The sequence below is a fragment of the Haliotis rubra genome, unplaced genomic scaffold (genome assembly GCF_003918875.1).
Source record: "Haliotis rubra isolate DU_JTF1 unplaced genomic scaffold, ASM391887v1 Scf42, whole genome shotgun sequence".
Lineage (NCBI taxonomy): Eukaryota > Metazoa > Mollusca > Gastropoda > Lepetellida > Haliotidae > Haliotis > Haliotis rubra.
The window spans coordinates 12,034-72,981 of NW_025767102.1; the positions used below are offsets into that span (position 1 = coordinate 12,034).

A 60,948-nucleotide genomic window follows, 5' to 3' on the forward strand; every position below is an offset into this window, starting at 1 on the left:
CGTCGTTGCCGTCCAGTCAGAAATCATCGCCGACGTCAACCGTTCTCAATAAACAGCCATTTGATCACGGATCTTCCCGTTCACTTCGAGTACTAAACAAGCACGAGAAAGAGGAACATTACCGCGTCGAAGGTTGGTCGTCACTACTTCTGTGTAATAATCAAACAGTCTGGCATACCGAATAGCCGACAACGATAAACCAGACGAAATGTCAAGCCGCTAAACAATTCATGAAAATTCGATTGTTTTAGTCATGAAGAATATCACGAATATTTGAGCGAGAAGTGAGCTATGACCACGTCACGCTCGCTCTTTCATCCTTTAACTTTCAGCCTGCCATTCACCACTTCACTTCGAACACGAAAACTGCCGAGTCGCGTAAAGATGAATGAATAAAAGCGGGCGCAGCTTCGTTCAACACAATAAGTCTTCTTCACTAAATTTCAAAGGAACATCCAAATGTCGTTACCTTCGACGTATTTCGTAAGTTAAAGGTGCTGTAATATCATGTTTGTTTCATACAGCCTTTCTACAGTTCATCGAATGGAATGAAAACAGCCAATGCCCAATAGCATGCCATAATCATGCCGGCATAATTAATATAAGAACACCTTTCAAAACGCACGGGCAAGCTCGCACTAACAACGCAACACAAGAAAACATTGAATTACGTGACAATAATACTGGCCACTGGTTACCAATACCAATAATAATGACCATGACCAGCCATCATCACGAAATGAGCATCATCACTTTGTTGCACCGCATTAAAACCCTTTCGGTCGAATTTTCATCTGCTTATTTCACGTTTCAGCGACAGTTTCGAATTATGATTATAGAAATCGTTAATACCCGTTATCGCCGATAGCCGAACAAGTCGCAGTTTGAAACCACCGACAGCATAACATTTGCGAATAGTTTCAAAGTGAGCAAAAACAAATTACATTTTCTATCAGTACAATTAACATACCATAGCGACGCAAACTTTGAAATACTAATGATCAGCAATCATCACCAAAATGGAAGGATGAAATGCGTTCTGTCTGATGCCAGCAGCCGAGCGTCAGTTACCGTAGTCGAGCGCCCGCTTGAAATAAGTCAACATCTGACGAAAAGCCAGTATAAAGCCGAGCTAACAAAGTTGCGCACAAAGTTAATGATATCGAGCTAACACGTTGCATAGTGCCGAGCTAACACGCATGCCGAGCGTCAACTCAGCATTCCGGAGATACACCTGTAGCGGAATACGTCAGTTCACAAAACAAACATAGCAATACGTAATACCTGCCGTCGTTCCGGCGACGTCACTGGTAGCTCGAGGTATGTTCTTTCAAGACATTGAGCGTTCGTTAAAGAGTGAGCGCTACGCCAGCAATATTCAGCGTAGACAGGACTTCAATATCAAAATTACGTAGAATGGAACCAGAACGAACGACGTTTTAACATTTTAGTAAGCTGCTCAGCGTATTCGCCGCTGCGACTTTTGGTGATTTCCATTCAACAAAGACAGCAATGTTGACGCATGAAAACGGTTCAACGTTTGGTCAGAAACAGATAGTACGTTCGCGTTAACAGTGTTGGCTTTTCCGTTCACGACCGGAAGTCACCTTCGCAAGCTACAAAACGATACAATAAACTGCCAACACACGACACCTTATAACAAGGATTGAAACGGAGAAGTAAAATGAACATGGTATTAGTACCGGTGTTATACGCGACACGAAGGCGGATTTTATATGATATCGTATTGATTAACAACAAGCTCATACCGCGACGATCAATCGCCATATTACGGTCATGTAATACCATAATATAATGCCGCAGTTAATGCGCCCGAGGTGAACCAGCGCTTCATGCCAGCGTTCATATCGGCCGAGTACCAATATTGAAGTCACTAACTCCGACTTTATCGCTCTGAAATCTTCCATTTTAAACATCAGTCAAACAAACGTTCCATAACGCCGTTAACACGAAGCCGAGCGTCATTGAACTTCGCGCGTCAAGACACACCAGCAGCACACACAACTTCGTGCGTCACCAGTGTCAACACAACTTCGCGCTCAACAGCGTTATCAGGCTCTTCATGCCTGCAAAATGACCATATAATATTTCAAAATCATATGCATCATTGTGATAGTACCTTATTTCACAAGTTTAAGGCGATATAGTCACTAAATTTACACGAGATTTTAAGATGTAATTACGCATCAATAATAAAAGTTAAAAACCGCAATAATTGTCAACAAAAGCGTTTCAATGAATAATACACCAGCAGCACAATATAGCGAGATGCTCTTCCGCCCAAACGTTGGGCGGGTAAGAACGTTCGTGTACCGTCATGTACCCAACCATTCAAAGCGGTTATCGGTCGTACAAAAGCAGACCTTATACGACGTTCATCGTTCCAGCGGACGACACCAGGCACTACTGGCACGATGCATCTGATCATTTCAGTTCAGCGGCGATTGAAATGCGATCTATCGTCCAAAGCGATACTTTCAGCTCATCAATAATGACTGTTTCTCCAGATCATCAGCTAAGCAGTTCGATGGACTAAAGCCGATTATTTCACTTTCGCCATCTTAAAGCCGATATCTCACCATCATACTTCGAATCGTTCGTACTTTCACCCACGACGAAACGTTCGGTCGCAATCGTATCACAAGAGAATAAGCCGTGGCCTAAGTCAGTTTCGTTGTTTATCCAATATTGAAGGGCGAGACAAAATTAAGAAAGGGCCTTCGACGATCAATTTACGCAAATTGTCATTCTCAAACATGATTGGTCATCTTTACTGACATCTCGATCATTGAATTTGGTGAACACAAATGATGTTCTGGCCCAATACACCACGACAGAACAACCAGCTGACAGGTTGTCGCCAGGCGTCACCACAGCCCCAGACTATCGCTCGTTCCCCGATTCCAATCAATCGGTCGATTTTCAGCAAATTTATAAAGCCGCAGAACGTATTATTTAAAACATAATACCTGCGAAATTCCGTTTCGTTTCACCATGCAGCATAGGCGGGCGTATTCGCAGAACATTTTGTATAGTTCAACTTCAGGGTAGGGAAGACAGCAGGTCTTTCCTTCCGGAATTGGTGTTTTTAATCAATGGCATGTGCTCATGTTATTATCGTCGGGGTCCGAAATAGGGTGTGTTATCAAGTCGAAACACCGTACATTTGTTCTTCGGGTAGAGTCGCCCAGGCAAAGTTTAGTAAAGCCGAACATAACAGCATGCCGTGCGAACATAAACATAATGGACATTTTCTTTCGTGGAACCATGAACCAACATCCATCTGGTTACCGTATTAGTCGGAAATGAGCATACACCGACAGCCGTTTCCGATACAATGTCAAAGACATATGTTTTAAAGGTAGCTATCGACAATATAGAGTAAAGAAAACGTCCGCCGGGCACAAGAACGCCATGTTAAATATTATATTGAAGTCATTAAGTTGTTCATAATATCGAAGACCATGTTCGTTGAAAAGAATTTACAAACAATTTACGCCATCACCAACATTAAATGTGGCGTATACAGGAACGTTACGTATGACACTGAAAGCGCTGTTCACAGCACTCGTCGTAAGTAATGTTTCAGTAAACATCAGCTATTTCGAAAATACTGCTAAACAGAAGTTCTCACACCAGCCTTACTAAACATACATGGTAACCACAACAGCCACAATCGCCAGCAACCAACACAAGTCTAAGCATAATATAAACAGCATTACCACAACGCCTGAATGCTGACATAGTTAATCAACATTGGCGTACTGGCACGACATGAAGACAGGAAGGTATCATATGTTTATAATAATACTTAAACATGTTTCTTTACAGCCAGCATGAACAGTTTATCATCACCTTTTACCGACGGACCGTACCAGAAGAAGAAAGAAGAATGCCATTCAGCGCAATTTTCTTTGAATCTGTTCAGACATTTACCAAAATAACGTGCAATAGTTTATTAATTCTTTTGTGCGCCGGGGAACAAGAAACAACACGTCATCTGTTTACAATACTTTCATAAATGGTTATGCACTTTACATTTTCAATAAAAATGTTCCAGAAACAAAATATGAAAGGCCTGAGAAATCTTAACCGACAGCGCCGATTATTTTCAAGATGTGGTACTTTTTTCGTTATTACGCCAGTCATTAATGAGCGAGCGACATCGCTTTTGCTAATAAGCTTAAACATCACGTCAATATTAAAATTACGTTGTTCGCACGATCGTTACCCTCTTCATCGCCCTCTTGAATATTAAGACAGTCAGACGATACTTCACCATAGTGAATATTGATGAGCAATCCTTTTTGTTCTGGTAAAGGCACATTACGGTGATATGATTGTTTATTTATGCAGTTCTTATCATTAAAGAGTTGAGTCATGGCATATTCAAAGTTTTTACATTACATAATAGTTATCAAATTTATTCAAATCATAATTAGAACATGTGCCAGCATGCGAGGTGAATACCACGACTGTATGTAATAGTGATCAATTCGAATGATAGCGTATCAGCCTTAGTAAAGATTAGCATGTCATACTAATTGTGCTCATTGGTCAACAACAGTAAGTTTTTGTGGAACGCCTGTTCCTGTTGGCACAAATAACCTTGCTGAGAATATCCAACACCTCCGTGGGTGCAGACAATTGGAAGGAACTTCTATTTTTGAAGGGTAGTAAGATATTCTCAGCAAGGTGGTTTTATTAATAACAGCAGAACAGACGTTTCCAAGTTATTTTCCCACAAAAACATTTTCAGCTTTCTTTACCCATTTGTGTTTATTGTACAGCTGAACAATTGGAAATTTTACATGGCGTATGGGTCTCCTACTAAAAGATATGATTTGATGCATATCGATCGAATTGATCATTTACTATTTTGCCACAATTCAGTGACATTGTTTATACTCTGCATGGCAACGTGATTTTATAATTATGATTTGAGAGATGGTTTGATGGCTTGTTATAGCAGTATGTTGCATGTAGAAAACTTTGGAATAATAAAGTTATGCCATGTTTCCTGTACTTTATGAACTGTAATGTACTGTTAAGTAAAACTGACTTTTGTGATAGGGTTGCACATATAAATGCAGCCAAGTCTCTGCATATCTGCCATGGAAAGCATGTGCAATTGTTGCCCTTTACCAGAACTAAAAAAGTTATACATGTGTAATTCATGATATGAGAACAGAATGTCTGACATGTAATGCTACATCTTAATATTAAGGGGCGGTGGGGGGAGCCTAGTGGTGGGGTAGCCTAGTGGTTAAAGCGTTCGGTCGTCACGCCGAAGACCCAGGTTCGATTTCCAACATGGGTACAATGTGTAGAAGCCCATTTCTGGTGTCCCCTGACGTGATATTGCTGTAATATTGCTAAAAGCGGATTGTAAAACTCACCTCATTCACTCTTAATATTTAATGTGTATGCTTAGAAAAGAATTACCACATCTTGAAATAATCAACTTTGTCAGTTTAAGTTTCTCCAGATTTTTTTCCATATTTTTGTTTCTGTAGGTCATTTTGTGGGAAATGTAAAAGTGCATATTTTAAAATACCAAACCATTTTATGAAGGAAATGATTTGTAAACAAGATGTGAAACAGTGTTGTTTCTCTTATGACTACAACACAAAAATTAATGAGCTTATTTTTAATTAGTATTGGGGAATTGTTTTGGTAAAATGTCACAAGACAACACAGGTTCAAAGAAGGAAATCACACTTGCATAATTAAACGTGGCATGTGTCTTCTTCTTTCCAATGGGTACCCTGTTCTGTGAAGATTTTGGTCAAGATCATTAAAGTTGATGTCAGTGTTCATGTAGCTGTAAAACGTGTTTAAATTATTATTACTCGTATATGATGCAAGATGTTCCCTGTCTTCATGTCTCGTTATAATTACTACCATGTTTAATGTTAGTGCTATGTCAACATTCAAGGTGACATTTGTGGTAATTGTGAAACGTGACTGTAGTACTTGTATTTATATTATACTTAGACTTGCTTATTGTTGGATTTTAAGCAGTTGTATTGTTGTAAATTTACCATGTAATATTTGCAAATAGGAATGGGGTGTAGGGGGTGCTTCTGTTTATGAAAGTATTTTCAAATAGCTACCTTGGGGTGGTGTGTGTGTGTTTACTTGAAACATTACTACGACGGGTGCTGTGGGTATAATGCTCAATGTCATATACATGTAACCACCACATACTTACACATTTAATGTTGGTGAGGCAGTGGCATTACTTAAATTGTTTGTAAGATTCTTTTCAACAGACATAAAGATATGTATGAACCAACTTAATGACTTCAATACTACATATTATAATATTTAACATAGCATTCTTGCAGCCTTGTACTGGACGACAAGCTGCTCTGTATTTTGATGATAAAACACCTTTAAGAAAACATATATCTTTTTGACATTGTATGGGGAAATGTAACAATGGTCAGCTATGCTGATGCTATACGACATTTCTTAATACACAGTAACTAACACCAAGATTTGATGGATGTTGGTTCATGAACTACACAGAAAATGTCCATTGTGACATGTTCACTTTTGACATGCTTGTCTATGTTCAGCTACTTAAACTTTATGTGATGCCACAGATGTTGGTTTGACTCCCTACCCCAGTGCAAATGTGTACAGTTGATGACCTTGATTGATAGCACACCTATATTTCAAGTTTATTGATAAATAACATGACACATGACCCAACCATTGATTAAAAAAACACCAGATTCAGTTCGAACAGGGAAGACCTGCAGACAACCCTCTACCCTGCTACAAGAGTTGAATTCAAACTCTCTAAAATGTTCTACAGATACACACCCACCCTGTCTGCATAGTGGAAACAAAACAGGTTCTTGTCATGACGGAGAGGTATTATGTTTTATGTATTCTACAGCTTTATAAATTTACTGAAATCATTGATTGATTAAAGTCAAGTGTAATTATTACTTGTCATCTGGAATGTAGGTGACACCTGACATTTCTTTCCCCTGTCAAACAGTTTGATACAATGTCATGAGTCATTGTATTGTTAGAACATCATTTATTGTTCACAAAATTCAAATTATTAAATGTCAGATGTCAATTAGAAAACAAAGATGACCAATCATGTTTGGGTAAACTAATTTGCATAAATTGATCATCAAAGTGTTACTGTAAATATATTTCATAAAAGTTTTATCTGTATAATAGTGTGATAAACAACAAAACTTGGCCATTACACAACTTGAATACAAATCTTGTAATCTACATTACGATAACATTGTTTCTTCGTTTCATTCATCATTTAAAGTACAGACAGTTCAGAAGTATAGTGAAAAATCATCCAAGCTGTTGACACGTCACCTGTTTAGTTTGAGGTAGAATATCAACAAAGATAAGCCAATTAAAAGTAAATAATCAATAATGTGTAGAAGAGTTCATGCAATAGCTTTAGATCCATCAAACTGCCTTAGCTGAGTAGTCCTGATAGTGTGTGGTGAACTGTAAAGTGTCACTGGACAATCGTCCACATTTCAATCACGCCACTGAACAAAATGTCCGTCATGCATTTGCGTTTGGTGCTTGGGTGACTGCGGCAATATTACTTCTGGAACCAGTGGACGGTCAGTGCCAAAGATACATAACTTTTGTGTGCATACCGCGAAAGAGATGATGCTCCTTTGGAAATGAGGTTACGTAGATTACATAACGTAGAGTACACAGACGTTCTTTAGTACCCACCAAACGTTTAAGGTGTAAGGAAGAGCATCTCCTTCACTTAGTTATTACTACTGAATATGTCTATTCATTTAAAAACCCTTTGGTGACACTGGTGGTACAGTTTTATTTTATTGTGGTCACGTAGATTACATCCTTAAAAATCTCGACAACTTTAATCCTGTGAAGCATCATGGTGAGAATTCGGCTGAAATTTAGTGGCTATAAGATTAATATTGTATTGTCCCGCTATAAAACTGTAAATAAGGCATACTATCTAATGAATACATATATAATTTTAAAAATAATTATATGGTCATTTTACGGAAGCGCTGAAGGGACCTGATGAAATATAATTTATATTGAGCGCAGAAGTTAGTATGTTGAGCGCAACAAGTTAACATCTTTGAGCGCACAAGTTAGTATCTTGTGCGCACAAGTTAATATCTTGAGCGCACAAGTTAGTATCTTGAGCGCTCAACTTCGTGTGTAGCATTTAATGGCATTTATGGAACGCACGTTTGTTTGACTGATGGCTAAAATGTACAAACTTATACCATATTGGGAAGATTTCAAACGATGCAAAGTCGGAGTTAACTATAGGTGTTTAAGGTGACTTCTAATATTGGTACAGCGTATTATGAACACTAGCATAAAGCTTGGATACCTTGTTTTGTGCTACGGCTTTATTATGAATATATAGTATTACATGACCATGAAAAATGTAAACGTTGAGTGTTATACTTAATTATGAAACTGATGTCTGATGTATTGAGTTTAATTCTGTACAATATCATATAAAATCCGCCTTATTTATTTGATCCATTAGTATGTGCACGTATAGCACATGTACTGACTTTATTTCTTACTAAAATACCATGTTCCCCGTTTTACTTCCTCCGTTTCAATCCCTTATTTATAGGTATGTGTGTTGTAGTTTATTTAACATGTTTTAACAACACAGGAAGTTGAAGAATAAACACGTCGATGAAGACGGTGCCTTGAGCGAAATTCAACGCCATCCCGGTCCAACACTATTAGCAACGAACGTACACTATCCTGTTTCACGATTAAACCGCATTGGATACATTTTTTATGCATCCAACGATAACCATGTCTTTGTCCAGATCGTGGAAGTTGTCCGCAAAAAAGTCTGTAAGATCAGCGGGCCGCTGGGGTAGCCTCGTGGTTAAAACGTCCGTTCGCCACGCCGAGACCTGGGTTCCATTCCCCACATGGGTACAATGTGAAGTCCATTTCTGGTGTCCCCGCTGTGATATTGCTTGAATATTGCTGAAAGCGGCGTAAACCGTACTCACTCACCACTGTGACAGCAGCAAATCTAGTATCTTGTGCGAAAGAGGAACATACACCTCAGAATACGCTTCAAGTGGCGTACTATACTATGCCATGATTTTTGACAACAAGATGTATTACATGTATATGTTTGTTTTGGAACCAAAGACTGAAATAAACATGAATTAGCTCGCGTTTCCGCTCCCCCGTTGCTTCGACATGAACTGCTTATGGAGTAGTGTATCTCAAGATACTAAGTTGAGCGCTCAACATACTAACGTGTGCGCTCAACATACTAACGTGTGCGCTCAATATATTAACTTGTGCACACAAGATAACTAACTTGTGCGCTCAACATACTAACTTGTTCGCTCAAGATGTTAACTTGTGCGCTCAAGATACTAACTTGGGCGCTCAATACATTAACTTGTGCACTCAACATACTAACTCGTGCGCTCAAGATAAATTTTATTTCATCAGGTCCCTTCAGCGCTTCCGTACATTTTCATGAGGTAACGTGGATTACACTTTTATGGAGACATCATATTAAACATATATTCTAAAAAATTTAAATCATATGAAGATATGTTCTGGGTATGAACGAAAGGGACAATACCTTTTGTCGAAAATGTAATTTGTTTTGCTCACACTGGATGAATTTACTTTGAAATATTCACACAAAATGTTATACTATCAGTGGAGACAAACGTTTTGGTGATTTCGGCTTTGTCTTTGTACCCTGAGTCACACACATGAATAACAGATTATTAACAATTTCTATATCCCGTAAACCTACCAAGCCTGTCGCTTAATATAAACATGAAATAAACAGGTAAATTCAGTAAAAAGGGGGTTTTTTAATGCGGAGACACGTAAAATTACAAATGGTGCACATTTCGTGTGAGTAGTAGTAGTCGTAGTCGTAGTCGTAGTCGTAGTAGTAGTAGTAGTAGTAGTAGTAGTAGTAGTAGTAGTAGTAGTAGTAGTAGTAGTAGTAGTAGTCACATGAATGTGTAATGTTTTCTTATGTTTCCAAATGATACGTTTGTTAAGATGCGAGCCTTACGTGCGTTTTGAAAAGGTGTTTCTTTATATTAATTATACCAGCTGCTGCACTGGAGTTATGACATACTGGTAACAAAAAGGAGCATTAACTGTTTTAATGCACCATTCCCATTATTCATTTTCCAAGACAGAACAGCTATGGTAAACATGATGAAAATAAAGTTCCCTGAAATGCCACCTTTGCTTACAAAAATTACGATCGAAATTTTAACAAACATTTGGATATTGATTTTTCCCTCACTTTTAAATTTAAGTAAAGAAGGAAAGGCTGTTTTTGGTATGTTGTAGGGCAAAAAAATGCACCCTTATTCCACGTTATTCATCTTTACACGACTCAGCGGACGTAGATGCACTTTCGTGTTCAAGGAAAGTAGTGTGTAAGGATGATAAAAGAGCCAAACTGAAAAGTTAAAAGGATCAAAGAAAAGTCAAAAGAGCGAAACACGTGTGACGTGGTCACATAAGCTCCGCCCACTCATAAATATTCATGACTATTCTTCACATATTTCACATCATCGAATTTTCATAATTGTTTGTAACTCTTGACGACTCGTCTGAACATCATTGTCAGGCTATTCCGAGCAGCCATGTCGGGCTATGCCGGACAAACGATGTGCCACACACAAATTGTTGTGACTGAAGAGTCTTTGCTTCGACGTAGTATCGTTTCCTCTTTCCTCATTGCTGTTTTGCAAATTATGAAAAATTAAGGAACAGGAACGAGGAAGAGGAAATAGTCCCGTGATCAATAGTATTTGTAAAGAACGGATTGACGTCAATACAGTGAATTTCTAACAAGGACGTAACTGACACAAAGTACCTGCCCAAATCCAAACAAGAAAAGCCTTATTAAAAAGGCAACGTTGGAGGCACCTGAGTAAATTATAAAAATTAGTGAGAAGGACTTGAAATGATTTGGGGGGTGAAGCTGATTTCAAGAGCATCACAATGACCATACATCCGTCTATTACAGACTTGCTTCTATTAGAGATCAGTACTCGCATCTCCAGTATATGACATTTCATATTACAGGTCTTTGTCATGTCTAACCATGTCTGGAAATAAAGTACTAGTACTACCATTGAAATTACATGAAATAAATTCTTCTAAAATGGCTTATGCATTTCTTTGTTTCAAGAGTGCACTTGATCGATCTCATAACTGATTTGTATGTATGTTCTTTATTAGGGTTGAACTTACTTATTTTAACATGGACGGTAGTAATAATAACCGAACCGTTGTTTTTTAAAAATATCATATTCACGGTCTTATAGGACCAAGCAAACACGATTATTCAAGACTAACAAACATTTGGCCTTTTGTGGCACGTTTAGTATCGGATAACATAGAGTGCAATCGTTGATTCGCAGAACTGCTTTCCATGCCCCTACTGAGACTACATTGACGGAAATTATTCTACTTCAAATCATTTCAGGAGGAAGACTGCCACCCAAATCTGAATAAAAAATACTTAATGAATTGTTCTGTGTGTTTTTTTAACAGACTGTAACTAATTCCTCTACTGCTTGTTGGCAATGGTTGACTGCACTAGTAACCTAAACAAAGGCAGCAGGCACAGTGAGGTGTCCCTCTAACATAAACTTCCGTAACTGAAATTTGAGTAATTGATTTAAAAAAAATCTTCTCTTTTCTTCTTGTTTTGATTTATATTTTGTATGTTAAACGACACTTTTGCTGGAAGGTTCCCTGAAAGCTCTGAAGCTACACGCTCACAAAACCCTGTCACGATCAGCAAGTTGAGAAAATATACGAAAATGGAAATTAATTCGATAATAGCCTCTCGTTCGGTAATACGCAAAACGCCTTGAATGGTGATTTAGTAATATGTCAAAACTGGCGAGATTTATAATGCATGTAATTTTTAGTAAATTTGCCCTCCCTACAATGTGCGGATGATTTCATAGAAAAGCGAATTTCAAACAGAATTCAAAACTGCAAAGTGCATTTATCTTCGTGATGTACTTGGATATGGTTTCGATATCAAAGTGAGGGTTGTTGAGAAGGGAGTAGCTAACTTAGATTGTTGGCACATTCTCTAGCTAGATGTGATGCATATATGTACGTTTCACAGTCATTCCCAACGAAACTGAACAATTCAAATTGGAAAGTGATAAAATTGAATCACGACATTCCATGAAAGAAGTCTATTTTCCCAAACTACAACATGTGAACGAACATTTTATACTTTTTCAGCACTCAGTGAACAGTATTAAACATGCAGCACTGGTTTGAAGTTAGGTACCCATAAACACCCAAGTTATTTACGTTCATGGATGACTAGTAGTATCAACATAAACCGTGAGGAAATGAACTCTTTTGTTCTTGATTCAAATATCAAATAAGGAAACAATTAATTCATCTGAAAAACAAAAAGAAAGTGTACTCAGTAAAGCATATTTCACACTGTTGACGCCACATGGTACCTGTTCAAAATCCAGAATAGACGGAACCACGCATACCACATTTACATTGTATCACAGATTAAAATCAGAAACTTGAAAATAAAACGTTCCCTGACACGAAAACGCCATGGAATCACACAAAATGGGAATGAATATATTTTGGCTTTAACTGTTAAACACCTTTACCATCTTATAGTTCTACAGCTTGAGGTATATTACGTTGTTACATACGTTCTTGTTAAATCCAAAGACTGATTTTTTATTAAACGCCAAAGATGACAAAAACAGTAAAAATCTAGAAGTGAAACGTATTCTGGAAACTTGGCCTAGACAGTCATGCAACATTGAGATATCTACAAGCAGCAATCACACAATGAGACATTGGGATAAAACATTTGTTTACTTTTGGATTCATACTTATTTAGAGTAATTTAAAGCAAAATCTGTAAAGTATGACAAAACGTACACTTCAATTTTATCAACATATTAAATCGTTTTATCATCTTAATTATTGATTCCGTTAGAAATATTCTTATGAAGTTTACGTAACACCTTTAGTCATTTACGTTAGGGTGAAAAAGAGGCATGATCGACAATTGAATCCATACAATGAACATTGCTCTGCCCGCATGCAGGCATTCAAACGGATACTAACACGTGATTTTTTGGTGTCTTTGGGGTTTCCCATGTAACGCCATAGACCATTCTAACTGCCAATTAACGTAAAATACAAAACGTAAATTACATTTTGTTTGTCTGAAGTGATCTTCTGGGTTCTACGGTTGTGTTTCTGCGTTGATGCTGTATTAAACTATAGAACGAAATGTTGTTTCAAAGAAACCAATGGTCTCATAAGGCTTTGCAGCAACGTTACAATATCATCACCTTCACGTATGATTACGTCATTAAAAAATCGGTCTTTAAAAACGAACATTACTGGTCTGTGTTCAACTAACCTGTATCTTTCGTAGACATAATATGCTTGCTATCTAAACTATATCATTTCATCCACTAAATAACACATTTTTTTATATTGTAATAGTTTCTAGTTGTTAGTTTAGCAATTGATTACATTGCAATTGTGTATGTTTTCACATGCGTATTTGATGGGGGTTTTCATAAACAGTTCCTGATTGCTTTCAAAACTTATGTACATTTGACTCGTGGTAGCGGTGGCCATCTTAAAGAGGCAGCTTCTATTGACCGGTCCTTCACTAAACGACACCAGAAAAACCGTACCCCCTCCCCATGTATGTCAATCCATGCTAAGCATTTGTTTAATAACTGGTTAGCTTTCTTGCTTTTCCTATACTTTCCTTATTATTATTACTGTATTTAAAGTTTAAAAGGTCTTTTTGATTTCACAAATCGCATCCTGCATACTCGCCGACTGCAGTTGTGCAGTTTCGCTGTAGAATGACTGTTCAGTTTTGCTGAAAGTAGATACTGTTGGAAGGCGACTCAGGTTCAGTGTTATACAGTTTAGTTACGTGGTAACACTTTTCGTACAATGTATACTATTTTTTTGAGTGAGTGAGTTTGGTTATTATTCCAGCAATATCAGCAGGGGACGAGCCATTACAGTGTAGAACCGACCGATACACAAAGCCAGCTGACGGCCAGGCAACAAGACGGTTAAAACGGTAGCCTGGGAAACGAGACACAAGAACCACACCTGCACCACGTGAAATGGTATCTTCCCATAAGACAGACCTCCCAAAAGACAGACCGCTTAAAACAACACATGTTATGGTTGGTTGCATAAGGCTTAATTAAGCTGTACCCTTGATAATAATGGTATGTGACAAGGTAAAAAAGACAACATTAGTGTTGTCACAAGCCCTAGTGTACAGTACATATCCCTGTGCACTTAAAAGAACCCACGAATAAGCTGGTATATGACCAGATGGTGGCCACACGAATACGTGCAAAATATAGTTTAATGTCGTCATTCGTTTATAAGTTGGGTACCAATTGACGTTATTTGCAAGGCACATAAGCTATGGTGTTTTTATTGTGGTCATAGAACTCTCGTTAAATGTGCAAAATATGAATCGATATAATGCAAAAAGTAATTAGTTTCTAATGATAGCTGTACTGTTTTAACTATGAGAATGTGAAGCCCATTTCTGGTGTCCCCCGCCGTAATATTGCTAGAATAATGCTAAAAGCGTCCTAAAGCTAAGTCAATCAATCAATCGATCAATCAATCAAATTGGCTATGAGGCTGCTTGACAAACACTTTTAATGCTGAAAAAGTGCAAGACAAAAAGGTTAATTATCGTGTAAAGTTGCCCTTTAAGGCCATTGTAGGTTTAAGGGCACAACATGCGTGTGTGCAATATTCTTCCATTCGACCAACTTCTATCAATGAATTATCTGTCTCCGCAGCCTAAAGGCAAACAGGTCACTTACCGATGTTTTCTCTTCTGCGTCTATCTCTTCCATAGAATCAGTTTTAGGAATTATTTCATCTTCACCCGACTGGCCAGACGTGGCAGCATAGACTTCATTTACAGAATAATGAGTTGAGGTAGCAGAATGCTGTCCATCAGATTTAACAATTGGGTTGGTTTCTTCATCGGATGTACGATGACTTGGATCAGGGATGTAGCCATGCTTGGGTTCACGGTGGTTAGAACCAGTGATGAAGCCTTCCTTGAATTTATCACGTCTAGTACCAGGGCTTTTTACAGAATCGAGACTCAAGAGCTCAACACCAGACTCAACATGTGAAGATTGTAGGTTGATATCCACTGACATGTCAAATTTCAAAATGTGTCGAAAACACAGAAGGTATGACCACACGGTATTGCCTGAAACACTAAATGACGCGAGCGGTGTATAAACCTAAACGATTTTGTCCCCCCCCAAAAAAAAATAATTCCGTATGAAAAGGAAGTATTGTTATTTTGTGAATTGCATATGAGAGCAATGCCGGTTTCATAATATTAAATGTCGGACTTTGAGAAGTATTACTCATGAAAATTTTCACATCTCCGACGTTGTGACTGGGCTGACTGGGACATACTCTACTGCTGACATGCAGCTGTCATAAGCCAGGCATACCTTTGGTGGCTAGGTGCTTTCGTGACTCATTTTCGGTGATGCATTCAAAACCCATTGGCCATTTGTCACACTGTCGCCATGTCACATTGTAGCGCTTTGAATAATATTTTCTTACTCAATCAAAGGGCTACAGAGCGACAGAGGATTGAATGGCTCACCGAAAACGAGTGACTCGAAAGCACCAACAGTATGTCTAGCATATAACAGCTGTATGTCAAGGGCAAAATGTATCGCCCCATTTAAGATGTGTAATATACGCGACAATGCGACATAATGAATATGTCGCATTGTCGCGTTGTCGCCCTTTTTGATTAATGATACGCTTTTGTAGTAAGTGATTAGTCTAATCATGTGTAGAAATAGATATGCCTTTTTCAGACTCCAGTGGTCTGTTGTCATCTCCATGATAATAAAAACGAAGTTGTAATGACAATGTGGGTTGCTTTTATTTAACTTGCTACTTTATACAAATCTTTCATCGTTATTGGGAAATCATTTTATAGTATGTTAATGTCGGTGTCGTATTTAGCCAGCCAAACGTGTTTTTGCAGAAAGACAAATTCTTTGCGTTTCTATTCAGGGTATTGTATGTGCGTCGGTGCGAGACGGACTGAACTCTCTCAGAGGCCAAAACTGTCGAGCATGGTCAACCATCCAAGGTTTGGTTTCTTGTTTTACGGTGCACTCAGCAATACTCCAGCTATATGGCGGCAGTCTGTAAATAATCGAGACTGGACCAGACAATCCAGTGATCAACAGCATCAGCATCGATCTATTCAGGATGATCGTTGTCTTTGAAATGCAGTGTAGTCATATTGTTTTCTTAAGATCACGTGGATCAAGTGAAAACGTGAGGAAATTTTAAACTGAAAAACCTTTATATCCCAATAATTCCCACGAAAAACATATATTTCTTCTTGCAAGTACATGACTGTGTACCAGTGTATAGCAAATATGTAAGCTCCAAATACACTACCATTCATAATCAGAGCCGTAATCATCAACACCATCATCATACCATCAGCATCACTATCATTATCATAGATTTATCATCATTATCACCATAGCCGTTATCATCACCACCATCACAGCCGTAATCATCATCATCATCATACCACCCGCATCACTATCATCATCAACATCATCATCATATCCGTTATCAACACTATCATCAGAGCTGTAAAGATCAATATCATCATACCTTTAGCATCACTATCATGATTTATCACCATCATCATCATAGCCGTTCATCACCATCATCATAACTGTAATCGTCATACCTTTAGCAGTGTATGAAATAAGGCCCGCCCCACCGCCCGAGACGGGCTAGATTTGTCTAATTTTATAGCTAGCCAGCCCGATGGACAGGTGAAAAAAAATATTCAGATAGAGTGTCCACTCACACTGTCTATTTAGTATTTAAGAAGGACTGGTTGAATCTCTCCTGGGCTGGAAGTTACTAGCCCAAATGTCTGGCTGGGTTTTTGGCTTATATCATACACTGCCTTTAGCATGACTATAATCTTCATAGATTTATCATCAACATCATCATACCTTATCATAGCAGTTATCCAATAGTAACTTCTCTTGTAACTGGGTACAATGTGTGAAGCCCATTTCTGGTGTCCCCCGCCGTGATATTGCTGGAATATTGCTAAAAGCGGCGTAAAACCACACTCACTCACTCAATCTCTTGTAACTGTCTTCATTAAGCATTCAGCAATTTATCCTAGGTGTCCGACATAGACATTCAAGCAGGCTATTATTTACTCTTAAAAAGTAGGGGATAGAAAGTAGCGTTAACAAACTTTCCAAAGACAGACATCTTATGAACGCACCACCATTTCGCTTTATCACCCCACTAAACACAACTCTTGTGGTGCACGTGAACAACGCAGTAGCCTCATACACGTACATGGGATGTCATTTTTTATTTTGACGGTTTTCAAGATGGTCGATAAATGACTGTACACCATTATGTTTTACAACCATCTTGCATCACACAGTTGTTAGTGTTTGTTTCTAGCCGGGTTGGTTTTTTTGAAAATAAAAAAAGTGCACATGCAAATTTCACGTCATACACCAATCATCTTTCAAAAGCGATTACTGTACAAACAACTACAACTATGGCTATAAGGAAGTGCAAGTGGTGATGCACTCTCGCAACATTCATTACTATCATATAAGACCGCCTCCGTGGTGTAGTAGTTAAAGCGTCCGCCCGGATTGCGGAAGGTCGCGGGTTAGATCCCCGACCGCGTCATACTAAAAGACGTTAAAATATGGTACTTGTTGGTCCCTGCCTGGCGCTCGAAATTAATGGGGACTGGTCGGCTCGGAGTCAGTATAATGTGTCTGAGTGGGGTATTCATGCTCCACTTCACTCAGTGGGCTAGCACTATAAAACCAGCTTCAGTCTGGTCTAGTACAAGCAGATGCACATACACATACACACGCATGCACGTCGTCATATGAGCGAAATATTCTCAAGCACGACGTTAAACCCAATTCCAGCACCACCACTATCATATCAACATTGATTGACTCCGATATATCTCCCATTTTGTTCAATCTTAAATCCCCTACTTTTTTTAAAGTGTATATCTAAATCGACGCATGCAACAGTCGATTATTGGGCCCCAGTAGTGTCTCCATTGCCAAGTTCGTCGCCTGTTTCGTCGGCGATGTCCTCCCCGCCTCTCACAAAAGCCTGGGCCACAGGTTCATCACTGAGAGGTGGCCAGCGTTTTATCAACACCCACGCAATGATGGCTCCAACTCCAGCAAAAATCAGAGACACGCCAGCAAAATACAAGGCTCCACTTACTGACGACGTTTCTTGTAAGATTTTAGCTAAAATGGCAAGAACAAACAATGCATGATGGACATGACAGTGATCTGAAATTATACGGTATTACCTCTTTAAAAGCCTGTACGATCATGAGTAATTCAAAATCAATATGTGTGCGTTTACTGTTTAACGCGGTATTATTACAGAATATATACTCTGAGTAGGGGAACCTGAACTTTCAATTTGGATAGGAAGTATAAGCGTTAACAAACCTTTCAAAGACAGACATCTTATGAACGCACAACCATATCTCTTTGCCACCACCTCTAAACACAATGCATGTGATGCACGTGCACAACGCAGTAGCCCCATACACGTGCATCGGGTGTCATTCTTGATTTTGACGGTAGACCATTAATTTTGGCAATCAGCTTGCATCACATAGTTCTGTTGTTAGTGTTTGTTTCTAGTCATTTTTTTTGTGTTTTTGTTGTTTTTTTGGGAGGGGTGGGGGTGGGAGGTTAAATGAAAATCATACACATGCAACATTGATTTGCATCGATATATATCCCAATTTTTTCAATCGTAAATCAAAAATGAAGTTCCCCTACTTTTTTGAAAAGTATATATGACCGGTTGTACATAATAGTCTGGAGCTGACACAGCAGTGATTGAAGTGAGGCGCAAACTACAGAGTTAAACACTTTGTTAGATAATAGCCCGTTACTACACGTATATGTTGTCGGGAGGCTAATTCTAACCCGGATCACCCTGGGGCCTGAACACGCATCACAGAATGAATTCAAAAGTCGGTTTTCAGTTGGTCATAATATTTTGTCACCAGAACGAAATATACTCATGCCAATAATGGTTGTGGTCCCCCTACCCACACATAGGGACACACACGTTGTCACACCAACACCCCTCATCCGCTCGTGGGGAATTTAAAAATTTGAAGGGGATGACAACCATTATTGGCATGAGTAATACCTTACAGTTTGTTTGTGTGTTTGTTGTTTAACTCCACACTCAGCAAATAATCGATTCTGGACCAGACAATCCCGTGATCAACAGCACGAGCATCGATCTACGCAATTACGATACGATGACATGTCTCAACCAAGTCAGCAAGCATGACCACCCGAACCAGTTAGTTGCCTCTTACGACAAGCATGGGTTGCTGAAGACCAATTCTTACCCGGATATTCACGGGTAAAATACCTTACAACACCAATACCTGTACTCCATTTCCTTTACAAAGGCATAACGTTATCGAACATCAGATCCAGCAGTACAACATACCCATGCTAGAACCGCCTACAAGTCCTCCCACCTCTTCAAAGCAGCCCAGTATTGGTAAGGAAAGCTTCAAATTGCTTCTTCCCGTGGTGTGGACTAATGCTAAAGGCATCATTACTTGAGCGAACGCTGTAATTTCAATACAAATCATAAGTCTGTAAGGTGCCACCATCCCAGCGATTGCATTCCGACAACATGCATGACTACATAACATGTATATATATATCACTCAAAGTTTACAAAAGAACGACTTTTAATATTGTCTATATGGCATCCAACCGAAAAGGATTGAAATAACAAGTACACATTGATCAAATGACCAAACTCCTTTAGGACCACAATTTCATGATTATTGGGTTGATTTGTTGGTTTGTTGTTTAATGCCGCACTCAGCAATATTTCAGCTATACGAAGGCGGTCTGTATTAATCGAGGCTGGACCAAACAATCCAATGATTGACACAATCGGCATCGATCAACGCAACTTAGTCCTAGGCCAAATGCTGGAAAAATGCCTTCATTTTAGAATCTCTCAGCAGCTGTTATACAGCAATTAGTATGATACCCCCACCCTCCAAGAAGTCATGTTGATGTGGAACTAGCCACAGGGGCCCGTGCATCGTTAAAGCGTTCGCTCGTCACGCTGAAGACCCGGGTTCGATTCCCACATGGGTACAATGTCTGAAGCCCATTTCTGGTTTCCGGTGGAGGTATTGCTAGAATATTGCTAAACGCGGGGTAAAACTAAACTCACTCACACTCACAAGTATACAGCAACAGACCTTCCACCCCATAAAGTGGAGAACAGGCTGTGAGTAGAATATGAGGCTTCTCAAACTAGGACTATAGTGTGAGTGAGGGTTTAGGTCTCTTTCACTATATGTATTACAGTGTACTGTTATCCCAACCCGCCGTGATGTTGCTGGAATATTGCTAAACGCGGCGTAAAACCACACTCACTCATTCTTATCCCGGCGTTTCAGGTTGATGTGTGAAGAGTGTGGTGTATATGTCTAACGTCCATCATTTTGATGAAACACTTGAACAAAGATATGGTGCGGAGAAACGTATACTCGGTGCCACTTCCAAGATTATTTCAGTCATTGCCTGGAGAGAGTATGGTTTTACGCCGCTTTTAGCAATGTTCCAGCAATATCACGGCGGGGACACCAGAAATAGGCTTCACACATTGTATCCATGTGGGGAATCGAACCGGGTCTTTGGCGTGACGAGCGGAAGCTTTAACCATTAGGTTACCCCACCGTCCTACATTGTATATGATGTACAACGAGATAATACATACCGATGACGGCACCCAGTACCAAGGTAAAAACTCCTACAACCCAAACGTTAACAAACGCCACCTGGTGGACCATGGTACCAAGGCCGATAACCAGCACCAGGATTCCCATCGTTAAGAGAGCTGTCTTTTTAAGGTTTTCCCTCTGGAACTTTCGAATGATCAGCAGAACGATCAGCACAATCAGCTGAGTGCCAAACAGGACGAAGTACAAAATTGTACTCGCCAAGTTTGTGCTGAAACCTCTCTCAGAAGGAATGGTTTGGGCCGACGGTATGAGAATTGACAATCCTGTATTAATGAAAAGAAACCAATCAGTGATGTTTTCATTGGTTATGGAACACCTGTGTTATACATATTACACATGTAATACCTGCTTCATATGATAAATATAAAATATGTTATATTTGGGATTATACTTTTTCAGTAAAGTAAACGTTCTAGTACTTTTGTGGTCGAGTCAATCCGGAAGTCGCACCGAACCTTGTTTCCAGCTTACAAAGCCGAGGCTACCAGTTGTCAAAACTCCATTTTCTCGATGGCTGAGTGGGTTAGATCGCTGACTTTGCCCCGGGGCGATCAGGTGTCTGGCTCTGAGAGTTTGGGTTCAAACCACGGATGGAACACAATATTGTTCCAAGTTATGTTCTAGACATGTGATAACCTTTTCACAAAGAATTGTAAAAAACAGATTGATACCCTCAACATAATCGAGAGGGAAATTCTTTTGAAATGCATTGTTCTTTAAAACTTACCTACAGACGCGGCAACTCTAATCCATATGAGGAAATAGAACGGCGGGTGTTTGAAAACCTTTGGCACATTCTGTTGGGTCTGTGAGTTCTTCTGCAGGAAGCTTCCGGCAAGAAGTCCTATAACAGCCGTTATCTCGAATACTCTCATGACGTTAGACCAGCTCCGTCTACTGCCCAGATATTGAATCAAGTCGAAGATGATGACAATGATGCCGATGATGTTCCCAATAATGAAGCTGATGTAGCTGATGAAGAGAGCGAGAGCTGGGCGTGTGTTGAGGTAGTCGATGGTAGCCACGACCCCAGTGGTCCGAAGAAGACCCAAAGCAATACCTTGCAAATATCTCGTATGAAACGTAGTGAATATAATTATTCAAAGGCACTACAGAAAGCTATGTTTACAACGAACACGTTTATAACGAACTGACGGATATATCGAACTGGGTTTTTTTATATTTTGCCCATGCCACTTGCTGTAAATTTATTAAAAATTCGTATGATGAACAACCTTGTTACGAACTAAAATTAGATCTCCCTTTGAGTTCGTTACAACCATAGTTTATTGTATATTAGTGTGAGTGAGTGAGTTTAGTTTTATGCCGCACTCAGCAATATTCCAGCAATATGGCGGCAGTCTGTAAATAATCGAGTCTGGACCAGCATGAGCATCGATCTACGCAACTGGGATACGATGACATGTGTCAACCAAGTCAGCATGCCTGACCACCCGGTTGTCTCACAGTCCCTGAACCACATTATTTTCCTTACTACCTAGGCGTCTCTGCAATGCTAAAGCCCTAAATGAAGCAAGTCTAGATTTCCCCAGGCTCTCACAACTCACTGGGGCTCCTGGTTTATTTGTTAATATCAATATTGACCCGTGAAGATCCGGGTTAAAAATGATCTCCAGTAACCCATGCTTGTAAGAGGCGACTAACGGGATTGGGTGGTCAGGCTCGCTGACTTAGTTGACACATGTCATCGTATCCCAGTTGCGTGGATCGATGCTTATATATATTCAGGGACTAAGCGTTAGCGTAACTGAACATCAATAACATCTGTTTTTCCTGTTACATGTTTGTGTGTAAGGTTCGAGCTTTACACATCTCTGAAAGTCCATGCAATATACATATGTAACTGTTGTACTGCCCACAACGATTTATCGGGAACATGTGTTGCCACCACAGAATATTTTTTCCCGTTGTTAAGCGCTTTATTATTAAACAATACAGCAAACTACTGACTTGTTGTCATGATCAATAATAATACGTACCTCCCATAAACCCGTACGGTATAGCCAGAATATCAGCAGTGGTTGTCAAAGACGACGAGATACAGGAAAAGATGAGTAGAACACTTCCGCCGAGAGCGACCTTCCGGAAGCCGTATCTGATCATAAGTGGCGCACAGGCGGCAGCTGAAATACATCCCTGATGTGTGATATCTACCAAAGACTGGTTAAAGTAAAACTACTATTCATTACAATAGAAGCGACAAAACCCTTTCCACATCCATAAGAAATCTCTGCTAAAAGCAGAGTCGATTGTACAATTGTGGCTATATCATGAGTATATATTTGTTTTAACAGTATTAAAGCATGAAATTCTGGAATGATCTAGAACTCTGGATTAATAACTATTACCACGAAAAATAAACATCACAAAATATTTGATTTGGTTTGGTACATTGCATAATGATGTATTACTAAATCAAATCATTATCTCTGCCAAAAAAACATATCAATTTATGTCCTATAAAAAAATCAATTCCAAAATACAGTAATTATAAAAAGGTATTAAAAGAGATATTTTCTGTAGAAAAATGTATTTCAAAGAGAAACAATGAAATCGAAAAATTCAATCTTCAATCAAATATTCAGCAAAATTATTATTACATCTCTACAGCAATGTATCTTCACCTTTTCTGTCTTGTTCTACCATATCCCTGTTATTGACTTTGTAACCATGGGAACAAATAAAAACAACAACAAACAAACAGTATTACAGCTGCACGATGTTGTTTGTTTGTTGATGTCAACAATGGAACAACTTGACAACAACTTTTGTGTATGACGGATGTAAAACGGTTTTTTTGTGGCTATTTGGACTAAGGATGTAGTTCCAAACTAGTTAAAACACATTGACCCTCAGTTTAGAACCACACAGAAGCTTATGAAACTTTATGTACATATGAATTTACGGATATAAATGACGTATCACCGTGTAATAGTTAAAACACATTGGTTTAGAACCACACAGAAGCTTATGAAACTTTATGTACGTATGAATTTACGGATATAAATGACGTATCACCGTGTAATGTTATTGGTTTCTGTCAAGCTCCACTAGAAGACCAGTGAAGATCAGGGTTAGAATTGATCTTCAGTAACCCATGCTTGTCGTAAGAGGCGACTAACGAGATCTGGTGGTCAGGCTCGCTGACTTGGTTGAGACGTCATCGTATCCCAGTTGCGTGGATCGATGCTCATGATGTTGATCACTGGATTGTCTGGTCCAAACTCGATTATTTACTGACCGCCATCATATTGCTGGAATATTGCTGGGTGCGGCGTAAAACTAAACTCACTCACTCAATAGACTAGGAACGAAAAATATCTATATTTTGACGGAATAGATATAGTTATCGCAATATACCCGCCAGCGCTGAAAACACCCTGAATGTGTTTTGTACTTTAGCGACCATATCTCCATCTTCATCGAAGGCGCTGCTTACGACGATCTGGACCACGAGCAGGAAGGACATGTAGAAGAACCCTGCTATGATGTTCACTGTGACACTGGCAAATATGGGAACAAGAAACACAATGATCTTCTTGCCCCTGTCCACTGCTCTACTCCTCAATGTAAGCTGAAAAAGAAGAATAGTGCTATATGCATATATGACGTCATGCATACGACGACTAAAAGGAGGATCGGTTGGTCAAGATGTGTCCATATGTCGTCATGCATATGTGAAAGTGTTCGGATCGGATGGTCAGGATTGGATGTTGGATTGTTGTGTACAGGCCGCGATCAGATATCATGCAGGTGCATTGGGTGCAGAGTCATAACCAAACACTTACGTTTTTTATGCAACTTCTGTGATCCCGATAGGGCAGAATTTTCATTTTTTGTGTTTCTCATCGCCCGCCCAAACCCCCAATCCCCATCCCACACCCCACACCCCAATAAAAGAGTTTTTATTTTCATTCCAACACCGCCAACTCGAACCTAAAAGAATTATAACGCCCCGTCATATAAAGATTATATCTTTTTAATCCCCGACGCGGTCACAATTTGTCCACAGAAACGCATAAAACGAGGAATCGCAATAAACATTGCTTATTACAAAGGTTGAGAATCAAGAACATTATTCATATGCCTTTTAAAAATTTGTTCCCCGACCGACCGACTCGTGTTCTGAATTTGGTGGCTACGTGAAACTATATAAGGGGAGTGGTCACTCCTCGAAAAGCCCCTTAGCGTATGCCTCGGCTCGTCACGTGACCAGTGTAGCCAATATGGCGGCAGCGTAGTTTTAAGATTGAGCCCGGTTTATTTTCAACAGCTGATTACATACGCTGAGTGTTGTGACAACTGAAAACCTACATGTAGAAGATAAGTTACCTATTCTGTCACTTCATTTTAAGTCAAATAATTGTTATTAGTGTCAGTATTAGTACAGTAGATTTGTAGTAAAGTTTCAAGTCGGCATGTTGTAGCTCACTGGCTTCAATTCTCAGTACACAGCGAAGAAAGACTAAATTCTATCGCTAAAAACTTCTTTCACATATTCGTTTAATTTTTAGAAGGGAAATATACCTTTAGTTGAAAGGTGTTTGCAAGTAATAGTGATAGTTTTATAACTAAAAAAAAATTTGTTAGGGTGTATTTGAGGTGTGTGAAAAATATGACATATCGCCGATCTGCCATTGAAATACTACAGGGCGTTGTTTGAGTGTTTCTAGTTATTGTTCTAAAACATCTTTCACATACACCTTTAATTTTTATGAGGGGAATATACCATCAGGTGAAAGGTGTTTGCAAGTAATAGTGATAGTTTTATAATTTAAAAAATTTGTTAGGGTGTATTTGAGGTGTGTGAAAAATATGACATATCGCCGATCTGCCATTGAAATACTACAGGGCGTTGTTTGAGTGTTTCTAGTTATTGTTCTAAAACATCTTTCACATACACCTTTAATTTTTATGAGGGGAATATACCATCAGGTGAAAGGTGTTTGCAAGTAATAGTGATAGTTTTATAATTTTAAAAAAATTGTTAGGGTGTATTTGAGGTGTGTGAAAAATATGACATATCGCCGATCTGTTCTGATACGCCATTGATGCTTGTGATGCTTGAGTGTTATAGTTCTAAAACTTCTTTCTTTCTTGTTGATCTTAGTATTTGACAAAACTGGAAAGGTGTTTACAACGCTTTGTGATAGTTCTAAACTTTCTGTTTTTGAGGGGTCTGTGACAGTGTCAGTTAACATTCTGTCAATGCCCATGCCATTCCACACATGCAATAAGATATCTGAATTAGTTACTAATGTAAAAAATGTCTCAAAGTAGATTTTTTAAAAAAAAGGACAGCTGATGTTAACACATGTGTTCTACCGATAGTTTTGCGTTCTTTAACATGTTTGGGGAGGGATGGCCGTGGTGTATCATTTATTCTTTCATTCATTCACATATGTATTTCTTTCTTTTGTTCTTTTTCTTTATTTCTTTCATTCATTCACATATAATTCTTGCTCTTAATTCATTTCATTCATTCATTCATTCATTGTAAAATTCCGACTGATACAATACACTGGCTGAAGTACTGTTAAACGCAGCCGAAGTTGCGCTGGGAACGAACCAAGTCACTGTGTGCGTTGGAGCATGACGAGGCACACGTTAATTAGTACAAATGGTAAAGAAAGCAAGCGAGTGACCTATCCCTGTTGTAGAGTATCCCTGGAGAATTGCCAAAGACGGCGTTAAACTAAACTCAGTCAGCCACTGATAGTTATAAACAAGGACTGACTGACTGAGTTTGGTTTTACGCCGCTTTTAGCAATATTCCAGCAACATCACGGCGAGGGACACCAGATATGGGCTTCACACATTGTACCCATGTGGGGATTCGAACCCGGGTCTTCGGCGTGACGAGCGAACGCTTTAACCACTTGGCTACCCCACCGCCCCTATAAACAAGGATATGTGTGCACAGTACATGTGGGTAGACTTAATCCGACCCTGTGGGTAAACCGTTCGCTACCTCATCCCACCAATACACATTAACAAACGCCACGCTGCCATATCCACAAGCAGAAAGTGCAACTGTTCTTTTCATATTATGCACGTCATTGTATCCAAACTGCGATCGACGTTCACGATGCCAATCACTGGACTGTCAGGTCAGATGATTTACAGGCCGGCTCCATGTAACTTAGACCACAACATAATAATTGTTTCTTGTATTTGTCTTTTGTTTGTAACGCTACGCTTCATTCATTGTGAGAAAGTGAGTGAGTGAGTGAGTGAGTTTAGTTTTACGCCGCTCTTAGCAATATTCCAGCAATATCACGGCGGGGGAGCACCAGAAATTGGCTTCACACATTGTACCCATGTGGGGAATCGACCCCGGGTCTTCAGCGTGACGAGCGAACGCTTTAACCACAAGCTATAGGCTACCTCACCGCCCCCTCGTTCTGAGAGAGAGAGAGAGAGAGAGAGAGAGAGAGAGAGAGAGAGAGAGAGAGAGAGAGAGAGAGAGAGAGAGAGAGAGAGAGAGAGAGAGAGAGAGAGAGAGAGAGAGAGAGAGAGAGACTGAATGTGTCTAAATTGATGTATTTATATCCTGATTAGGATTATCATTTGCAATGTTATATAGAGCTGCTTTGTGAATGATGAAACTGGAGAACTATGCATGGTGCCAAACAAATTTCCCTTGGGATAATGAAGAAACTATCTTATCTTATCTTCTCTGCAGACTGAGAGCATCAGAGAACATCACGCAGAGAACATCACAGGTTTGGAGCAAGTTTATTCTTATATCTGAATGTGTACTACCTAAAAATACCCAAGCAACATATGTTTTAATATCGAATAATTAGTTCGATGTTATATGCCCACGTGGATCAGTTGTTAAAGATATTATATATTTCATATACATTGTAACATGTGCAAGCTTCAATGACTCCATGAGCCTGTAACATCGACCCTTGTTCCATTACGTTGAGTCCACTGTTCGTGTGTTCATTCATCCATCTGTTCATCTTTTTTACCTATTTACATATTGGATTTTGTGTCTCAATATTAATCATATTAAGAATAATGAGTTCTTGTTAATATTTACATTTAGTATTTCTGATTCAATAAAAAAGTAATAGTTCTCCATTTACGAGCAATATATCTAGTTATATTTATTGAGTCTGTTTATTAAACTTTGAGTGAAACGATATTTTAAGATAACTACGAATATATATCTGAATGATCAATATTAATTTGCACAAGCTGTTGCAATACCATTTGTATTTAACCCTTGCAATCATATTTCATTGCAGTGTTCGTGTTTTACATATTCACGGTCTCTTTGCTACGAGATTGCGGACTCGCTCGCAGTATTGTCAGTGGCCATACGGTGTTGAAAGTTTGCAAGAACAGGGTTTGCTGCAAAAGAAGAATCATGAGCGCGACATCAGCAAATAAATATGATTTCTTCGCACAAACGGCAGTGCCGGAAAGGTTCAGTGAAAAATATGAGCAGATCAGGGAATTTGTATCAAAACACAATGCGATCGGAAACAGAGTGGTCCTTGTATCAGTGAGTATCTATCCAATGTTAGTCACGTCCGTATTTGAAAGCAGTAGATCATACGGATTTTGATTGAAGTATCGTAATGTCTATGAATAATGTTCGAAGCTGTTGGATAAATATCGTTTTAAAGACAGGCTTACTTTACACGTTCTGTTTACAGTCACCTATTTAAGCAGAAAATATATCTAACCGTGAATGAACTTTGGATTTGCTCTATAATCTAAAGGGGCATAAATCTGATCTGATTTTGGTGGTATATTCATTGAAGCATTCGTAAAATCACGTTTCCTAAAACTCCTGAAAATTACACTTTTTCCATATATTTATTATGGTGGTCAATGTACATTGTTTCTCATCAACCTTTCTTTCATATTCATTTTACCTTAAACTATACAAATGGGACAGCACATAAAAGATGCAAGTTCCAAATTTTAAGCCCACATTTTTCAAGGACTGTATCATTGTTTTAAAAATATACAAATAGAATAGACTGGTTCCACAGGAGTAAACATACATTGAATACCCAAAGGAAACTATCAAAACTCAATGTGAATAAACACATGTGAATAAATATTCAGTGACTTAAACAATAACATGGCTTGCATCCTGCAATTTTTGTATAAGCCTTTAACCTGGAAGGTATACATAACAAGAGCTGACTTAATGTTGCTGAGAGATGGCATACTCACTCACTCACTCAAACACCCACCCACCCACTCACTCACTCACTCACTCACTCTTCCAAATGACTCGCCCACCATCTTGTTGAATTCATCCCTTGTTCATTTATCCAGTCAGGAGGAACCACAGTACCCCTGGAGAGCAGAACAGTGCGCTTCATCGACAACTTCAGTATCGGCACCCGGGGCTCCGCATCAGCAGAATATCCTTTGCCACTCAGTGTTGGACATTAGGGGGGTCATTGTTGACCCAGACAGGATAGGGGTCTGGGTGTGGATGTACGCCTTGGCACTTTGTAAATGTCTTGTAATATAATTTTACGTTTAATATTAGAGTTACAAGAACATTTGACTTTTGTGGTTAATTTTCACCATGGTGACAAGCTATTTGAACAGCTCAGTAAACAAAAAATATTTCAATAAATTGTGAGAAGATTCATGTACCCACCTCTGTCACTGTAACATGTTTGTTGCTTAGCGTCACACTCAGCAATTTTGAAGTTTTATGGCGGGAACTGTAAATATCATGCCTGGAGCAGATGAGGGGCGGTGGGGTAGCTCAGTGGTTAAAGCGTTGGCTCATCACGCTGAAGACCCGGGTTCGATTCCCCACATGGGTACAATGTGTGAAGCCCATGTCTGGTGTCCCCCGCCGTGATATTGCTGGAATATTGCTAAAGGCGGCGTAAAACTAAACTCACTCACTCATTCACTGGAGCAGATGATCCATCAACATCATGAGCAGCCAATTGGGATTCAATGCTAAGTGTAAGCAAAGTCAGCGAGCCTGACCACCCAATCCCGTTTGTCACCTCTTATGTAAAATGAATCTGCTGAATTTATTTACATGACAGTATGAAATGTAAACCTATATTATGGCAGCAGGTGTTTTGGCGCAGACAGGTTGTGTGAGTTTCCTTGACCTTGTGCCAGATATTTCCTGCAGCATGGGTACGCAGTTATATTTTTGTATCGACTGAGGTCCCTGGAGCCATACTCTCGCCATCTTCAACGCCGCCTGATGGACATGTTGGAGGTCAAAGGAGATTCAGTAACTGGTACTCTCACTTCCATTCAGATCTAACCATTATCCGAAGAAGAGGTTCCCAGATCCACACCTGTAAACTGAGAGACACATAAATCAGTGGCGGATCCAGAGGGGCTTCAGGGGGTTCCAGAACCCCCACCCCACCCCACCCCCATCCTTGAAAATGACTAAAGACTACATTGAAGTTAATGTCTTGCAATGGCCGAGCCAAGGTGGGGTTCAGAGGGTTCCAACCCACTCCCACCCCACCCACCCCCACCCCTCCTTTGAACATTTCTGGATCCGCCTATGTAAATTGGGATATGGGGGTTAAATGGTTGAACTGTGAGCGTAGGGTTGGGGTTAGGTATAGGGCTGTTTGTTTGTTGTTAAACGCCGCAAGCAGCAATGTTCCAGGTATAGGTGGCAGTCTGTAAAAGTTTTCTAAGCATTTGTGATACGATGACATGTGTCAGTGAGCCCGACCATCCAATCCCGTTAGTCACCTCTTACAACAAGCATGGTTGCTGAAGATCAATTCTAACCCAGATCTTCATGGGTACCCACGCCTGTAATGTGAGAGACACATAAAAGGGGATTGTAGGATTAAATGGTTGAACTGCGAGTGTAGGGTGGGGTGGATATAGTCCTACTTTGTACAGTATTTCAGTCTCTGGGGGACTTATGGGTTATGATAGTATCACTGTCATGTATGATGGTCGTAAGGGGTGACGAAATGGATTGGAAGGTTACTTGTCTTGCATGTCTCTCTACCTGTGAGGATCACTGCATATAATATCAGTCATTGGATTGTCTGGTCCAAAAACTGAAGTCTGGATCAGACAAACAAGTTGATACTTGAGTGAGCCCCAATTCATTCAGTTGTTGTCGTTGCAAGATCAAGTCATATCAAAGTCCTACTCTTAACAAACTTTTAGCCTCTCTCTGCTATTCTGCCAATTTGGACCAAGGCATGTATGCGTAAGACATACATAATTGGGCAACATGAGACATCAGACATACCTGTAATATAATTAGGTGTTAGGTAAGATAAACAATATAGTATTGCCTATATTTTGCATATATTAATTTCAAAACTAATTTTGATAATTTTGCTTTGAGTGAGTTAAAAACGAAAGTCACATCTTCACACTTCACCTTGTTCAATTCCCCACATAGTAACAATGTGTGAAGACTGTTTCTGGCATAAAAACAAACTCACTAACTCAGGATTAACAATTCATGACCAACAATTCATGACCATAATGAGATATGTTGTCCCTGACATTGCCAGTGAAGCGTGATCACACATCATCGCTCAAGTCAATCCTACAAGAGTACGAGGACGTGAAGGCGAAGGACCTGTTGCTGAGCATCGACTTCACGTCCCTGGCTGAGTATCTGCACCTCCTCCGAGCCTCGGCACAGATCCTCAACTCCATCCACAACAAGGCCCTGCTCTACCTTGCTGCAGCTGTGTCCGACTTCTACATCCCCAAACACGAAATGGTACAGAACTTCGACATTACATCTCAACTTGATCCGATCTTTTCAAAATTACTTTCTTCCAAAATGGGACTTCTACATACTCAAACATGAAATGATACAGAGTTCTTTGACATTGTATCTTACTAAAAACCCATTTTTCGAAATTATTCTTTCCAAAATGGATATAATTACCTAGTTCTGTGACGATATATCGTAGTATCAATAGCTGTCATACTTTATCTGACGATAAATATATTGGTACTATTTTTTGTATTGTGATACGTATCGTTGGCCTAAAAATTATTAATTTTCACTAGAAATTGATGGTTATGTAAAAATGTACACTGTAACTTGCTATCAAAATATACTTTTTTACAGAAAATAACTAACGATGGTATTGTTCCAAGATATCAGGGGCGGTGGAGTAGCCTAGTGGTTAAAGCGTTGTCTCGTCACGCCGAATACCCGGGTTCGATTCCCCACATGGGCACAATGTGTTAAGCCCATTTCTGGTGTCCCCCGCACGTGATATTGCTGGAATATTGCTAAAAGCGGCGTAAAACTAAACTCAGTCAGTCAGTCCAAGATATCATGATACATATCGTATCATGAATGTTCTGTATCGTCACACCTCTAGAATTACAGTTATGTTTCACTTTATGCCCGAGGACAAGATACAGGATCACAGTGATCCACAATCAACAAAATTGTCTTCTTTGAGTGGCATTTTTGGAGTTGGAGAGTCAGATAAGGACAAACTTTATGGATGAACAACTGCTTTATTCAGGTGATGTGATGTTTCGATACAGATTCTTGCATCGTTGTCAAGCAGGTACCGCATCACCTGAATAAAGAAGTTGTTCATCCATAAAGTTTGTCCTTAACAGAATTGTCATTGTAAACCTGTTCTATACATCTTCCCTTTCCTATATGTTGAATATGTTGTGGGGTGGTGGGGTGGTGGGGTAGCCCAGTGGTTAAAGCTTTTGCTCATCACGCCAAGGACCTGGGTTTGATTCCCCACATGAGTACAATGTGTGAAGCCCATTTCTGGTATCCCCACCATGATATTGCTGGAATATTGCTAAAAGCGACATAAAAACCAACACATGCATGCATGCATGCATGCACGCTCGCACAAATTTGTTGTGACTGGATTTGACTAGATGATGGGAACAGGTGCTATATATATTTATTATGAATATTTATTACACACTAACACAAATCCATATTGTCTATTTTCTTTATGTATCCTTAGTGGCTGTGTGTGAAATAGCCACTGGCCCGCTAGCCCGTGGCTTGTAAAAATCCTGTCGGGCCAGTAAATCTCCAGTCACTGGCCCACTTGGCTGACATTATCTTTTTCTGTACTTTACTAAGAAAGTAATCCCAAATATACTAAGCAGCAAAAGAAAAGTCAGTTTGGAATTTTCCTTCACAGAAACGGATAACTGTAAACTCATTTCATGTTTTGATCGTATATTTTTGGCAACATCTCCAACTTTACCTGAGCAAAGACATTCTTTCCCAAACTCAGAATTGAACCGGGGGAATTGTCTAAAAAATGCAACCTGATCTCGGAGATGCTACAGTGTTCTCCATGTTTTTCATGCAACTCATGCTGCACGTGTTGTTCACAAGGACCAGACCTATAAAATGCACCCCCAAACCTGGTTGAAACATTCACATTACAACGTCAGCAGGATTCCGCGACTCACAACAGCTCAGATCAACCAGGCGCTAGGAAGACTTGAAGCTGGCCACACTGCACAAGCCATTGCCAGTCACTTCCAGGTCAACGTTCGGACCATCTACAGGCTGCAGCATTGTTTCCGGGCCACCAACACCACAAATGATCGCCCCGTACTGGCAGACCATAGGTGACCACAAGACGACAAGACTCCCGTGTTGTGCGACAGCGTGTACAGAATCCCTTCATGCAGGCAGACCAATCAGTACATCAGTACTGATTCAGTACGCCGACGTCTTAACAGCGGGAACCTCCATTGCCGTAGACCTTACCGTGGACCTATCCTCAGCCCTCGTCATCAGCATGAACGTCCACAGTTTGCCCTACAACACCAAAACTGGCAATACAGGCATTGGAGAACTGTTCTGTTCACAACACTTGTGGCCAGCGTTACTCAGACCAATGTGTTATGGAAAGAGACTCATAGGGAGGTGCAAGCATCATGGTATGAGGGTCCAAATATGCCTGAACCAGACACCACGTCATACCACATTTCGCACGTCACCTGAACAACATTTTCCAGCATGATAACACCCGAGCCCATACTGCCAGAGCTACACGGGACTTCCTACAGCAGAACGGTGTCAACATAATGCAGTGGCCAGCCCTTAGTCCTGATTTAAACCCAATTGAACGTCTTTGGGATGAAATTCAGAGGAGACTGAATAATGTCGTACCAAGGCCGAACACAGCCGATTTATTGCGCAAGGCCTTGATCAGAGTATGGTTCCAGGTGCCAATAGCCTTCATCAATCGATTGGTGCACTCCATGCATAGATGCTGCTCTCGTGGTGGTCACACTAGATACTGAAGTCAAGGGTCTGAATGGGCTGCAAATGTTAAAGTAAAGTCTTGAAATTGTGCTGAGTTATTCATTGATGTGTCAATATATTGTACACAAAAAATGTTTTTGATCCGCTTATTATGTCCATTTCTGTAATGATTTGATTACAGCGCCTATCTAATTTTGAATTTGTACTGACGTTTTTTTTGCTGCTGAGTATATAACATACTCTACATTTGACCACTTTCTAAATGGCATTGTGTATTCATAGCATTTTGTAAATTAAAATACAGAATAATCACCTCCTATTTGAAGAGAGAGATTTTTACATTTTCAGCCTGAACATAAGATCCAGTCGTCCACTGACAAACCGCTGCAACTCTCACTACAGCTTGTCCCCAAGATGTTGAAACCTCTCGTCCATGAGTGGGCACCAAACGCCTTTGTTGTATCTTTCAAGGTACGAAAGATCTACTATATGGTCACTAAATTCATTCCAGAGCAAGAAATGGCCTCTACCTGTTTAGGGCTTTGTCTTGATAGTGTTGAAAATATTTATGGCAAATGTTGATGTGGTGCATTGTGTTAGATAATAACTTTCAGAAATGTTAGTATTTGTCATCTCCATTGAAACAATTGGTATATGTTGGAAAATGTATCTAAAATATAGACCATATTTCTTGATGTAAGTTTACATTATACTCCCAATATATGTATGCTACTTTTCAGCTTGAAACAGACAGAAAACTCCTGATTAAAAAGGCACTCTCAGCTTTGGAGAAATACCAGCATCAGGTAAGTGATTAACTTGAATATCCCACTGACACAGTCCAGGTATAGTATGACCAGAAATTATTGAGAATTTTAGAAATATGTTTAATTGGATTTCTAGTATAAACAACCTTGACCAGCTATCAAGTGCTTGGTTTCATTCAAGAGAGACAACTCTGTTAATCCTTTTTCATTAGTTTGTGAAAAGTTATCCCCCTTTGTTTACTTTGCTAGCAGACAACATTTTCAGTGATCCTCAGTATGGATGATTTAGAGAAAAGGTAGTTGATTTTAGAGTATTATAACAAGGACATCAGATCAGCTAAAGTGATTTCAAGTAGAACAGGCATACCTTTGTCCACTGTTTATTGTGTTTTGAAAAATATTGCAAATGGATATGGCATTGAGCACCAGGGAGGCGCAGGTAGGCCCAGAAAATTGACTGTCGGTGACAGGAGGCAGCTTGGTATTGTTGTTTCTAAAAACAAACGAAGGAGTGTAGAAAACTTAAGGCTGGATATGATTGATAGAGGAACTGTGGCCGTCTGTAAGGAGACAATTAGACCTGAGCTGCATGCAATGGGTTGGCAGAAAAGTCGAGGAATTCCATCACCGATCATGAAACCTGAATAAAAGGAGCAAAGGTTGAACTGCTGCTTACAGCATAGAAATTTTATCTGGGACAATGTGATTTTCTCAGATGAAAGTTCTGTGTAGCTGTTTCCTAATACACTGAAATTCTGAACCAAACAAACTGAAAACCCTTTGTATCAGCGCCCAAAGTACAGTCCAAAATTTAACGTGTGGGGTGGCATATCTGTGTTAGGGGCAACGCCCCTCTGTGTATTTGAAGGGAATATGAACAGTGAGCGGTACACAGATATTCTTGAGGGAAATTTACTTCCATCTGCTCACGTGTTCTATGGAAACTTTTTGATTTTCCAGCAGGACAACGACCCAAAACAAAGTTCAACTCACTCACTCAGTCTAGTAGTTGTTGTCCTTCAGTAAGAACCCCCAGATGAATTCTAGACCAATCTGTAAATAATCTTTTAAAGTGTCCCTACTTTGTCCAAAACTTTTAAGGCAGCTGCAAAGCTTTTCTGGCACAAAACAGTAGCAAAGAAGAGGTATATAATTGCTCAGTAATTATTATTGTGTGTGAGTGAGTGAGTTTAGTTTGATGCTGCACTCAGCAATATTCCAGCCATATGGCGGTGGTCTGTAAATAATCGAGTCTGGACCAGACAATCCAGTGATCAACAGCAATGCAGTGATCTGCGGAATTGGGAACCGATGGCATGTGTCCACCATGTCAGCGAGCCTGACCACCTGATCCTGTTAGTCTAATTATTATTATAATTACAATTATCACTTATTCATGACATATTATATACATTGCTGATTATGAAAAAATATATAAACAAAATTATAAGCGTAGAATCGCAAATCAAAAGTGCAATATCTTGTACTTGGGTTTACTTCCCAAGAAACGAAGCAGCCGGGATACCAAACCCAGTCAGAGCGGGTGGGTGTGCACTCAAGTGTAAAGGCTGGTTCATTTGCAGATGCCCTCACGGCTCATTGTGTGTGTATGTTGGGTTTTGTAAATACATGCTCATTTTTTGTGTATAACATTTTGCAATCAACAGACATCATAACATGTCATGTGAACAAGTATCCCACCTGCCTGTCTGTTTAACTACATAATGTGACAGAGACTGTACTCGCATTGATTTATGGTGTATAGCCTGATAGGTGTTAAGTTCAAATTGCATGTGGTCAGTGATCGAAGTTGTGTATTGAATATTGTCATTAGCAGGCAGGCAGGCAGACACATAGGTGTCAATAAAACAGACATTGAGTTTTGTCTGTGACAACGACATATCTATATCACAGTTAGAAATTCTGTCAACACTAAATAATGACATTGCTTTTAAGTATCGAACTGAGAAAGTGACTCGGTAAGAAGAACGTGTGGTGAAATAGACCAATGAAATTGTATAAACAGTTAAATCGGTAATCTACTGTCATAACATATAAAAAGCTCGCGCCTGTGAAATATCAACAAAAACATTATAAAAATAGCTCACACCAAAGCCTTCACCGAGAATTCACTGGACAACCCGCTTCCAAGCTGCACGAACCTATTTCTCTGCGCATGTGCTGAGCGCAGCCCAGTCCAGCTGTTGAAACCACTTTTTTCCCCAAGCTCTGGGGGAAAATTAGTGAATCGTTTGAACTCCGATTTGCGCTGGGTTTTTCATCGCGTTATTTTTCAACATTATAAGTTGAAATTGCATTTTTGATGATTTGTTTCGGTAAGTCCATACCGAAAGGTATCAGAATCTGCAAAGTTGTGTTTTACGTCGCATGTGACCTTTAAGTAAGATGTACCAGATCACAATATGAATAATGGAATTACATTTTCAGGTTGTGATAGCAAACCTTCTTGACACACGGAAGTATGAAGTTGTTCTTGTTACCAAGGAAACAGAAAAGCCAATCTTACTTTCCAAAGAAGATTCTGACAAGGGACTGGAGATCGAGGAAGAAATTGTGAAGCAACTAATTGCTCGACATAAACATTTTATTGAAAGCTGATGAAATGTGATAATTTTAAAGATGAACACGGTGAAGGGAGCACATGACCGATAGCTAGCTTATCTTGAGACTTTTTCATGGTAGTATACTCAGGATTATACCCAGCCAGAGCTCCAGATTCAGAACCATGTGTACAGTGGAAAGGCTGGAGCATCCTCATTCACAGATGCATCAATTATTGACCAATCAGCACTCCACACTTGGTAGCTGACCACTACTCTTGGTGGATTAGAAGACATGTTATGAATAGATTCTTATGTCAAGTCAGCTTAGTATCTGCATAGTAATTCCTGGTTGACCAGTTTTGGTTTTCCTTGATCCCAGGAACTTTCAATGTGTCTTAAGGATGCTTGCCTGTCTGTACTCGAATATTCCACTTTTTTCTAGAATAGATATTTACGAAATCTTTATAATCTGTTTGCATGACTGGTAAAAGCAGAGGGGTTAAAACATATAGGGAAATCAGTCACGTCACCCCTTTGCTAATCTCTCCTTAAAATCAGATCTTAGTTATTCCTCTGATAAACAATGATTACCCATTTCATGTAATGTTGCATGATATTTAGCGATCTTTGACTGACCAATATGATCACTAATAAGATGTCAGCAGATGCAAGCAGATTTCACCTGCTTTGGGTGAGACTTTCTGTCTAGTCACTTCTATCCATGACAAGGCTTGGAAGAAGGTCGACTGAACAAAGAACATTCTGACATGTCTAATAGTGGGCTTAGGCTCAATGTTTGCTCTTAACCCTGAAAATCGGCAGGCTGTAAGGACGCAAAACCATAAAAAGTTGTGGGTCCTGATCAGAATGTGTAGGCCCTATATTTTAATATAGATATAATACGCTTAGTTATTGGGGATGAAAAAGCTGTCGGCCATAAGGACCTGCAGAAAACAAAAGCTGTGGGTGCGAGTGGTTTTCAGTCGGCTTCGGGCCTAAGGACCAATGTTAATGTCAAACACTGTATGGCAGTACTTTTTCAGTCGGCTTCGGGCCTAAGGACCAATGTTAATGTCAAACACTGTATGGCAGTACTTCTGTTGTTTAAACCATTATATTGAGAAATACATGAGGATTTTCAGGGATTCATCCTTACAGACCACCTTACAGCCTTGACATTGTGATGCTACACATTCACATTCATGAACAAATTAAGCAATATGTTGTGAAGAAATGAGAATTCGTTCACTTGTTGATACACATGAATGTATGCCCCGAGTTTTCAAGATTTCATCTTTTAGTCTGACTTTCTGATTTGAGTATTTCATTGACCATAGATTGAAATAGATGGTTGTTGGAAATGTTGAGAGTTGTTACAAGCTGTAGACTGTCAATATTACCTTTTCCAGCATACTATGTATTAGTTGTAAGATGGCAAGAGCTGGCTGAAAATCATAAATTTTGCAGAAAGATTTATCTTCCCAACCAACAAATACAATAGTCTCTCTTGAATTCTTCACTCCCTGGCACTCAAGTCTATCACTGTGATAACCACACTTAAACGTAGGGTACATATGTATTATTCTCAACGTGTATGGCATTTTGTTCAAATGCAAGGCTTTTCAAGAGGGAGGTGTCATTGATTTTGTACATGAGATGCAGGGGGTCACTTACTGTGTACATAATTAATTTTTTTTATGGGGGCATGGAATTCACATTGCACATGCTTCTCTAAAAAATTATCATCACCCCTAGCTATACATTTATAGTGATTTATTTGTGTTTGTTGTTTAACGCCGCACTCAGCAATACTCCAGCTAAATTGCGGAGTTCTGTAAATAATCTTGTCTGGACCAGACAATCCAATGTATCAACCAAGTCAGCAAGCCTGTCCACCCAATCCTGTTAGTCACCTCTTACGACAAGCATGTGTTGCTGAAGACCAATTCTAACCCGGATCTTCAGGGTCACTATAAAAAATATATAGTGAATACCAGTTGCCGATGGTTTGTCATATGCATTCCTTCCATTCTGCACATCTTTGTGAACATGGCTGTTCATGTTTAACATATTTATTTTGGTCATATTTCAGTGGTAGATATGGATCTTGCTAACATATATTTTATGTAATCAACAGAAATTCATTTCTGTTAAACAGTTTGTGATCAATAAATTCAATGACATTGTGGATTGGATGTATATTTACTTGGTGATGTAATGACCGTGTTTTGTTGAACACATGGAACATTATTTGTACCATTCTGAAAGGAAAGATGAAAGTGATGCAGGTCTTAGATGTTCAGTGAAACTTTAAACAATGGGTATGGTGCAATCTGGGGTTCATTAACAGGGTGATGTAATGGATAAAACACGACTCCGAGGTCTTGGTCGGGATTGTAAAACCTGAGAGCAGCAGGGACGGAGCTTGCAAAACCGAGGGCGAACTTCGTCCCTGCTGCTCTCAGGTTTTACAATCCCGACCAAGACCTCGGAGTCGTGTTTTATCCGACTTATGAACTGTCATGAATTTCAACGTGCTGCCCGCAGTACCCGTCTTGTTAGGAACACATGGTTCATACTGACAAACAATCTCTTTCTCCACAGCGATCCTTCTTAGCCTAGTGGATAAAACCGCCAAGCTAAGAGCGAAGGGTTGCGGGTTTGAAACCAGTTATTGCCACTATTTAATGGAAGTTTTCAATAATGAGATATTTTACGATAAGTCATAGCAAAACAAAGTTGTTTCAATCATAAATAATGGTCATTTCAAAACCTGATATCAGGTTAAATAATGACTATTTCAAAACCTAGGTTATGAAATGGTCAAAATTTAACCTGATATGAGGTTTCGAAACGTGTACTTCAAAACCTGTGTTTATAAATGATCGGTGCAAAGTCTCGGCAGAGGTCTATTCGATTGTGGAAGGAACTTACTTTACTGCAGAGAAAATCGGAGATAGGTTTATAATCTTGGATTCGAAACCACAATCAATTTGCTGGCACAAAGGGATGCAACTCTGAGTAACACATTGCAGCATCTTTGACAACCGGAATATTTCTGCCTCGTACTTGGACATAACACATGGGAATGGTAATCCCTGTAAACCAATATTTCAACTGAATTTAACCTAACTTCACACACAATATTTTGTATTTTCACCATGTTAATACTTGTTGGACCTTTGAGTAGTACAGTATGGAGCCACAACAGAGATAACCCTTTCCCATTGTGTTTTTGATCATAAAGATGAGGCTTCTGATGAAACGGGGCGGTGGGGTAGTCTAGTGGTTAAAGCGTTGGCTCGTCACGCCGAAGACCCGGGTTCGAATCCCCACATGGGTACAATGAGTGAAGCCCATTTCTGGTGTCCCCCGCCGTGATATTGCTGGAATATTGCTAAAAGCGGCGTAAAACCAAACTCAGTCAGTCAGTCTGATGAAACGGTTTCTCGTTCAAATCCCATGACAGAAAACCAAATGTAATGGACACTACACTGTGGCTCAACATGAGGTTGAGCAGCCCCAACCAACCTCAAAGTCCCGGTGCCAAAATCGCAGCGTAGGTTATGCTGTCTGTTGACAGGGGATGCTGAAGCTGGGCAAGGAGTTTCAGACTTGCAGGTCATGACATGCCTTTAAGTAAAGTAAATTGGGTTTAACTTTGCTTTGAGTATACTAGTAGTATTCAACTTTTAAATGCCAGTCAAAGACTTACTCAAGCTCTATCACATTTTGTCAGCTTGATGTGGGAGGAAATCCTGAAGCAATGCAAGGCTCACATCTTTCCCGCTTTGGTGAAATTAACAAGCACAGGTATGGTGCTGTTTGGGAAAAAACTGGGATTCGAACCCATAATCTTAAGTTTATTGTATAAGCAAGGGACCTAACTCTTCATAGTGAATGTCAGTGCCTCAGATGGCTGTGCCGCCTGTGTCCTGATTAGTCAAATCAGGAGTGTGAGCGACTGCGTATGATTTTATGCTGCTTTTAGCAATATTCCAGCAATATCACGACGAAGAACACCAGAACCACACCGTAGAAGACCTGCATTACTTACAGTCTGTTTGATTCCATTTGAGACCAATGAATTGCTCACTGACAAATCGCAACAGACAGACCAACTCTGATGATTTGTCTTATAATTTTTGACACCCGATTATAAGTTCTTTAACGAATTATTTTGTTGTCACTTACCGCTATTTTTTACGATGGAGACCACTTGCTGGTAGAACAGCCAGGTTTTCGAGTTGCATGTGTCAAACTGAAATCTTGTTGATTACCTGGCTGTTCTACCAGCAAGTGGTCCCCATCGTAAAACATAGCGGTAAATGACAACAAAATAATTATCCTTTGCTAAACATATTTATTTGGGTGTCCAAAATTAAGAGAAATCATCAGAATCGGTCTGTTGATTTCATATGTTTTGTTGCAATTATTCAACTTTAATGAAATCAAATGGACTATAGACTTTCTGCTCACATAAAGTTGACATGCCTTGATACAACTGAAACCTGTGAGGATTCTCGGTAACAACAGAAGGACCCAGCATCCTGTGCTTGAAAGAGGCAACCAAATGGATGGGTTGGTTAACTGACTTTTTTGATTCTATGAAACACTATCCTGATTCCCTGGATCAATGCTCAAGATATCTATCACATATCCAAACTTGATAATATACAAATCACTGTCTTACAGCTGAAATCCTGCTCGAAGGGGAGTAAAGCAAATTCACTCACTCAGAGGAAATAGTATAATAATCACTGAAAAGCAAATTAAATATATATCCTATGAGGCAACAAGATGTGTGAGCAAATATTGTTTGTTGTTTGACCCAGCGCTTGGCAATATCCCAGCTATATGATGTACATCTGTAAATAATCAAGTCTGGACTAGACAATCAAGTCATCAACATCTGGAGCATCGATTTACGCATTTGGGATATGATGACATCCTGTCAAAAAAGTCAGCGAGCCTGACCACCTGATCCCGTTAGTCAACTTACGACAAATATGGGTTGCTGAAGACCAATTCTTACCTGGATCTTCAGAGGTCATGAGCAGATATTACCTGATACAACTTTGCATAGCACAACGACAACATGGAATAATAAATGAAGCAAATTAAACTACTCTGTAACATGATTTCAATGGAATGATATCATTTATGACATAAGATTCATTTACAAATAAAAGAAAATATTCTAAAAAATGTTCACATTATCACAAGTAATTTCAGTTCTTGAAAGAAAGATGGCACAGTAGCACTTTTTGTGATTGATTGATGGTGTTGTTTAACGCAGCACTCAGCAATATTCCAGCTTAAGGCGGCGGTCTGTAAATAATCGTGTCTGGACCAGACAATCCAGTGATCAAACAGCATGAGCATTGATCTACACAATTGGGATATGATGACACATGTCAAGTAAGTTAGCAAGCCTGACCGTTAGTCGCCTCTTATGACAAGCATGGGTTGCTGAAGACCACTTCTAACCCGTGATGATCCTTTTTTTTTCAGTGAGCGAGTTAATATTTAATGTCACATCGGCAATATCTCAGCCATATCGTTTTTCAGTGAGTTATGATAGGCGAATCGCATGCCCTATACTTCAAATGAAGTATCGATAAAACAAATAGAAAGCCCCATGCATCCAGATCCTTTAAATAAGAAAGTTAAAAACATTCTCTTTAGCTTTGTGGTTCTGTGTTTAAGGTATTTCTGTATGTTTGTGAACAGAACAAAAAAAAGATATTTGTATGACTAAATTTTTGTATAGCAAACATGTTTTTACGCCACTAGTAGCAATATCACGGAAGGGAACACCATAAATAAGCTTCACAAATTCTACCCATGTAGAAAATCGAACCTGGGTCTTTGCCGTGATGAGTGTATGTTTCAAATACAAGGCCACCCCTACCTCGGTCTGAAAGAAGTCCACTTGAAGGTATAAATCAATAGTTCCACAATAAGACACAAGCACATCCCTGTATCCATATATTGCACCATAGTGTGTGTCTATATTGTTTATATATGTTACAGTAAATGTGTCAAATCAGGAAATGTGTAAATGCCAAGCCTTGTCATCCCCAAAGCCAGGGGTCTGTAGAACGTCTTAACTGTGACATCAAGGATATGTTAGTTGCCTGGTTAGCGGAAAATGACACCACTGACTGGCCGAGTGGACTACAATTTGTGCAGTTCCAGGAAAACAGCAGCCATCACTCAGCCATTTACTGAGTGAATCAGGAAATGTACACATTTCCTAAATATTCCAGGAAATTTACACATTTCCTGATTTGGCACATTTACTGTAACATATACACATATTAAATCCCATTGTTGTGAGTTTCCTCTTCCCCTTTGCCCAGACTGTGTCATGAAACATGCTCAGTGTCAATATGAGGTGTACATTAGATGACTTTTCACTGTCCTCGCAAGTGTAATTCCATAAACAATTTAAATTTTATGAAATAAGGCCTGTCAGACTGTCCGAGACGGGCTAGATTTCTGACTGTCTAAATCTACAGCTAGCCAGTCAAATGGTCTGGCAAAAATTTCAGATGACATGTTCCATACATCTGAGTAAACTCACCATATCTTAAAATCTATTTTTTCAAATTGAGCCTTATATTTAGACTTGACAATTACTGTTTGAACATTGAACTATCATATCACAAGCTCAATGCGCTGCCTTGACATATAATATCACTAAAACACCGACACCTATCGCTGCCCAGAGTTCCTAAACTCGAAGCACTGCATGTCGGATTTCTCTGAAAATGACTGTTGTGAATAGACTGTTAGACAGTAAATACATGTCTCAGGTTCATCAACTTATTCACCGTAGCTAAAGATTTAGTTATTTTCCTTAGATTGTTTGGTCTGGTTTAATCCATTTTGGGCTGGTAACATTTTGAAGTTACCAGCCCTGATGTCTGGCTGGGTCTGGGGCTTATTTCATACACTGCAATTTATGACCATTTTAAAGGTAAAATACTCTTAGTGAATTTGTATAATTGCTGACATGTATCAAGAATCCCTCCTCACCTCTTATGTGCAATAAGCCAAAAACAAATTGTTACAATGAATAAATGGATGATGCCCATTCGAATGAGGCATGTTTTGCTTCATTTTTCGTCATCTTCCCCCATTCTTCATGCCAAAATCTTTACAACAGGCAACATGAATCAAGAAAATACACATTCTTTGATGTTGCCTTAGAATATTCTGTTGGCATGCTAGAAAACAAACTGTTGAAGTCACAGCTGCTTGTTACACATCACTGTTAATGTGTCAGAATATTCTGTTGGCATGCTAGAAAACAAACTGTTGATGTCACAGCTGCTTGTTACACATCACTGTTAATGTCAGAATATTCTGTTGGCATACTAGAAAAGAAACTGTTGATGTCACAGCTGCTTGTTACACATCACTGTTAAATTCAGAATATTCTGTTGGCATGCTAGAAAACAAACTGTTGATGTCACAGCTGCTTGTTACACATCACTGTTAATGTCAGAATATTCTGCTGGCATGCCAGAAAACAAACTGTTGAAGTCACAGCTGCTTGTTACACATCACTGTTAATGTCAGAATATTCTGTTGGCATGCCAGAAAACAAACTGTTGAAGTCACAGCTGCTTGTTACACATCACTGTTAATGTCATGACTGTAAGGTTTATTTTCTCACACAGAATTCATCATAAAATACATGAGGTATCCAAACTTGATAATCTGTTCCTTACAAAATCATGTCCGATGGCTTTGTTTCAGGGCCATGCTGATTCCAAATTTATCGGCTGGCAGAAGATCTCTTAATCTTGGAAGATTTTTCTTTGGTATAATAACATAATTTCCACATTTCCCTCCATTTGCCTCCAGGATTTTCAACATCTTCTCTGGTGGATGCTTCTGATAAACAATGACAAAGCTACGTTTATCTCGAGTTTTCTTGTTAGTGCTGTAAATACCATGGCTGTTGGCAGTTATCTTGATCTGCCTTTGATCTCCCAAAGGAAACCCAGGTCCGAAAATGAGTTCCTCCAAAGTTTCGGTTTCGGCATGATCCTCAATCATCTGCTCTACCACTTTTTTCACCCATTTGTTGACTGGGAGTGTCGACGATGGTGTGTCACTATCACCCACAAACCTGTCTCGATCTGACGATGGGGCATCCTTATCTGCTTCCTCCTGATCCACCCCCATGAGTTCCTCCTGGATAGTTTTCTTTGAATATGGGTAACCAAAAGAGTAATTGATGGAGATGATGTCATCTGTATCTGAGTCCTCACTCTCGGCCTTCATCTTATCTGCTTTTTGTTTGATTGACTCATACGTGTGCCAGGACTTGGAATCATCTGTCTCACTGAAGAACTGAAACCAGATACAGCCAGCTATAGTTACAACAACTTTAAAGGGACCATATCTTCATAAATTTTTGAAAAAAAATTCTTATTAGAAATCTTTTATTTTCTCATGGCTTTGGATTTGTGTGGCTAAATCAAATAGTTGATAACATTAACCTACTTCAAGAACAATCTGTTAGCATGTATTATCAAGAATGGCATTCCTGTTTAGACAATAGTTCAAGATATCAATTGTATAGTGAGTGAGTGAGTTTAGTTTTACACCGCTTTTAGCAATATTCCAGCAATATCACGGCGGGAGCCACCAGAAAATGGGCTATCAATTGTATAGATCATATAAAAGCTTAATTCAACCAGAACTATATCTATCTGTATCAACATCTAGAAATATCAGACGCACAATTGTCAAGTTTCGATTGGACTTGTTAGACCCATCAGTAAATAAAGACAGACAAGTTTCAATAGAGAGAAGTTTAAGGATATGTCCATTATGTAACTCGGTGGTAGAGGATGAAATTCACTTCGCATGTGTATGCCCACATTATGCTGATTTAAGAAAACAATATATCCCAAACAATTATCAGTTAAAATATCCTTCAGCTGCCTTTATTTCCATTCTATCCTCCAAAAATGAAAATGTAATAGGTGATATAGTGCTTTATGTAAAACATACCGTTATCCTTAGAAGCAATATCTTATCTGAACTGTAATTTGTTTTGTGAAATTTCTGTAACGTGCTGTATGTATACTTCTATTTATTGTATATGGGCCGGAGGCCTTAAGTACAATAAACATCATTGACTTCAACTTTGACTTTATAAAACTCAATGAATAACCTTGTTACCACCTCCAGTTGCAGTCAAACAACACCTGATTTTCATTATAAGTGACAGATATCAACTATAATGTACTGTTATTAGGGCTGGCTATCAACATATATCATAGAGATATAATCATTAGCAGGGCTCGATTTAGTGCTTTGATACTTTCACTGGTGCATTCCAATATTACAACGTGCACCCTAGTTATTAGTCTAACTTGCTCCAGGTGCAAGTCAATTTTTGAGAAATAAATCAATAAATCTAACATCATAAGTATAATTATGTCAGCTCCTTTTTCTTCTAAAGGTTGAATAGCCATGGCACCGAAACATTGATATTTTAGGGCACCTCTCTCGTATGACAGCTCGTTAACAGGGATCAGCTGTGTGGCTGTGTTGCTATGGTTTCATGGGTACTATGTCACAGAAATATGTTTATGTGCACTGAAACCTCTGATGTTTTAACACACTACATCATCATTTTAAGTGATAGCTGACAGATTTATTGCACATGGTCGTGTGAAAAGCTAAGACTGCTGTCAATTTTGATTATTCAAACCATGAATGAAAATAACCATGGGTAGAAAAAGTAAACAACAGGCAAGTATTATAACATTTTTCCTCAAGTGAAGTAGCTGACAAAGTGGTAAACAAAACTTGGAAACTGAGAAACATGCCAATATGAACAAGAGGGATTCCATTGACATTGCCGATGCGTGTGGCATTTTGAGGCTACAGATGATGACTTGAAATGTAAATTAGAGACAAACATAAATCCAGCCACATGCAATGCTAGAAAATTTAAGACTTACAAATTTAATGGAAAAACAAAACAGGGATTAGTTGCTTTATGATGAGATTGGAAACATCTAAATAATTCAACAGCATATTTCTTTCATTACATATTCCAATAAAAGCAGTGCAATTGGAATTTGGCTGATGCAACTAGGTTTCTATCTTAGCTTGCACTTGGTGCAAGTAGGTTAACATCTCTTAAATCGAGCCCTGATTAAAAAAATATCAGTTGATTATTGTCTTTGAACAAAAAATATATTAAGTCTGAATATTTTTTATATATTTCATGTCACTGATGAGGGAGACACATTTATGCATATATAATTTGGATAGAAACAAATGATTCCTTTTAAATTGAAAAGGAGCCCCTGTGAGTAGTGAAATTAGGACAAATCTAGACTTGCTTCATTTGGAGCTTTAGCATTGCAGAAAGCGATAGGCACAAGGGAAAATAATGGGCAGGGGTGAAAATAACCCATTGCCCAACGTCCAAGTCCAGTGGTTTTTTCTGTCGGGCTAGCAAATTTGTATATCACACTGTACCGGTGTCCACTTGACTTTCCAATGTTAATTATGTTGTTTACTTAAAGAATTAACAAGAAAACTGCCGGTATAGTGGAAAAATTATCAGGGCAAGTTATTTTACACGTGCCAATGTACCGGAGTACACTAGCAATTTGAAAGTTATTTCCGCCCCTGATGGGGTTCAGGGACTGTGAGACAGACTAAGTGTTGACAATTTGTTTCAACTGAGGGAAAAATTAGAAGAGGGAATAATACACAGAATTTCATCGATGGTGTTTCTTAATGCCTCGCTAAGAATTCAAACACTGATTAACAAACATGATGTTAATTTTTCCTGTATTAAAAAAACCCACAAACTCTATATGTATGAAATGTTCCATCAATATTTGTCTAACAAAGTATCTTATACCTTGATCACGGGTTGATGCTGATACAATTTGTAGAGGATTTTGGCGGCTGCTGTTGCAGACGCGTGAAAACTGTTCTTGGCACTCGCCTCTGCCAGCTTTTCACCTTGCAGGAACAATTCACACCTAAACAAAAACACCAACATTACAACTATCATCTTGAGTCAGTGAATCTATCTCTATAGTACAGCTAGTATTAGGTGACTAACTGAATTAGAGTTAAGTTTATTGTGTTAACTACCTTTTTCAGTTCTATAAGAACATTTTGATTCTTTTTCAAACCATGCACTTGGAAATATACTCAGCAAAATTGAATAATTGACACTGATAAATTTCGACATTTTCCTTTTTGTTTAAGGTCAGACCAATTTTATTTCTTGTCTTACTGATTTTTTATCACAACCGTGTGAATGCTTAATTCTTGAAATTGTAAGGTCATGTGCAAACCATGACTTTGTAGCCTATAAAGATGAAAAACATGAAATGCATGTGTTAAAAGAAAATTCTTGAGGTCATTCTGTGCATGTTTGCTTAAACTGAACACACACATTGAATGTGAGCTGAAACAACAAACTAAACTTTTCATTTTAATCTTTGTGTGGAAATGCATCGCTTTTCAAATCAAGAATGTCAATGTCCTATGGGGAGGCTTGATGCTGGTCAGTCTGTGGTCGCTGTTGCAAGAGCCTTTAATTGCTCACGACAAACAATCTATTATCTTAGGATTGGGGTGCATCAAAAAGGAACTGTTTCCGACCGCCAAGGCTGGGAGCGTCACATGTGACGTCACTCCAGGAAGATCAAGCAATACAATTACGTCATCTTCAGAACGGATTTGTTGCTGCAACTTCCACAAGTGGGGAGAAGTTTGGTGGAAGGAAAACTGCACAAACTGTCAGAAATTGCTTGTGTGCCGCTGGACTTTGCATCCGAAGACCTCATAATGGACCAATTTTAACGCCTCTTCATTGCCGCAACTGACAGGTGTGGGCCACAAGACCCATAAGGTTCAGTCAAAGACAGTGGATTTCGGTTGTCTTCAGCAACGAATCTTATTTCACATTGAGATTTGCTGACTGCAGGGCCTAGTGAACCACAGACGAGGTGAACGTCACGCTCAAATCTGCATCCGTGAAGTGGACAGATTTGGTGGCAGCAGCATAATGGTATGAGGTTCGTTTTGCACACAAGTACCTTCACCCCTTGTTGTCGTTCGAGGGAACTTTTAATACTGCCCAGTACAGGGATCACATTTTGCAACCTGTCCTGCTTCCATTTCTGCAGAGACATGGCCCTGGACTGACATTCCAGCAAGACAACGCTAAACCACATACGGCAATTCTTATACAGAATTTTCTACGAAATGCTGGTATTCAAGTTCTGGATTGGGCATTGCGTAACAAAACCTCAATTCTGAATATCAAGTTTTCAGTTTTGCTCAGTATAGATAAAGTGCCTAGTTAACAATCATCTTGTGACCAAAGCCCCACATGCTGAAGTATCAACTGATCTTTCACATTTAACACTCTTTTTTTCTAACTTACCGGCAGATGTCTGATGGAGACCAAAACTTCCGATACAATGATGTGAAGTTCTTTACAGCAGATTCAGAAAGGATGTCATATGCCCTTTTCAAGCGGTTTGGTGACCACTTGTCCTGCTCTATGATAATCATGTTCTGCCAATCTCTTGGAAACTCTCTGTAGTCCGGTACAGGTGGAAACATTATACTATTCCTTGTGCCCCTGATCTTTATTAAATTTGAATTGTAAAATATCTTGTTCCTTTTGCCCTTAAACACCTCACAAACTTCAAACACTCCCTGCACATCTTCCGAAGTCACTCTTTTGAATTCATTGAAGACGGTGTCTGCTGAACAGTTTGAAAGCACAGTAAATGCTTCTGTGTAAGCATTGACTTCAGCCATGTCACAATTGGGCCCTTCAGCTGAGCAGATATAGATGCAGTTGAGGTAAAGATCACACTCAAGAAAGTCTGATCTCTTGAAGATACACGTTAGAAGCAAGTTGGCTCTTTTGAAGGCCATTATTAGCTCATCAACAACGTCACTTTCTTCTGGTATTTTCTTCACCAGGCTGATGAGCCTTTCAAGCTTCTGTAGAGTGTCTGCAGTTGGCATTTTGATATGCTTTTGGGTCAAGACATCATGTGCTGAAAGAAAGTAATTGTACTTATCTTCAGCAGCACCACCAATCACAACCGACATAGGACTTTTCGTGAGAAAATCTACTGCTTTGGCATATGTCCTACGCTTGACTTGCTTGGGTTCTTTCCCAGTAACAGTAGCGATTAGGAGGCCATCAAGGGTGACAGTTCCTTTACAAAATGGGACTCCCTCTGGAACTTCTACTGATTCTTCTTTGTATTCCTGGTGTAGTTGACATGCTGAGGCATCAACCGCATTGTTCAACTCAACAGCAGGGTTATCGTCTCCACTCCTGGAATCGTTTAGATGGTTGATCAGCTTCTTCAACTTGCCACACAGGTCAAGGTTTTCCACTTCCTCAGCACCTTCATCAATGAAGTAAAGGATTGAACACATACTCAGGGGTTTAGGTGAAAAAGCACACGTGAGAGCATGTAGAAAACACTACTGTGAGTAGGCCTGGTGGCAATCAATATGGTGAACTGCATTGTCTTAAAGTTTGATTATTTCAGGAATGAGATATGTCCTAAAGAGATTACTAGCCTCATGTGCTTCTAAACATGGTAAATATATATAATGAACACAAGATATGCACAACACTTGCCAAATGCTCACATACCATGTATATTCTTAATACTCTTGTAACTGCCCTGGTATTACCATGATTACTAAACCCCTACATTCTACATGTTACCCTGTCTACATTAAAACGGTGGGGCTTGCAATGCAGAGAAATAGCATCAAAGTATATATTGTCACAAACAGGGTCTCAGGATCCTTTTATGAAATGCTGAGTGAGTGAGTTCGTTTACTTTTACGCTGCTCTGGCTATATTCCATGAATATCATGGCAGGGACACCAGTGAGTGAGTGAGTGAGTTTATTTAGTTATACGCCTCACTCAGCAACATTGCAAGCTCTATGGTGGCGGTCTGTAAATAATCAAGTCTGGACCAGACAATCCAGTGATTAACAGCATGAGCATCAGTCTACGCATTTGGAATATGATGACAAGCGTCAACCAAGTCAGCGAGCTTGACCACCTGATCCTGTTAGTCGCCTTATACGACAAGCATGGGTTACTGAAGATCAATAATTCTAACCCGGATCTTCACGGGTCGGGGACATCAGAAATCAGCGTGCGAAATAGTTTCGAAAATTTTGACAACCAGACGGGCTAGATGTGCCTGAAAGTTACTAGTGCACAAAATAATTCACTGGCCCGAAATTTCAATGTAGACACAGGTTTCATCATTAAACTGCTAATATGATGAAAATTTTTATCAGGCCATAATCTTGCATGATTCAAAAGTGTATTATAACTTGACAAGTCGGAGAGAGTGATATACATGTATTTACAAAATGAAAACTCACTAGCCAGTCGGGCCAGTGACTGAAGATTTACTGGCCTGACTGGATTTTCACAAGACACGGGCTAGTGGGCCCGTGGCTATTTCGATCACTGACAGAAATGCGCTTCACACATTGCACCAATGGGGGGAATCGAACCTTGGTCTTCAGCTTGAATGAGTGCTTTAATTATTAGGCTACCCCACTGCCCCTACAGAACACAAAGATCCCATCACTGACAACATATACTTTGATGCTATTTTTCTACATTACAAGCCATATGCTTAAACAAAAAGAAAATACATGTTTATTCCTGGAAAACACTTACCATCACTTGGTTTATTTTGACTTTGAGTCTTGCTGCCACTGGCTGTTTTACTTGTGGTGTGTCGACTCTCCAGCCTTCTCATTTTGTTTGAATTGCTGGTCTCCGTCTCCTCGACAGAATCATGCCTACTACTTACTCTTTTTTTCCCTTCATTTCTTGTGTCAGCTGTTCTCTCATTTGGGTTGATTTCTGCAGCCTTTTTTGCATTTGATTTCCCTCTTCCCGACTCAAAATTTTGCTTATGGTACGGTTTACACCTTGAGTCAGTACTTGTATGGTCTGGTTTAGACTTCTCCCTTGAACTCTCCCTATCATATCCTCGTTTCATTTGGCTCGATGTGCTACTATTTTCATGAAACCTGTTGCGTTTTGTCTCCGAGAATGGTCTTCCAGATGACCTTCCATAATTGTTGCTCTCACTCCTTCTGTCCTTCTTTGGATATCTACTACTTTCATTAAAAATATTCCTTCCAGTAGCAATGCGATCAGAACTGTCAGTATTTCTCTCTCTCTGTCTGTCGCTGACTCTCTCACTGCTTCTTGATCTCCTTGGAGAAAGTCTGAGGCCTTCACTTACTCTGTCGCTTTCACTCTCCAGCCTTACATTTGAAGAATAACTTTGACTCCCAATCTGTCTCGCTCTTTCCGTTTCCATTAGAATGGAGGTTCTGATACCATGTACATTGAATATGTCACTTTCAGGTCCCAAAATTAGATTTGAGGGATAACCTTGATTTACTCGGTTTAGCAAATCTCTGACATCATTATTCAATGCCATGCTTTCTGACCCCATCGGGATCAATGTGTTACTTCTATTTTCAAGATTTCTGCTTCTGTCAATTTCCAATCGAGAATATGTAGCCAAACCTCTTGATTCCAGACCAAATCTGTTTCTGTCAGGTTCCTGCATTAGATTTGTGGGATAAATTTGATTTTCACTGTTTATCCTACCTCTGCCATCTTTATTCAATACCATGCTTTGTTCTACCATTGGATACATGTTACTTCTGCTGTCAAGGACCCTGCTTCTGTCAATTTCCAATTCAGAAGCTGGAGCAAAACCTCTTGATTCCAGACCAAATCTGTTTTTGTCAGGTTCCTTCATTCCATTTGTGGGATAAATTTGATTTTCGCTGTTAATCCTACCTCTGCCATCTTTATTCAATACCATGCTTTGTTCTTCCATTGGATACATGTTACTTCTGCTGTCACGGACTCTGCTTCTGTCAATTTCCAATTCAGAAGCTGGAGCAAAACCTCTTGATTCCAGACCAAATCTGTTTCTGTCAGGTTCCTTCATTCTATTTGTGGGATAAATTTGATTTTCGCTGTTAATCCTACCTCTGCCATCTTTATTCAATACCATGCTTTGTTCTTCCGTTGGATACATGTTACTTCTGCTGTCACGGACCCTGCTTCTGTCAATTTCCAATTCAGAAGCTGGAGCAAAACCTCTTGACTCCTGCCCAAATCTGTTTCTGTCAGCTTCCTTCATTCGACTTGTGGGATAAATTTGATTTTCACTGTTAATCCTACCTCTGCCATCTTTATTCAGTACCATGCTTTGTTCTACCATTGGATACATGTTACTTCTGCTGTCAAGGACCCTGCTTCTGTCAATTTCCAATTCAGAAGCTGGAGCAAAACCTCTTGATTCCTGGCCATATCTGCTTCTGTCTGTTTCTTGCCCAGAATGTGAAGCAAAATCTCTAGTTGTCCTGTCAAATCTGTTTTCATGAGTTTTCATTCCAGAATTTCTCATCAAATCTTGTCTTGATTCCAGATCAAATCTGCTGTTGCTTGTGTTCATGCCTGGAGGGCCCATCCAACTCAGCTCCTTAGTCAACCTGTTACTTTCCATCTCCATCCCAAGGCCAGTGGTCCCATTCCTGCCACTACTTGTTCTAGTTCTATCTGTTTCCATGTTACCTCGGCCAATCAAATAATCTTGACCTTGATCTAACCCAAATGACTCATCCCTGAAGGAAGACCTCAATCCATGATTTGCCGTTTCACCCATACTGCCTGGCCTGCCCCGACCAACTGCTGCGGAGGTGTTCATTAAATCAAATCCAGTAGTCTGACCAAACTGTTTCTGATTATCATCATAAACTTTATCTTTAACAAATTCCTCTGTTCTCCTTCCTCCTGAAGCCATGTGAGATACAGGATGCCCCCAAGCATTCAAAGTAGGCGTTGCTGGAAGCTTCTCGAAACCTAACATATATCCCTGTCTATATCTGTCTGTACTGTTAATGTTAGACATCGTCCTGCTAGGATATGAGAACTGTGATGGAGTGTCAACATTACTGCTCTGTACAGCTCTCGCTTGAGGGTTTCTATCTTGCTCTTCTATGTCCCTGCCACTATAGTCAAACTGACACTTTGAGTACATGATGGATCTTGGAGTTCACCTGAGGAGACGAAGGAAAGAATAGGTATAGTGTTTTGTAAATGGAATGTTGCATTTTTCTAATACATGGAGCATCTTTAAGATTATGTGTATGGTGGTGGAGAAAATGAACATCTGAGATTTTAGAAAGACCATCATTAGAAATGTTAAAAATCTGTTAGTAGTGAACAATACCTAGAATATTTATCATAAATTTGTTTATTATTTAATGCCGCACTCAGCAATATTCCAGCTACATGATGCTTGTCGTAGGAGTTGACTAATGCAGGGCTCGATTTAAGAGATGTTAACTTACTTGCACCAGGTGCAACCTAAGATAAAACCTACTTGCACCAGCCAAATTCCAGATGCACTGCTTTTATTGCAATATGTAATGTAAGAAATATGCTACTGAATTATATAGATGTTTTACTCAGAGTTTTCCCACTCAAAAATTGTGTTGCACCTGGTGCAATTTAGACTAGTAACTAGGTTGCATTTTGTAATATTGGGTTGCACCTGTGCAAGTAACAAAGCACTAAATCGAGCCCTGTAATGGGATAGGGTGGTCAGGCTCGCTGACTTGGTTGATGCATGACATGGTAGACTGATGCTCATGATGTCAATCATTGGACTGTCCAGACTTAATGATTCAATTACCGCTGTCATATCATAGCTGGAATATTGCAGAATGTGACACTAAACAACAAACAAATCAAACTAATCAGTCACTTTAAGGAACTAGCATCCTCCTCTTTGGGCAACAAAAATGTTGGAGAAAAGATGTCTAGGTGAGGTGAGGTGAAATTGGGTTTAACGTCGTACTTGAGAATATTTCGCTCATATGACGACACGCATGCGTGTGTATGTGTATGTGCGGCTGCTTGTACTAGCCCAGACTGAAGCTGGTTTTATAGTGCTAGCCCACTGAGATACTATGCCGCAGTGAAGCATGAATACCCCACTCAGGCACATTATACTGACTCCGAGCCGACCAGTCCTTGTTGTACCCATTAATGCCGAGCGCCAGGCAGGGACCAACAAGTACCATATTTTAACGTCTTTTGGTATGACGCGGTCGGGGGATCGAACCCGCGACCTTCCGCTCTCCGGGCGGACGCTCTAACCACTACACCACGGAGGCGGTCAGATATTTAGGATATATAGCACATTACTTGCGTTCACACTTGATCATGGCTAAGTAAAGAGCTTTTTCAAGATTTGAAAAAAGAGAAAATCTTTAGGATACCACAGCAATAAAGGATACCAGTGACATGCACACCATATTACATAGGCAGTTACAAAATTATACATGACTCGAAAGATTCCACAAATTAAACTTACAAATTTAGCAACTCTTACAAGCATGATATATGCACATATGACTACAAAAACAAACCTATGACAAGTGTCAAACTGTGCAGGAACAGTCAGTCTGGGAATATTGTGAACAGTGTCTTAAGTACCATTATGCCATATTCAGTCAATTAACAGTGTTACAAATTATCGGGGGAGGCTAGGTCTTGTATTCTATCAATTTCTAATCAGCAATCCAAACCTCCAATCACTTAGGCTTGCAACAAAGACTTCTTGGTAAATACTACTCATGCTCACAGGCAACAAATCATATTTTTAATATCATAAACCGGTCCTCATCACCTCCACTGCATGGATCACTGGATTGTATGATACAGAACTTTGTTTGTAGACATATTTATCTGAAAAATTCCAATCAAACAGAAACAGTTCAATGATTGTAAATGTGCATTTCCTATCATGACCCTACTCAACTGAATTAATTGTTATGAGTATACCATAATCATATCAAGCTGATAATCCTAAACAGTCATATTTAAAATTGCATACAATGTCATGAAGCCAAAATGATATCGGGGTCCGATTCACAAAACATTTGTAGCGCTATGACAATTGACATTCGTAAGCCAATGATTAACTATGGAGTTTAGACAGGTCGTAACATTGTGAGCGCTTTGTAGCTTGGGACCCAGGTGAAGACATACAGGCACCTTGACTTTGTGAAAAGAGCACTGTTTCTACTGTTATTCTATTTAAAATCAATAAGAATATGACAGTTGTATGTCATGTTCTACAGTTACCTTCAAGTGAAGTTGACTTTAAATGGGATAACTGAGATAAATATCAATATGCTACATATGCAATAAAAACAGATTCATGAATCATACTTTTCACCAACAATATCTTCTGCAAGTTCAAATCACACTAAACTAATAATACAGGTACCTAAAAACACAGGCTTCTTTCATCAGTGAGTCTTTCAGTTAGTTTGTTGTTTGATGAAATGAGGTTCACACCACACCCATGGAGATTTGTATCTTGTATACTTTGGTTGACTCAAGCACATGTTTGATTACCAGCATGTGATAACCCAAATCCAATCGTGCCCAATCTGCTGGAAGACTCATACACACTGAAGTGTATTCATACACACTATAAATTTCTATGACATTCACTGATATTACCTGGAGATTGTTGAGTGACAGGTTACAAAATTAAAAAATATTCAGAAAATACTTTAAGTCACCTCTGAAAAATATTAGCTCCAGAACAACAAAGATAAACAGTGATTACACAATGCCATTTAGAAAGTGGTCAAATGTAACATGTTATATTTGGGATTACACTTTCTCAGTGAAGTACATATTCTAGTACTTTTGTTGGGTTGAGTCCATCCGGGATTCGAACCCACACCCTCAGAATCAGGCACCTACGAGCCAGCACACAAAGTCAGCCGCCTAACCTGTTCAGCCACCGCGACTTAAAAAAAAAAAAGGAAGTCGGACAACTGGTAGTCTAGACTGCGGACTTTGTGTACCCCTCTGATAAGTGCAAACTGGCACAGCTCCCACAACCATAAGCTATGATTACAAAATGCCATTTAGAAAGTGGTCAAATGTAACATGTTATATTTGAAATTACACTTTCTTAGTAAAGTACTGATTCTAGTATTTTTGTTGGGTTGAGTCCATCCGGGATTCGAACCCACAACCTCAGAGTCAGGCACCTACTCGCCAGCACACAAAGTCAGCTGCCTAACCTGTTCAGCCTTCGCGACTTCCCAAAAAATGGAAGTCGGACAACTGGTAGTCTATACTGCACTTTGTGTACTCGTCTGATAAGTGCAAACTGGCACAGCTCCCACAACCGCAAGCTATGATTACACAATGCCATTTAGAAAGTGGTCAAATGTAACATATGTTATATTTGGGATTACACTTTCTTAGTAAAGTACAGATTCTAGTACTTAGACTAAGAAAGTGTAATCCCAAATATAACATATGTTACAAAACATCAACAGGTTTGGATCTGAGCTATTATTTGTCAGCTTGTTCAGAGTGTTAACCTCTTTGGTCAAATGGACAAGACTCCTGACTGAATCAGAAGGTCCATTTTTCAAATCTCAGCATGGGACCAGGAAATTTTATGGCCACTAGATTCATTATAACAACACATGAATAGTCCAATTACCAATGAATACACATTTTGTCTCATCGGCCAACTTTCAAACACCCCTTTACAATCCTTAGGGTTAGTTGTGATGGAGGTCATGGGCCAGCTTCCTCTGGAAAGGTGCATCCTGTGTTTGATAGGCTACCTGCTGAAAATGTACTGAGAATGTGCAATCCCAAATATAACGTGTAAAATTTGACCACTTTCTAAATGGCATTGTGTATTCAACACAGGAATTGTTGAATAGAATTCTAATGTTATTTGCTGAATGATTGGGCATGGAGCTGAAGGGGTCAGATGTGGATCCCAGGTAGTTTCTGTGCCACAAAGGTACCCTACTTGGGTCCCTTGTCAAAATCAAAATCATAATACAGGAACGTACCCTACGTCCATTCTGTATTGTCATTTATCTTGATTAGAATTTTCAAACGGTTGTAATAGATGTACAGACCCGTGCAAAAAGTATTCGGACACTTGACGTAATTTCCATAGACTTACAGAAAGACTTAAGCCCGTATCTCCCTTTAATTTCATTCTAGTAAAATCATATGACCTGATAAGGATGAGTTTTAACATATTTATTTAATTGTATCTGAACAAACTGAAAGACATATCCAACTTCTAAAATTGCCACTCAAAGAATATTTTCGTAATCGTTAAAATTTAGGGGGGATACACTCAAGTTACAGGCGGAAGTCTTACCCAATTCCACTCGCAATCAGTTGAACGGGAACTAGGCTTGCATACGGTTTCGGTTTTGGGTTGCGTAATGTGGACTCATCCACCGTTTAGGGTACCGGTACGTCTCTGCATTTTGACTTTAAATAGGGTACATTTCTGTATAGACATGCACCTGGGTGCCAGTGCTGACAACGACCTCTTCAGCATTAATACACCCGATGACTGATTTCTAAATAAACAGAAATTAGGATGGCTCCTATGAAAGATCTTGTTGCTGTGATCTTTAATGCTGTTGCACCCTTTTGTGGATGAAAATGTGGTGTTTGTGTTCCTCAGATAGATCTATACCAAACAAAATATATGGAACATCAATAATAAAAGCGACATTGACGCCGTTTCCGACTTCATAGGTGTTGTTTAGATTGCCCACTATCAATCCACTATTGTTGTTAGTGTCGTTGTAATGTACTATCCAATATAAATAATAGAGTAAAACCACACACCTTTCGGTGCAACGAGTAACAACTCAGAAAATCAGCGGGTAGAATCTAAACCATAACGCGCGTCTCCATGTTGCAGCATTCTGAATTATCTCCCCGGAAAGCCTCACATTTCAACCCAGAGTTCCATGCGGTCAGCATGCAGACCGGTGAGCTAGGTCCCGTCTCGCATATCGCAATATGCACAAGTTGTTGCACGCAAGGGGAGCCGGGAACCAGCTTCATAGACCGGTACCTAAGCTGGGTCCCGGTTTCCTCTGCGCTCCTCAGCTTGCGCTAAAGCTATCGGCAAAAATTATTGCGATACACACAAAACAAAAAAAGATTTAAAAAACAGAATCAGTGTTAAACTTTCACTGCCGCGACTGGTGCATTGAGGGTGTGTGTTTATGTAGTTTTACGCCGCATTCAGCAATAGCCCAGCTATATGGCCGCTCTTGTGCACTGACACAGAACCATGCACCTTCCGACACCTTCAGATTGTGGTGGTCGATGACCCCCACAGGCGGATCCAGAAATTTTCAAGTTTCATTTTTTTTTTTTTTTTTTTTTTTTTGGGGGGGGGACCCTCTTCCCCCAGTCTGGATCCGCCACTGCCCCCCTCGATCTCGATCATACTTTCTTGAGAATGTTTACAAAAATATTTCAGAGGGTTTGTGATTGAGAAGTTGGTGTCGCTATTATATGTATATCTATTCACCATTCACTCAAACGCAAGTTTAGTTTTACAAACAAATTAATGAAGAAAATAATAATGGTTTGTCTTGTTTCATAACAAAATACATGTATATAGTTACACGGTAATACAAGTCAAATTTTATGGACAAAAATTTTATTATTTGGTTACCACGACGTTTCTTGCCCCTTCTTCAGGTGGATAATGTATATAGTGAACAGTAGTGTATATATACAGAGTCCAGGGAGCAATTAGTAAGATGGATACTACATATAGTCATTCTCAAACTTCGAGCATATTAATGCTATATGCGTGTACCCGTCAAAATGAATAATTTGTTTATGATAACCAATTTATCTCAGGTCATTCTACACTTTACAGTAACAAAATTGGGAAAAATATGTTTATATTTATTTTTAACCCCCCAATTACCTACCGTTACTGTCGCTGCTGTTATCATGGGTTTTGTTACGGTAAGGACAGATTTTGTGACGGCAGTGACATTTTTCTAGTTTAATGTTGTTTGTATCTATATTTTCAATTCAACGATATCAAATGTTGTGGAATCTTATTTAACATAGAATTTTTGCACCAAATGAATAAACTCAATAAGCATATAAGTATGTGTTTTCTTTATACGGCGAGGACAGGGTAGTGTAACGGCTTTGACAAAGAAGAAAGCAGCTGTGACAGGGTCGTTACGGTAGTGACAGTATATGCCTGACTAACAAACTTCATAAAATCAGCTTAAGTTTAAAGTAACCATATAAAACTGGCTATTAACAAAAAGTCATTACCGTTGTTGTGTCACTACCGTAACAATTAATGCCACTGTCCATGCCATAACATTATAATTTTCCTTATTTAAT

The 60,948-nt window shown here is 39.4% G+C and overlaps 3 protein-coding genes across 4 annotated transcripts; 1 reads left to right on the top strand and 2 right to left on the bottom strand.

Annotated features, from left to right (window-relative positions):
* Window positions 1-18,216: 18,216 nt before the first annotated feature.
* On the bottom strand, window positions 18,217-24,663 carry LOC124288558. Its single transcript, XM_046725109.1, has 6 exons — window positions 24,386-24,663; window positions 23,005-23,148; window positions 21,732-22,064; window positions 20,980-21,267; window positions 19,681-19,806; window positions 18,217-18,440 (listed from the first exon to the last, which is right to left on the bottom strand). Exons 1-6 carry the CDS (start codon window positions 24,642-24,644, stop codon window positions 18,217-18,219), a joined length of 1,374 nt encoding a protein of 457 aa, XP_046581065.1. The 5' UTR covers window positions 24,645-24,663.
* Window positions 24,664-28,325: 3,662 nt separating this feature from the next.
* Window positions 28,326-39,775, top strand: LOC124288547 (phosphopantothenate--cysteine ligase-like). The gene is made up of 7 exons (XM_046725098.1): window positions 28,326-28,544; window positions 29,333-29,421; window positions 30,152-30,276; window positions 31,540-31,754; window positions 34,605-34,727; window positions 34,997-35,062; window positions 37,472-39,775. The coding sequence occupies exons 1-7, from the start codon at window positions 28,407-28,409 to the stop codon at window positions 37,640-37,642; spliced, it is 927 nt and encodes a 308-aa protein (XP_046581054.1). The 5' UTR covers window positions 28,326-28,406; the 3' UTR covers window positions 37,643-39,775.
* Window positions 39,776-43,563: 3,788 nt separating this feature from the next.
* On the bottom strand, window positions 43,564-59,489 carry LOC124288560. 2 transcript variants are annotated; one of them, XM_046725114.1, is made up of 6 exons: window positions 59,407-59,478; window positions 58,925-59,132; window positions 52,342-54,755; window positions 50,042-51,029; window positions 48,500-48,623; window positions 43,564-45,957 (listed from the first exon to the last, which is right to left on the bottom strand). In XM_046725114.1, the coding sequence occupies exons 3-6, from the start codon at window positions 54,734-54,736 to the stop codon at window positions 45,334-45,336; spliced, it is 4,131 nt and encodes a 1,376-aa protein (XP_046581070.1). In that variant the 5' UTR covers window positions 54,737-54,755; window positions 58,925-59,132; window positions 59,407-59,478; the 3' UTR covers window positions 43,564-45,333. The 2 variants fall into 2 exon arrangements, with proteins under 2 accessions (XP_046581070.1, XP_046581068.1); XM_046725112.1 differs by lacking the exon at window positions 58,925-59,132 and having other exon boundaries at window positions 59,407-59,489.
* Window positions 59,490-60,948: the final 1,459 nt, after the last annotated feature.

Bases quoted from the DNA above. Each gene is read 5' to 3' on its own strand.
- LOC124288547 (XM_046725098.1), top strand. From the start codon at position 28,407: ATGAGCGCGACATCAGCAAATAAATATGATTTCTTCGCACAAACGGCA. The intron at 29,422-30,151 runs ATATCCTTTGCC...ACCTTGTGCCAG, and splicing joins CGGGGCTCCGCATCAGCAGA to ATATTTCCTGCAGCATGGGT. The intron at 34,728-34,996 runs GTACGAAAGATC...GCTACTTTTCAG, and splicing joins CCTTTGTTGTATCTTTCAAG to CTTGAAACAGACAGAAAACT.
- LOC124288558 (XM_046725109.1), bottom strand. From the start codon at position 24,644: ATGCATGACGTCATATATGCATATAGCACTATTCTTCTTTTTCAGCTT. The intron at 23,149-24,385 runs GTATATTGCGAT...GATGTATTTCAG, and splicing joins GGTGTTTTCAGCGCTGGCGG to CTGCCGCCTGTGCGCCACTT. The intron at 22,065-23,004 runs GTACGTATTATT...GATATTTGCAAG, and splicing joins ACCGTACGGGTTTATGGGAG to GTATTGCTTTGGGTCTTCTT.
- LOC124288560 (XM_046725112.1), bottom strand. From the start codon at position 54,736: ATGTACTCAAAGTGTCAGTTTGACTATAGTGGCAGGGACATAGAAGAG. The intron at 51,030-52,341 runs GTAAGTGTTTTC...TCATTGATGAAG, and splicing joins TCAAAATAAACCAAGTGATG to GTGCTGAGGAAGTGGAAAAC. The intron at 48,624-50,041 runs GTAAGTTAGAAA...GTTTTTGTTTAG, and splicing joins TCTCCATCAGACATCTGCCG to GTGTGAATTGTTCCTGCAAG.